The sequence below is a fragment of the Ananas comosus genome, linkage group 20 (genome assembly GCF_001540865.1).
Source record: "Ananas comosus cultivar F153 linkage group 20, ASM154086v1, whole genome shotgun sequence".
NCBI lineage: Eukaryota > Viridiplantae > Streptophyta > Magnoliopsida > Poales > Bromeliaceae > Ananas > Ananas comosus.
The window spans coordinates 9,165,726-9,235,402 of record NC_033640.1 but is presented as its reverse complement, the minus strand read 5'-3'; the positions used below and the strand labels follow the sequence as shown (position 1 = coordinate 9,235,402).

Genomic DNA, 69,677 nt, shown 5'->3' with positions numbered 1-69,677 from the left:
GCGTGCGGTCAACCCTTCCAGAAGCACACACAAAAATACATACACGCACATACAAACTCAAACGGAGTTTCTCTAGACTTTATGATGGACTTGGGCTGGATTTGGGAAAAGCCCGAATGGGCTCAAAATAGTTTTGGGCCCAAATTTCAAAGCTGGGCTGTAGCTTAAATTTGTATTGTGGATACCAAGCCCAGCCCAAACTTACTTTGCAAAAAGACACCTGACTTTCTTTTATTGGATTATTTAGCCTTTTCAAATTTTAATTTCAGTACTCGACTGGTTGGAAAAGCTATTGAAGAAATTATTGTCCGCGCCTGATGTATCCGTAGAACTTTGCTCTGCATTGTCATTTCTCTCCGTCTCATCTCATAAGCGGCAAAGTATCTCTGTTAAGAATTATAAAAACAAATGCTGAAACCAAAATGCCCAGAATGTTATGTACTAAAACCAGAATGCTAACAAATGCTGAAACCAGAATCTAGAGATTGCTAACAAATGCTGAGACCAGAATGCTCAAAATATTACGTACTGAAATACAAACTAGCAACACTTTGGGTTATTTCGACAAGTGAGCCGAATACGAATGCGCTTTTCGTGGACTCGTTGTTGGGAGCGAGGCAGTAGGAGAATCTGTGGATTGCTAGCTAAGATACAAGAGATGAACTTCCGCAGTCAATGCCGATAATGCCGAAGATTATGTTAGAAACACTAACTTTGTTAATCGACCCGAACGTGAAGGTCTCCTGAGCGAGAGAGGGCCTCGGGTTTTCGCACTAGCGTAGTTATAAATGACAATGCATAGATTTTCACCACATGCACCGAGAAGTTCTCGACACGACTCAACGGAGCAGAGAAGGATATAGAGAAACTGGAGGAGCACTTGATGCGGGGGTTGCACTGAGTTCAGATAAGTTTGGGCACCGACGAAAATAGCTGGCAACTAGCGCCTTTCTCTAGACAAAGGCGCGGTGAAGGAGATCGAGCTTATTGAAGTTGCGGTCGGCGTCTGCGCGCAAAAGGTCCATTCTGAGTGAAAGAAGGGGAAATAGAAAGAAGAAGACGATGGATGGCATGCATCTTAAGGTTTGATTTTTTTTTTTGTAGTGTTGATAAGTTTTAGGGGGATTGAGAGGCGTATAATTGCCAAAACAAATAGATGAAGTTATATGATTTCTCTACTAGCTAGATAGAAATTGTTGGACACATGAGAAAAATGGTTAGAGCACACATTGGTGGTGCTATTTGTTTGTCAATTGCTTGTATAAATTGAATTAATTTGCAACTAGGTAAAAATGAAAGGATGAGATCAATCAATTAATGGACTAGTCACAAAACATAATTGGCTTAAGTTGGCTCGAATAGCATGTTACTTAAGAGATTAATCTAACAAGAAATAGATTAAGAACATTACAAATGGACCCACCTTTCTTAAGATGTGCCCATAAAATTTTGTAAAGCAATTGACAAAAGCACCTACTAAAAAGTACTTACATAGATATGTAAAAATACAGAAATTTCAAGTACATAAAGGTGGGTCTATTTTGTATGTTCTTAATCGATTTCTTATTAAATAATCTTTTAAGTAACATGCTATTCGAGCCAACTTAAGCCAATTATACATNACAAATGGACCCACCTTTCTTAAGATGTGCCCATAAAATTTTGTAAAGCAATATACGAGAGCACCTACTAAAAAGTACTTACATAGATATGTAAAAATACAGAAATTTCAAGTACATAAATTTTGATATATATACATGTAGAAGTATATAAATAAGTAGTTGATTTTATAGGTAAGCGTAAATAATTAGTTATAAATTACATGTGAAAGAAAAGAGCATAACTGCATATAATCTACAACCTTTAGGGGATAAGAACAAAAGGTGACATTAGATATGGCATGCATATAAAAAAGAATAATGAGAATATAATTAACCATGAGAATATAAATTAGAGGAATAATATAACCAAAGATATAAACCATCAGAGCAACTTTTGATCTATGGGAATTAGGTCCATCAAAAACAAATTTCGAATTAAAAGCTACAAAAATTAATCCAAGCAGGTGCTAAAAGCATAAAATGATGAAATGAAGGACCCAGCGAGCACATTCATAAATTGGGATTAACAAAATTGTCCTCGCATCCTAGGCCTCAACATAATTAGGGCTACATCCCCACCAAAAGATGCAATTAATTCCTTTTTGCCCTAAATCCTTCCACTCAAGTGGATAATTAATGATGAATGGAAGCTACATTTCTTATCGCTAACTCGCGAGTAGTGCAATGATAAGGCATCTGGATATATAGGATATGAAAAAAGATCGCACCATTTTCGATGATGCAGCATTCAAATTAACAATCTACGTCATTACACACGATCTAGGGTCTTTGAGCTTTGTAGAAATTAAATTTTATAGTTTTTTAATATATTATTTATGCAATGATCAAATAGTCTTAAATTATTTTATTTTTTCATCAAAATTTATTTATTTTGAGACTATCTGAATAATAGATAAATAATATTAAAAAAATTGCGAGCCATAGATTATGTAATATTATTGTGAAACCCCAAATAGTGCTATATATAAGATATAATAAGGTTAAACTCTTAATCCGGTTTAAACATTTTAGGTGGTGGCAAGTCCCAAGAGGTTAAGAAAGTTAAGCGTGTTAGGAAGGGAGTAGTTTTAGAATGGGTGACCTCCTAGGAACTTGGGGCATCATAGTTGGTATCAGAGCCAATTATCAGCAGAAAGTGTGAGATTAGTCTCGACTGACTCAGAGAGGCTAGCCTCATATCGCCTGATACTTGTGAGTCTAAGTCTGACGAAGACGTCAGGGCTTAAAGGGGAAAAGATTGTGAGACACCAGATAGTCCTATATATAAGATATAATAGGGCTAAACGATTTTAATCAGGCTTAAGCATTTTGGGTAGTGGTAAAACCCAAAAGATTAAGAGAGTTAAGCGTGTTAGAACGAGAATAGTCCTAGGATGGATGATCCCCTGAGAACTTAGGGCGTCACAATTGTCGATCGTTAATTGGAATGTCTTGTCACCGAAAACGACGTAAAAGCATCAAAATCTTGATGCTTTTAAAAGTAGTGTAGCTCAATAGCTCAAAATTGAGTTGGAATGCTTTTAAAAGCATCAAGCTTTTAATATCTCCAATTGATTATTTTTGTTCATAGAGTATACGAATCAACAATTGACACAGTTAAACAAGATTTATGGTATTGGAACTTGTTAGAAACCATATTTTATGATTTTTTTCACATTGTTTACTAAGTGATTAAGCGGTCTCAAATACACCTCATATTTACCCTAATCACTTTTTAATGTTGATACCACTTGAAAAATAAATAAATAATACTAAAACATCACAAAATTTAGTCCTCTGAAAGTTCACGAGTCGTTAATTGATTATGTCTAAAATAACTCTCAATTAATTATCATCAACTCAGATGCCTCATTATTAAAAACAACATAATAACCCTAAATATTTGAAACTTTCAAAAATTTTCTAACTCCAAACTCTCAAATAAATAAACTTTTAACACATAATATAATAACCCCGTTTTTAGAAGAAGCACATTAACAAAGATTATACTCCAAGATGTTAACCCAACACCAACCAAAAATAATGTATCCACCACTACTCAACGAATAACAATAATTAAAGTACCCAGAAGGGCTAGTGCTCAACAAAGAATGATGCAATAGAATTGAAGGGGACTACTGGTAGTGATGGGGCACTCTTATCTTAATTTTGTTTGGAATTTGATTAGACCCCACACAATTAATATTTATGCGAACTNATATATATATATATATATAGAATTGAGCTAGAATACTTTTAGTAGTATCATCTCCTTGATGCTATTAAGTTTTTAGCCATTGGATCTACTCCTAGAATACTAAAAACCCTTGGATCAAACACTATTCCACCTACCACCATCATCTTAACCTCACATCTCTCCATTCAAGGGTTAAAAACTCAAAAGCACCAATCTCTTGGTACTTTTGAGAGTATTCTAGCTCAACTCTATATATATATATATATATATATATATATAGTGGAAAGCTTTCCGATAAAGCCTCCTTGAGAAACCTTCGATGTGCTGTCTCGTAACAGTTTTGCCTCTATTCAAATATTTATAAACCTAACCTTTAAGGTACCGTTTGATTCGGGTATAAGCAATAACTAGCTATTACAATGATAGGTACAAGCATGGGGATAGAAAAAATAGTATTTGGATAAAATTGGGTTGTTCCCGAGGATATGAACAATTTTAGATAGTTTTATATAGAAAATAGAGGTGTTGGTGGGAATAATCGAGAACTATTATTCTCGGATAAAAAATTAGCATTTGGGTATAAAGGGAGGGATAAGGGCCTATTTCTATTCCCATTCCTTAACCAAACGCTGCCTAAAAGCTTATTTTTTAAAAAAAATTTAGTATTAAAAAACAGTAAACGAACCGTTATATGAAGGTAAAATTGATATGTGGCAATAGATCAGGAGCTCTCCAACAAAGGGTCGTGGGAGAGCTCCCCATTAAAATTTTATCCTGCTACATGCAAATCATAATAGAGCAGTGCTTCAATGTTAATTTATAGAGGTCTTAAACAAAAATGATATACGTTAAAACTTAAAATTGAAATATATATATATATATATAGAGTTGGACTGGGCTACTATTAGTAGCAAAATCCCATTGTTGCTACCACTTTTTTAGCCTTTGGATCAACTCTTTTTATTATTTTAAACCATTGGATTAAATACTATAACCCAGTGGGGACCACTCAACCCTAGGGGGACCACTCAACTCTAACCGACTAATATCATCCCGACCCTACAATTTTTCATCCAAGGGTTAAAAACTTGATAGCAAAAATAGCGTTTTACTATTAATAGTATTCCAGCCTAATTCTATATATATATATATATATATATATATATAAACTTAGAAGAAAATTTTGTTCACAAATTTAATTGTATGCAAGATGACAATATATACTTAGATTGGATGTTATGTATTCATTTTGTGTAATGTGCCAATAATATTACAAGTTATGGTGAAGTCATATTCATTTGACGTAGTGGAGATCAAAACCTACAATCTTATGGAACGAAAAAATTTAGAATTATCGGCCGTCCTTAGAGCAAGTGGCAAAGGACTTGGTGGTTGGTATCCGAGACCTAAGTTCGAATCCTAGTTGATTCACATTTCTAGCTAAGTTTATTTCTAAATGAAATAAACGAAGATGATAGTGTGCTACCTATCTCTCAAAAAAAAAATTTAGAATTTATTCCGGTATCATCACTACAACAGAATTAGATTATAGGGACACATACATGTTTGAGACACTTTTATGTAAGTATTCCATTTATGTCAAAACTTAAAAAAAAAATCTATTAAGGCCTAAGTATAAAGCCCAATTTAACCAAGAATAAAAGGCTAATCTGCTTAACCCACCCCACCCAGCCTATTCGGCCCGATTACAAACAAAAAAAGAAAAAAAAGAAAAATCGATCAACATCTCTCCTTCTCCCCTCACTCAATCCACTGAAATCTTAAACGAAAAGCCATTCGCTCTCCTCCTCCTCTGCCACCGCAGTCAACGAAGTAGAATTTCGGCGCTTGTTAAATGCTTAAATAAGTATTGGTAAATTAGCAGCACTTTTTTTAGGTTATACCGACACTCTTAAACTGTCACTATATACCTAGCGACCCCACATATAGCAAAATTTTTTAAAAGTGTCTGTAATTTAGCTAACAACACTTTTTTTTATCTGTACCGACATTTAAAAGTGTCGTCATATTATTAAAGATTAATATAGTAGGACTATATAAAATTGTATAAATATTGTTTTCGAAGTTTAAATTTTTAGAATACAACGGTCGTTTTATATGGTATCAGAACAGAAGGTTCTAAGATCCAGTCGTTTAAACTTTTAGAGTACAATAGTTGTTTTATAAAAAGAATCGAACTTGAAAATATATGTTTTGACAACAATTACCTCAAATTTACAAAAGTGTATGTAATTTAAAAAATCATAAATGAGCTCGCATCAGGTTGCGTTTGGATTTTTTTTTTTTTCAATATTTTCTATCATGCTTGAGTGATTTTATTGAGTCATGTTTTGATGGAAAGTGTAAAAGATGAAGAAGCACAAGGAGAGAGATGGATAAAAAAAATATATTTCGAGAGTACACGAATATTATTGAACTCAAAAAACCTGCAATTACATAAATCTTAGTCCCTTATGTAGAATCATTCTATAAAACCTTCCAAAAATAGTAAAGAAAATAAAAGTCTAATATGTTGTAATCCTCAACCGATCATGATGACCGCAAAAATTCTAGTTCAATTCGGATTCAAAGAAAATAAAAATAAAAAAAACAAAATCAAATAAATCTTTTCTAAAAGAGTAAACGATAACTAAACCTGGTGATTCGTATTCTAGAATAATAAAATTTGAATACCAAAAGACTAATATTTTAAATATTTTTATATTTAACACTCATCTTCATATTTATACTCGAGACTTGTTGACCAGCTTATGATGTGAATTTGATTTAAACGAGAGGAGATTAATAATGTTAAGAGCCTGATATTATAGTATTAAATATAAAAATACTTAAACACCATTCATTATAAGTATACATTTTTAGAGTACAATAATTATTTTATTTTATTTAATTTAGCATAATATCAGAGTAAAAAATACTGAGTTAGTCTATTAAATCTTTAGCATTTTTTAATTAAGTCCATATGAGAAAAAGTGTTGAATATAAAATAATATATAAATACAGTTTTATAAATAGTTTAATCTTTTTAACGAACTGTTGTTTTGCATTATTTAACGGGCACCACAATCTAGAGGACCAATGAGAACCGTCCATTCCATCATGTCAAAATCCTCAACGTACGGTGGTAACGGACCAAAATTATGCGGACGGGTCACTGTATAACATCCCCGGAACGTATGCGCTCGCACCCGCATACAATATTAATAAACAACTAAAATTAAATTTTACTGGATTAATTAACTTTTACTGAAATGAGGAAAAAATAAAAAGAAAAGAAAAAGAAGTATTATTTATTGTTGAATTGAGTCTTGTTAACATCTTGAAATTAATGAATATTGTATATAGTATGTAATTCGGTCCATAAACTGTGAAAAGGCTAACTACATATATATATACTTTAAAATTTTAAATTGTTAAACAATAATATTTTAATATTGTATGTTTATTACTCATCATAAAATTAAATTTAAAATATTCTGTGTTGATGTCATATAAAATAATTAATTACTCAAAGTGTAATGTGTTATAGAACAACAGTCAAATATTTTGCCCCTGACGAAAACAATGGATAGGTGGCAATTTTTTCTCCGATTGTTACGGCGAGTGCATAAATAGAAACGAAAAATGACTTATGTGAAATAAAGGCATTATAAAAAAAATGATCTATAGCGACACTTTTAAATATCGGTACAGGTCAAAAAAAGTACTGCTGGCTAAATTACCGACACTTTTAAAAAGTATTGCTATATATGGGATCGCTAGGTATATAGGGATAGTTAAAGAGTATCGCTATAACCTAAAAAAGTACTGCTAATTTAGCAACACTTATTTAAACATCTAGCAACCGCCGGAACTCTACCTCGTTGGCTGCGGTGGCAGAGGAGGACGAGAGGGAAGGGCCCTTCGTCTAGGATTTCAGTAAATTGAGTGAGGGGAGAAGGGGAGATGGTAATCGATTTTTCTTTTTTTTTTCCTTTCTGTTTGGAATCGGGCCAAACTGGCTGGGTTGGATGGGTTGAGTATAGTAACATTTTATTTTTTATTGGATTCGGCTTTATATTTAAGCATTAGTAGATATTTTTTAAAATTTTGACATAAATAGGACACTTAGACAAAAAAAGTTCCAAACATATGTCCCTATAACCTAATTCTGTTGTAGTGAGAAATCACAAAATAATAAATAAAACGGAATATAAAGATTTACATGAAAACTATTTTGCAGGAAAAAAAATTATCGGCAAAGAAAGAGAAAACTTTACTATGAAAATTGAAGTACAAAATTTATAAGTACAATACATAGTATCGCATTTAGGTTAAAAAAGAAAGGAAAAAATTTCTTAACGAATTTTTCATTATCGAATTCGATCTGTACTGTGAAGTCCCTCCATAACCCCCATCTGATGTTAGTAGTGGGTTACTCATTCACGCCTATCGCCCCGAGCCCTTCGCTCTCCATCATAGTCATCATTTTTTTTCTTCATAATTTTGTTTTTCAAAACTTATCACACCACAAAATTATGGACAAATTGTAGGCATAAAATCGAAGTTAATAACTAAATTTTAAGGCACGCCTAACACCTCCATGCAACATAATTTTAATGAGGCTCTCAATTCAAATAAGGCTTACATTTTTACTAGAGAGATATATTTACAGGTTATAAATGATATGATGTGGATATTACAAAGAGACTTCCCCATAGTTAAGACCTTATTATTGCCAGCTCGTTGTTCTCGAGATAACTCGTGTTCGGCTCCAAATAAACTCGAAATCGAATTGCTCATTTAGTAAATAAGCCGAATACGAGCTAGATTTTTCAGCTTGTCTAATAGACGAGCCGAACACGAGCTGGGATTAGTCGTCGATGTTTGGCTCGATAACAGCTCGAATACATATGTTTTAAATTTATAAAATTTATTTAATTTATATATATATAATAATTATATATATATAAATTATTATATATATATATATATATATATATATATCATTGATTTTAGCAAAAATAATATAAAGTCGAGCTAATTATAAAAATAAAAAAAAATTATTTATAATGTAAATTTTAACTATTAATTCGATCAAAGTCTAATCAGATATATAAGATTTTATAATTTATTTTTTATATATATCCAATCTAATTTATTTAACGTATTGTTTATTGGTCAGCTCGTGAGTCAGCTCGTGTTTAAAAAGCCAAATATGAGCTAAATTTTTTGATTTGGTACTTTAACGAGTTAGTTCGTCTTCGTCTCGTTACCGAATATGAGTTGATCCAACTCGCTTGTGTTCGGCTCGTTGACACCCCTGCAATATATACCACGGGTACACCCACACGTTCTTCCCACAACAAGTGCCTGTTGACTTTCCAAGCAATGCCTATTACCAACACCATGAGACGATTCAAAATGCAATCCCTCCTTTCCTCAGTCCTAATAAGCTTCCTGATTTTTGTCACCACATCTGCAGCTTTTCTGGACTTGCGCATTGAGCTAACCCACGTCGACGCCGGGCGCAACTTCACCAAGCCGGAGCTCCTCCGCCGCACAGTGCGCCGGAGCCAGGCTCGTGCGATGTGGCTCTCGGCAGTGCAAGCCGCCGCCAGCGGCGGCGTCGACCCTACCACGCTGACGAAATCCCGCATTCTGGTAAGCCCCGGTGAGGGCGAGTACCTCATGGACATAGCCATCGGCACGCCGCCGCTGCCCTTTACGGCGATACTAGACACCGGCAGCGACCTCATCTGGACCCAATGCAAACCCTGCATCAAGTGCCTCAAGGTTGTGTTCAGAAAACGATCCGAATTAATTCGCTAGAAATTCGACACTCGTGTTCTGATACCACTTGTTAGATCTTTTGAGTTCTCAAGAACTCCTATTATCACATGTTACGATCGCAGATCTCAGAACTATATATAATATATATATATTATTTGAGTAAACAAATTTTAAGCAAACAGAATAAGTAACCTGGTAATAATAATTTAATAAGCCGAATATCTTATCTGTTTTGGATGTATAATGAAAGAATATTTAGAATAAAATGTTCACGCATTCAAATAGTATGTGCGCTTTACCAGGTTCCGGCGCATCCCTTCGACCCCTCGAAGTCCTCCACCTACTCGGCCCTGCCCTGCGCCGGCAAGCTGTGTCAGGCCGTGCCGAACAACTGCAGCAGCGCGAGCCGGGACCAGCAGCACTGCTTCTACAGCTACGGCTACGGCGACGGCACGTCGTCGGACGGCGCCCTCGCCACCGAGACCTTCACCTTCGGCTCGGTCACGAAGGTCCGGGTCCCCGGCCTCGGCTTCGGCTGCGGGAACGACAACGGGGGCGACCTGAACGGCGGGTCGGGGATCGTCGGCTTCGGCCGCAACCCTCTCTCCCTCATCTCCCAGCTCGGCATCCGAAAATTCGCCTACTGCTTCACCCCCCTACTCCAGTTCCAGTCCAAGCAAAGCACCCTCTTCTTCGGCCCGCTCGCCAATATCGTAGGCCGCGGCCCGATACTCACCACCCCGCTGCTCCAGAACCCGAGCATTCCAACCTTCTACTACGTGTCGCTGCTCGGAATTACGGTCGGCAAGAACCGGCTCAAGATACCGAAGTCGGCGTTCCAGCTGAGGAAGGACGGCACCGGCGGGGTGATCGTCGACTCGGGGACGCTCGTCACGGGGCTCGTCGACGTCGCGTACGAGAAGGCGGTGCAGGCGTTCAAGTCCTACGTGAAGCTCCCGGTGGTCGAGGAAGATACGGGGCCGTTCGAGCTCTGCTTCAAGACGCCGACGAACGACACGGCGTCGGTGAAGGTGCCGCAGCTCGTATTCCATTTTCAGGGCGCCGACATGGGCCTGCCGAGGGAGAACTACATGGTCGAGTACACCGACCGCGTGCTTTGCGTCAACATATTCGACAACGGCGATAGCTCCGTCATCGGAAATATACAGCAGCATAACATGAAGGTGCTCTTCGACCTGGAGAAGGAGAAGTTGTCTTTTGCTCCCGCTCAGTGTGACAAGCTGTAAAGTTAGTGCCGTTATATACCGTTCTCTACTAGCTTAATACTGTAGCGGAGCGAAATGCTCCTAAGTTCAATATGATCCTAAGTTAAGAGTCCCGCAGAGTTTCTAAAGTATTTAATGAATAAGGGGGTAGTAAAAAAGAAATGAAATGTGTACATGTTCTAGTTGGTTAATGATCATATGTGAGCCTATTATAGATAATGTACTCTTCTTTTTTTTCCCTTGATTAGTGGATATATATACTTGCTGCAATAGTAATGATACATAATGTATGTCTCAAACTGCATCATGATCAGGTAGGTTTAATGAGTCACTTTTGTGTGCTTTGTAGTTAACAAGGGATTGGTTTAGTTTTTTGAAGGTTCATGCCTACCTTCTTCTTCTTCTTTTTTTTGAAAAAAAGGTAACATGTTATCTATTTCATTCATTAAAAGGATGAACTAAGTTACAGAAATAAGATAACTCAGGCCTCGAAAAGGTTGCTTAAAAAAAAAAAAAAGACCTATACTGATGCTTATTTCTTCTCCTGTTAACAAGGTATGTGTGGAATTGCTTTATACTAATGCTTCATTTCGATGAAGAGAATAGGAGAGGGGGCAAAGAAAAGGTAACTTAATTTCTCGTGTTATTTCGATTGAGGAGAGAAGGAGAATAACTTTATCTTCATCAATAACAAACAGACTTTGTTGTCACTCATTTATTTTCGATGATGGAGCTTTCGAATCGACGATCGACACAATTGAACATGATCTATACTGCTTGAAATATTTAGAATTCAAATTTTAAATCTTTTCAACATTATTGACCTAATGATCAAAATTTATAATTTTAATAGTCAATATAAAATTATTTTTAATTTTATAATGGTCAATATAAAACTTATAATTTTAATGATCAAAATTTTTATAATTTTAATAGTCAATGTTAACGGCGTAAAAACATTCAAATCAATTAAATTTTAGTTAGAAAATTTTTTAAACTACTTAAAACAAGATCTATACTCTTGATCTTACTTACAAGATTTTATCATCACTTTTTAAAAGATATTGAAGTTTATTTTTGTGTTCACTTGATAGACAAGAGAACAATATTAAAAAAATATAAAATTTAGTTTATGATATAGATTATGTTCAACAATGTCGATCGTCAATTTGGACGATTCATCATTGAAAATAAATGGATGGCAATAGAATCTATTTACTAATAGCATTTCAGCTCAACTCTAATCTAGCATTAATCAATTTGATATTTAAAGCTCATATCTCATAATGTGAGTGACTATCTAACCACCCATAAGCGACGTTTCTTAAACTTTTAAGCACATTCAATGGTCCACGTAACCATCATAGATTTTTCTACTATATTAATTCAATTCCTAAATAATTTTAAAAAATGGAATATCCGTGCAAGTGTTGTAGCTATTTGCGGAGCTCAAAAGCCAAATCTCACTGTCAACGTGCGTTGTGACAAAGTGCTTTTAATTTGGAGGTAAGTGTTTCAAATGATTTTGTTCGTGACTTCTAAAGAGGGGAAGTGGGAGATCAACTGGTAATGGATATTCCAATAAGGGAATTAATTGCCATCCACTCCTGGAAAGAAAACAAAAAAAGAAGCCAAAAAGAAGTGGGGACAAGAACAAACACTTAGATAGAAATGTGAAAGAGATATACCAGCAGAACCCAAGATGATAAATTTGTGTTAAGTAATGATTCACTCACACATTTTGTAACAGATTAATATTTACTAATATATTGTGAGGCTCTAAATAGTCCTATATATAATATAATAGGACTAAATCATTTAACCCGGCTATCATATTTTGAATGGTGGCTACACCCAAGAGGTTGAAAGAGTTAAACGTGCTAGGACTAGTAATCCTAGAATGAATAATCTCCTGAAAAGTCGGGTGGCATAGTTGGTATCAGAGCCAATTATAAGCCGAAAGTGAATCTTGACAAAGCCAAATTATATAGTAAAGAGAGTGAGGCTCGCATGCTGATAAATGTTGTGGTACAGCGTAGCTCCCCTACAAGGTCGATTAAGACTAGCGTGAAAAGTGTCACATCGCCTGATATTCGTGAGTATGAGCCTGACGAGAACGTCAAGGCTTAAAAGGGGAAAAATGCGAGACCCAAGGTAATTATATATATAAGATATAATAAGACTAAACCTCTTAACCCAGTTATAGCATTTTGGGCGGTGGTTAGACTCAAAATGTTAAGAAAATTATGCGTGTTAAGACTAGAATAGTCTTAGGATAGATAACCTCATGAGAAGTGGGGCGTTACAGTTGATATCATAGCTAATTACTAGCTAAAAGTGTGAGATCAGTCTTGATTGAGCTAGATTATACAGCAGGAGAGTAAGACTCTCATACTGATGACTGTTATAGGTAGAATATGGCTCCCCCATAAGATCGATTAAGACCAGCAAAACAAGTCTCACTTTATTTGATACTTATAAATTTAAGCCTAACCAGGATATCAGAGCTTGAAAGAGGGGGGGTGAATGTGAGGCCCCAGATAATCCTATATGAGGCCCCAGATAATTCTATATATAAGATATAATAGAACTAAATCTCTTAATCCGGTTATACCATTTTAGATGGTAGCTAGGCCGAAGAAGTTAAGTGAGTTAAGCTCTAGTCTTAGTATGAGTAATCCCTGAGAAGTTGGCCGTCACATATATTAAGATAAAAAATTTTAATCATGTATTGGATATAATTTATTGAAGAAATACATAATTTAGGCTTAATTATATTATACTATAGTGTACTTTATAAGTTTTTTTATTTTTTAGAGTGTACTGTTTTNCTTATTTAAAGCACCCATCAAATTGTTTTTAATTATTTTTTATTATTTTAAAAATTTATTTGTATATCAACAATGAGTTGAATAGATGTTTTGTCAAAGTCACCGCTCAACTATCATTTTTTTTTTTCATTCCCTTAACCATAAGTAATAAACTTTATAGATTTATATAAAAGCTGTTAAAAAATAATAGTTAAAAATGACAAAACATCTATTCAACTCATTGTTGATATACAAATAAATTTTTAAAATAATAAAAAATAATTAAAAACAATTTGATGGGTGCTTTAAATAAGTTTATCATAGAGATTCATTTTATATTGTTTCCACTATTTAATTATTGCCTCTTAATAAAATTGTTAGTTTTTATTTAAAATAATATATTTGTCAGCAGTAATACAGAGAAGGGTAAAAGAAAATAGTTTAATAATATTTATGAGAAAAAAATATAAAGTAAAAAAAATCTAAAATACAATATAAAGCTTGATAAATATAATAATACAAGGATATTTTTGAGAAAAATAAGTACGAAGTAGCAAATGAAAAAGCAATAAAGTAATTACGACCATCCCTAATGCAAGTGGTAAAGGGCTTGGTGATTGGTACTCGAGGTCCTGAGCTCGAATCCTAGCTGATTCATATTTTCAGCTAAATTTATTTCTAATTGAAATAAACAAAGCGGTAGCATGCAACCTATCTCTCAAAAAAAAAGAAAGAAAAAAAAAAAGCAGTAAAGTACATAATAGTAGAGTGTAATTACGAATAGACTAATAACTATGATAATCAAAGAAAATTAACAATAATTTATTTTTAATTAAAAATTCTACTCTCTCTCTCTCTCTGGATGTTGACCACTTTTACTTGTGTGGCAACTCTCTCTCTCTCTCTCTCTCTCTCTCTCTCTCTCTCTCTCTCTCTCTCTCTCTCTCTGGATGTTGACCACTTTTACTTGTGTGGCATACATCACCAGGACCATCTCATGATAGGAAGTGTTGCATCTATTCTCACATGAATGCGCCCACACATAATTAATGGTGTCCACATTTTCTGCATAAGGTAATTGTATCGTCCATTTATTATATCTCGATTTCAATACAAGCGATAAAATACATCTCAACTATTGACCCTACAATGTATTCCTTTGTAGATAGACACACATAATTAATGGTGTCCACATTTTCTACGTAAGGTGATTGTATCGTCCATTCGTTATATCTCGATTTCAATACAAGCGATAAAATACATCTCAACTATTGACCCTACAATGTATTCCTCTGTGGATGGATGGACGGCTGTAAGTGACCTGCGCATAAAATTTTCTTGGACATAAACTATATGCAAAAAAATATGTGGCCTATTATTTAGATATTAAAAATCAAATATTTTGAGCAACAAGGTTCTTTAGATGTTGTTCATCATATTTACAACACAGGTGAATGTACTAAATGAGCACTTGAAAAGCATTGATTAACCCAAAATAGCAAAAGAAAAAAACCCACAGCACAAGCACAGTGCATAAAAATATTTAACACAGCAAGGGAAATTAAGAACTCTGTAGAGGATTCAACAAAACAAAATCAAGAAAACATTTCTTCTTAGACATCAAAACCTAGCATGTTACCAGTAACTCATCACTATTTCCAGGGACCCCAAATCCCTCTTAATCAGCTTGATTCACACATGTACATTGCGCGTGGCGTCGACAGTGGATATCAACTTTAGATTACTAAATTGCTAACTAACTGCGATCTTCCAAAAGCTGACTCGTCAGCTGACGCACCTACGGCGTTCAGATTGTAGCGCCGTAACCTTTTTGAGTTCAAATTGTGAGACAAATTTAAGAAAGTGGGATGCGAAAATACACAAGTTTGACATACATACGAGAAAAATGTAACAAATGCCACCTGCAGTTAAAATTGATTTAAGGCTCGCAGCAAGCAAACGGTCGGATCAAAAAGGCTTGCCATAGACATTCGAATACAAGTTTGCTAAAAAATTTTGCCCGACGATTTACACTGAGAGGTTGAAGACGAAAGAAAAGATAACAAAAGCAACTAGAAAATGAGGGTACGGAAGAAATCGAGGAGCTGCAGAAGCACTTCCGGCAGGACCATTTGCAGGAAGTGAGAAAGATCCCGGAACTGACGACTTCGGCGTATTAATGGGACCTCCTGCTTGTGCGGCCATTGGCGATGGTGATGGCGCAAGAAATGTTTGATGGGTCACTGTAGCTGGCGGTGGAATGAGCGGAGGGAGCCGACGAGGGCCTGGTATATCAGTTGAAAAGATTTAGAAGTAATTTCAAAGTGCAGAGGGCTTTTTAGCAATAAAGAGAAAGAAAAGAACATCATATTTCATTTATGAAATACTTTTTTTTTCTTTCCTGATTTTGCAACTTTAGGCCCACTATCACAACTTTCAAGGCCTAAGTACCACTCCACTAAAGGACCATGCTGCACAGATTTGAATGATTGATACAAAACTTTGAATAATCAGTGCATAATCTTCAACAATGGATGGACAATTTTTATAAAAGTACGAACTGCAGCTCAAAAATTGCATAAATCATTCAATCCATTCATCATGGCGCCATGGTAAACAGCCAAAGGGAAAAGTTTGTATTGCAAATTCACTTTTTCTTTTTCCCTCCTTCCTCACAGAGGTGGCTAATGAATAAGATGAAGATAATGGTGCCATTTAAAACAGCTTAGTTTTAAGCCTCTTTAAACAGTAATGATAATAAGCAACGATTACCGGGGCATTGTGGTTGAAGAGACGTGGTTAACCTGTGAGTTAAAAGCAACAGTAAGAATCCTTTTTTTTCACTTGCAATGAAAGAGAGAAATTTAGATGAAAGTTTGCTCACTTAGTGATAATAGTTCCATTCACGAAACCATTGTAGTTACATGAAGTGACATTGCAACCGGCGCTAGTGGGTTGGGAGGTGAAATTTCCGAGCATGAGATTGCTGTTATTGCACTGCATGCTCGAGCACGATGCTGTTAAAGAAGCTGGTGTGCAGTATAAACTGCAAGAAAAACAAGCCTTATGCTCTGAAGGTAGAAAATGAAGAAAAGACAATATATGTAAACTAAGTCAACATTTTAATTTTGCAACTATGGTCCATTATCTTGGCTTTTGGACAAAAAAACAAATGATCAATTATCTTCGCAAATATCTAAGGCATGGAAAAAGGAAATGAACTGTTTACTTAGGATCTCCTGCGCTGCAGCTGCACTGGACACAGTGACCAGCAGTTACTGTATAAGTCCCATTTGCCACCACCAGTCCATAATCCGAAGCATAGTTTGGGAACATTGATGCACACCCTAGATAAAGGCAACAAACGAACAAACCATATAAGAAATATCTAGCAGCCAAAATAATGACAGAAAAATAGGAATATGTAATGGAAAGAGTACATCATTGACCATAGAAAAAAATTTATGTTTGGTCACTGAAATTTTAATCAAAAGAATAACCAATAGTTTGTCACTAATGTAGCATGCCCAAATATATTTTGCCAAAACATTGTTGAAGCATGAGATAGCGGTAGAGATGTATAATAAAACAAATTAAACCAGCTTAAAATGCCATAGAAGTCCTATTTTTCCTTGTCTTCCTTTTAAAGTGTTTCACAATAAATTGATTGCCATGTACAAATTGAGGAAGAACAAAATATCATCACCCCCCTATGGCAAAGAGAAATTGAAGTAATCCCAAGGCATCAAGTCACTGTATTGCCAATAAGAGATTCCACCAATATCATTTTTTTTTTTTTCAAATTTCTTGTGTGGTTAAAACTTTTGGCTAAATTTTAACATATATTGCTGAATAGGCATAGACTTTGATTTTACTACCAATTGAACTTTAGGATATACAGCTGTGCATCAATATGTTCCAGAGAAATTCACTTGACGCATCTGCATGCTAAATAAATAATTTGCGATGACCGGAAAAGCACCAAAAGTTTTTTAACAGGGAGAAAGAGAAAGTGAACCATTGCATACTGCAGTACAAGCATGAAAAGCTCTTTCTTCCAAAGGAGGAGAGAATAAAGGAGAAGTCACAGACTAGGGGTTCTAAGGTAACTCCTTTTTTTGTGGATTACAACTGATCAATCTAGTAAGTCCCAGCTCTGTAAAAAGTAAAGCAATAAAGCCAGTAAAGTGCAAACTGTTGTAAACCATAATAAAGAACCAAACGGCAGATTCTCTAGAGTCACCAGATTAATCCCTAGTATAGAGTAAGCCAACTGAGAAAAAGTAAGGAAATTTAACAACGTGGGCAAAGGGAACAGATACAAAAGTTTTTAAGTCTTTAGATCATGAGATATCCTGGACATCAATTTTCCCTCTAAAAAGTTGATTTATGCTGTTCCCCAAATCGGATATTAGTTTCTCCACCACCTTAATCACTGATTCTGTGGACTTTATTAGCGCTAACTTACAAACACAACTGCATGGTTATCGCAGGACAACCTACACGGAACATCCATATATGGCATGTATAAATGAATGGAGACTTTATGGTTAATTTGAGATGGTTGATTCAAAGATCATGGTGGGATAGAAAAGAACCCAAAAGTTATGAGGGAAACTTCAATTTCCTCCCCCTTTGGCTTAGTACATTTTCACTTTGCATACCCTGTAGTTTTATCTTTGTATCACAACAATGAACTATCGTTAAGTGCGGTATTAAAATCCTATAATTATTAAACCATAGGGTAATAAAGCGATAGATTTTACAAACCACATTTTGCACTTTCGCCACTCTGTGGTTTGCAAAATGTATCACTATACTAACCTATATAACTGTAGATAAAACAAAAATAAAATCAAAAGTGAAACTTTTCAAACCGCGAAGCGGCAAAGTGAAAATGTGGTCCAAAGGAGGCCTGATTGAAGTTACCAAAAATATATCAAAATTAGAGGTTCCTGTTATTCCAGTTCCTAACTTACCCAGACCGAAAAACAATTTTGATGCACATAATAGTTAAAGTTTACAATTAGAACATGGTTAGCAGCATCTTCTTCACCACATCACAATTAGCAGCTAACAATCTCTCCATTTGAAAAAAAACACAAACTTGCTACTAAAAATCATGCACTCACAAGGAAATTGATATAGTAAATTAGATCTATGAAACAACGAAGTTTGAATTAATCGAACATTACCTGGCAATGGTATGGCGAGTATATCCCCGGGCCTGATCACGGGGCTCCCCATCCCGTTCACGTTCATGACGTCCGTGACCGTGGTGGCGAAGCGCGCGGCGATGGCGGGGACCGAGTCCCCGTCGCGGACGACGTAGGAGAGGTAGATCGCGGGGAGGAGGTTATCGGTGGAGTTGAAGCAGGCGCAGGGGACGGGGACGCGGAGGAAGAGCCCCGCGGGGAGGATGGGGTCGGGGGAGGAGGAGGCGTCCACGGCGTTGGCGGCGAGGAGGGCGAAGGGGTCGGCGCCGAAGAGGGCGGCCACCTCGGAGACCTTGAGGTCGGCGTAGAGTGTGTAGCCCACGAGCGCGGGGCACGTGTCGGAGCCGGAGCAGGGCTCGATGGTGGATTTGGAGAGGGACAGGAGAGGTAACGAGAGGAGGAGGAAGAAGAAGAAGAAGAAGACTAGTGGAGGGACCACCATTAGCAAGCGTTAGGGTTAGGGTTTCGAGGGGGTAGAGAGGAGGACGAGGAGGAGGAGGAGGAGGAGGAAGGGTCGAGGGTTTCTAACGGTCGGAAAGGTGTTGGGCGAACAAGGAGTGAGAAACTCGAAGTGAGAGTTGGGGAGTGAGCGAGAAAAAGACGACAATATGCAGGGTCTTTTTTGAAATTTTGCTGGATTTTTTTTTTTTTTCAAATTTTATTCTGACGAGAAGCCGCAGATGTATGATACATGCACCTGGTTTTTTTTTTTTTAATATTTGTTGGGGTGAAATGAATGGAGAGTCCTCCTAGTATTTCGATATTGTAGCTCAGTCCTTTTATAATATGTTTTACTTTAAAATTTCAATTGCTGAATTTTACCATCCATTCAATTTTAGTTCCAAGTACCAAAAGCCAAAAAAAATGTTTTTTTTTTTTTTTTTGTACAACTGCCATTTTATTCTTTACATACAATGCAATAGGTTAGTTTGCAAATAAGCTTTGAAAACTTATTTTAAATAACAAAAAAGAAACTTCAAAAAAGCTATTATGTGGTGCCATAAATTTTTTTTTTTTTTCATAAAGTTCTTTATAAAGATGATTAATGTAGAACCATATTTTGTAAAACATTGAGTTATTAAATATATATTATAAAAATGATACAATTGCAAGTCATATGATAATCAAGTATTGATATTATATTTTAGCATGTATCTCACAGAACATGCCACCTTCTACAGGGGCTCTAAAAAATTTTCATGAAAAGTAACGTGTTATATATTTACAAATTGTTGTGATAAAATACGAAAAAAATGAATTAAATCTATCTAAACTTATCATTTGATAGCTCTTCCAATATAAATTTTAGACTAGTTACTAATTCCGACAAAATTATAATTTATATAAGTAACATAAATTATACAAATCAGATCCGTTACAATAATTAAGATATTCAAAATTTAAAACTCAAGAGTCACTAATTGACTTAAAAAATAATTTAGTTAAAAAATTAGGTAACAAAATCAAAATTTGTTATGATAAGATAGTTGAATCAAAATGAGGCATTGTAGCAAAAATTATGGGAACCAAAACGCAAAATCAACATAGTGCCGGGACCATACATACATTATCTCACCCTAATTTATTAGTTTTCGAGGAGGCGTGCAATTAGAAAAGTGGTGGGTGAATATACCATAGCTGGGGATTCTGTATGGAGCCTGCAACATTTTATTGCTATCCAGCTAATGTTTCGGGCCCGCGAATCGGAGCGGTCCACGTCACCGTTGCCACGTTGGACGGTTGAGATGAGGCCGGCGTAGGACGTCTGCGCGAACTCGTGGACCAAGTCCACCGCGTCACCCGTAGACCCTCCGTAGGTCTTTTCACTGCCCACCGCTTTCTTAGACTTGCGAAGGCATTGTACGTACAGTAAAGGGACACTTTACTTATTATTACAAAATTATTATTTATATTTTTAAAAAAAGATAAATTTCAAATTACCCCCTGTAATTTAGCTTATTTTTACTAATACTCTATTTTGCCACCCAAAGTAGTTCAGAAGTTTCGCAAAATGGCACAGTAAAAAAAAAAAAAGGTCAATCACAAAAGGTAAAATAGGGTAGCAAAGTGAAACTGATATAAACCACAAGAACCCAAAGTGAAACTAATATAAACCACAATGCGGCAAAGTGAAATCTTTTGAACAATAAGATTACAAAAGAAAAACAAAACGAAAATGAGTTATACCTAAATAAAAAAAAAAAAACTGATTTCAATACATGGGTTGTTGTTATCATATTTTTCAACTAAATTACATTTTTGGCCACCTAACTACAAGTAGCTTGACACTTCGTTTTTCAAACTATAATTTATTATACATTTTAGCTTAAATTTTATAAATTATTACAATCAAATTTCCTAATTCGATTTAATTGACTAAATATAATTTTATCGCGATTCATGACTCGACAAGAATTAAAATATCACATTACTTTCACACCACGGATACAACAATATTTAGTTAACTAAATTAGATCAGAAAACTTCATTGCAACATTTATACAATTGGAAGCAAAAATTACAATAAATTAAAATTTTGAGAACCAAAATGTAACCAGCCTTATAATTTTAGGGCCAAAAGTATAATTTAGCCTACTTTTTCACCCAAAATTAAAAAAAGATAAAAAGGATACAATCAACAAGCAAAATAATTCATCATCATATCTTGACAAAGCTGATTTGAAGAACATGCAACGGCTCTGTACTATTTACAATGCTTTAGAAAAAGCATGTTATCCTTGCATACATGCCAAAAATCTGAAAAGTGTGGCCCAAAAATGCCAATAATCACAGAGCATCATCAAATAGTACTTTTCACATGCATCAAGAAGTAGGGAAGCCCCAAACAATGCTCAGAAACTACCAAAATCGGTTATGATCATAACATGTACAGAAAAAATAATAATAAATCTAAATTTAAACATCAAACTCTTTTATCTTCAAACTTTTGCTAAATTAGTTTCAAATTTATCTCACAAACTTTGGTAATACTTTTATGGAAATTTAGAATGACTACAAGGGAGGGGGCAACAATAATTACCAAAATATGAAACTCCTAAAGCTAATCTAAGAAGCTTCCATGTTACTTTCCACCACTTTCCACATAGAGTCAAAAAGAAAAAGTAAAACAAATGGGGCAAAAGAAACCAACCTCTATTTCAAACCTCTGTTTCACAGGGCATAGCACTCTGATGTAGCTCCAAGGCCCAGAAAAAAAAGAACCTGCATCTTATTGTGCATTTTCACATTTCCTTTAACAGCAAAGGGAAATAAAAAAAAAGTATAGGGAAAAAAAAAAAGAAAAACTAAAACCCTCCTTTTTTTTTCAACAAGAAATTTAAAAAGAAAGTAACCAAGCGAAAAATACTACCAGGCTAGTGGAATAAATTTCTAAGGCCTAAAATCTGAGATATAATTCAACAAAACTTCTCATGCTTCGAGTTCGATGTCAGATGTGCTCAGTCTAACTTTCATCAAATACCAGTTAAACGGATGGCAGAGGTCTCCGCTGTAACACCAGTAACACCAGTTACAGATTGAATCTTCTAATGGGACAGCTTTAAAGGTTGCTTGCGCTCCTTGTACTACAAAGAAGATGGGTAAAAGAAGTCACCATTGTGTAAGCGCAAGCAAAACTATCCTTCTCTAAGAACACAAAACTATAAGAAAAGGTAGTATCTCATAGATTTAGCCCCGGAAGTTTGATCCTGATTACAACTACATTCTCAGATTTTCCTTTTTTTCCCATTTAATAGCTTAGCTGATGAAATTTCTTCCGTGTAATAACTAGGTCCTTCAACATAGTCTGCAGTCTACCACCTACAAAAAATGTCACATCAGCATATTCGCTGCCAGGGTCAACCTACATAACTTGCCATTATTTCACTAAACCTTTAGGAACTAGATTAAAACAATCAAAACTAGAAGGGCATAACGAAAATTGAGGTCAAACTTCAAGGGCTAAGTCGGTAGTTATTTGAAAGAAAGAACCATTGCATGTAAACAAAATTTATTTACCTTAATATTAAAAGCCTCGATCTCCTCCTTTGTCAGAACGTCCACTGCTGCATTTTGATCCCAGCCGAGTGATCTTAGAAAGGCTTCTTCTTCTGGGTCGACGGGTTCTGAAATTGCATTGGCATCTTCATTAACATGTAAAAGCCTCTCAGATTCCTCACAAGCATCTTTGTCTTCACAAACACATTTTCCATTCTCGGAACATTTCAATTCACAATCAGCAATACCATCCTTTTTATTATTAACAGCCTGCTCTCTTGAATCCACGAAGCTGGACAGGTTCGAAACAGAGCCCGGTTCGGGCATACCACTAGAACTGTTTACGGTTTTATTCCGTATGGAGTTGAAGAACTCGAGCCTATCCTTTGCTTGCAAGTGTGATCTCCTTTCACCGAATGAGCCTTGGGGTGAAAACGTAATAGTAACTTTGCTATCAGCTTTCGGCTTTTGGAGATTTGGGCTGTTCAAAGAAGCAGATGCGGCTAGACCAACAGGACTGGCAGCTTTGCTAATATTCGAATTACCTTTGGTGGTAGGAGAAAGGCCATTTCTCTCACGGTTTAGAACTAGAAAACTCCCAACTTGAGATGGCCTGGCAAAATCTGACTTAAGTGGAGTATGCAGACAGGTAACATGCTGAGAAAACTTTTGTTCAGTTTTAGGAGCCGTGCTGGAATCTCCACTTCTTGATACTTTGTTTCTTGATTTATCAGACAAGTTTGATACCTGAAAAGGTGTGCAGATGAGTAACTTTATCCCAAGAGTAGCAGGTTAAACAAAAGTTGGTAAGACACTCAGTCATTTGACACGTCACCAAAAGAGTATAATAAATAGAAAATTAAGCAAATAAAAAAGAAAAATCAAGCAAAGAAACAAAATAGAATAGAAATAACGATTTGCTTTCTTTCAGCGCAAAAACACTACAGAACAAACTGAGACTCTACTGAACACAGTCAAACAAAACTTTCACAAGGAACACCCAAATGCAATCATACATCTTCTCTCACAATTAGAAAGTTTTTATTTTTTTTACAGAATTTGTATGTTATTCTAACATATACGTAGATAGAATCCTTTTATCGCTAAAAGAAAGAAAGATTAATTTCTCACAAAACAGTTGTATTAGCACATGGCTTGTTTGGCTTCAGCATTACAATTGAACCACCCCAGGGAACTTTTTTTTTTTTTTTAATTAACAGCAAACAAAACTGAACTTTTGCATTAACCCCACCATTTTAACAGAAATGTGCCCTTTCAGATTTGGATATTTGGATTTTGGCCGAATAAGGACCGCCTGTATCATTAGGCATTACCACGACCAACGCTATACAGATAGTAAACCCTCATCTGAATAGGAAATTTAATTTAATAGAATAAGAAAAGTTAAATCTGATCTAGTAAATATTAAATTCCCAATTTAGAGGATACAGACTAATTTTAGACATATTTGGAGTTAAAACAGTAAACAATACAGATTAACAGTAAACATCTTAAAATCACACTCACTGACAACAGCATTATGCAGTTTAATACCCTGCTTCTTACTGAAGCGACCGGAAGGTGTCAAGAGTCATAATCAAAATATATGTGGTCGACCACTTGGCACAACAAAGACTCAAAGAAACTACTGGTTATTATCATAAAAAAAAGGAGAGACATAAATTCTCCATGTAAAACAAATTTTGGATGTATTGGGATGAGAGGTCACCAAACAAATGGCTGTTAATGGGACATTTCTCTTTTGTAAGATGAAGCAGAAAATGTTATTCCAACATTGACCATATCGCACTATACATTGCTGAATGATTTTTAATAATCACAGAAGCATAATAGCATAATCTGGAAAGAGGTAAAGAACCTACCGAGGTTCTAGGCGTTGAAGGCATTACAGGCCTCAGTTGCTCACATTGTCTACGAGTCAGCTTCTCACTCCTCTGAATATCACTAGATAACTGGTAAAAACAAGATAAAGGCAACAATAGGCAGATTTAGGCAACATGACAATGAATACGCTAAATCAAGAAAGCAACCTTATGTTACAAATAAGCTAGTCTACCTGCGGCGGAGTGCGAGCCCGTGAAGGAGCTTGTGCCACTGTTTCAGCCATGTTTAATCCTGTATTCGTGCTTAAGCCTGTTGACGCAATTACGGGTGCAGCAACCTGGCTAACGGAAGCAGCTCTTGATATAGAAGAAAATCCTAATCCATTAGCTCCAGTAGTAGTAGGAATTGTGGCCACTGCACTATCCCGACTTTCAAGACCTAAAGAAATGCTTTGAATAGGGGTGTTACCACCCGGAGACGGAACCCAGCCTACATCCTGTCGTCGATTTTTCTCCTCAGATCCAAGGGTTGGGAACTCTTTTTCAAAGGAGGCACCAACTATACTATCCTTAGAATGTACACCATTAATGGAATTACTCCCTGGTCCTTCCCCTGACACGACAGAGCGAGATTGCCGCAATATATCATTTTCAGACTGACTTGAAAGAAAAGATTCTGAATGGTCGTGAAAACCATTGCAGGCCGACCTATCCAGCAAATCAAAGTCCCTGTCCCGATCTCTTTCCCTATTACTCCTACCAAAGCTACTATAACCATGCAATTTCCCCGCAATATCCTTTTCGTGACTCCTCAAACCGTTCGAACTCGTGCTCCTCCACGAGGAAGACGACAAATTTCTCTCGCGGTCTACTACCGACAACTGGTTTCTAGAGTAAACCCCTAAACCAAATTCATCTACAAACATGAATTGCACTAATTACCACAAAAGACCAACATGGAAATAACAATAATAAAAAGTAACATTAAGAACAAATAACAAATCAGTGCGATAATAATACCGGAATTAGAACAAGTACCAGCATGCCGATTCGATCTGCCATTGCCGGTTAAAACCCCGTTCGGCGATTTCAACCACTCCGGCTTAAAAGCCGGCTCACCTCTCTCCATGCCAGGGCCGAGACCACCATCTATGTAAGCAATTTCCACTCCTCTCTCCTCAAAACTAATCTTCCTTCAATTACAAAGCATCCAATCCAACAACAACAACAACAACTACAACAAAAACCCTTTACAGGAGCTAACAGAGTTATCAAATCCAAAACAAATTGTGACAAATACCCAATAAACACTGCACAAAACCGTCTTAGGGAAGGTAATATGAATCGGGTATTCCTCAAATCCGATCAAAAACCTAGGATTAAACTTCTCATTGTTCCAGTATGAACCCTAATGTGAAATAGCTCAAAAGAAACCCCTAAACAACCCCTAATCTCACCGTGATTGCAAGGGAAAAGAGCACCAAAACCCTCGGAGGAGGAGAGAGGGGATTTAAGAAACCCTAGCGAAACCCTAGAGTGAGCGTACGGAATGGGATAGTTATGAATTGTTATTTGTTAACCATTAAGTTGTGGGGGAGAGATTAGTGAGAATGGAGCACTCTCCATTTGTTTTTGTCGAATTAAATTAAAAAAAAACGTAATAAAACGTAATAACACAGAAGGATGGGTAAATTACGTAGAAGTCTCTAACCTTCTAATTATCGCAATTACGTTATCAACCGCTTATTTACTCTAATTTTTATAAGAGATAATTATCTATACACCAATCCAAACTTAAAAAATATCTCATTACCCCTATTTTTTTTTTTTCTTTCCGATACACCCCTCATATATTCCTCAGTTATTCCAAAATATCTCTACAGTTACCATTCGTTAAGTTAACTTGGGTTAAACGTGAGTTAGATATCTACCAGAGTTAAAAAAATTAAAATAGCTCTTTTATCCTTGGCTTAAGAGCAAATAAGAAATGCTGGTACTGGTAGAAGGGTATTTTTGAAAAATTTAAAAGTAAAATACTTTTTGGCCCCTAACTTTAGGGCAAATAAGAAAAATTGGTGATGGTGGAAAGGTATATTTGAAAGGGTAAAATAGTAATTTCATAAAGATAATAATTATTGCTAATAGTTTATTAATAGAATTTAACTCTAGAGATATATTGGAAACAAATTAAAATGTAAAAAAAATATTTTCAATATTAATCTTCTAAGAAAAATAAATCAGAAAGTCGAGAACTTTTCAGGGTATATAAGCAATTGCCCCTTTTTATAACTTGAGTAAAAACGATTAGGGACTTGTGGAAAGTAATGAATAGGGATCTACCAGGTAATTTACCCCAGGAGATGTATAAAAAAGCGCTGCCCTATAATTCTGGCAATTATAAAAACTTACAGAACTTAATTATCGGCCATTTTGAATCGATTATTTAATTTTTTTTAAATTTTAATTTTAATATTGAATCTTTTAATTTATTTGATTTGACCTAGTGAACAATACTTTGACCTCAAAATATAAACTAATTTTCTCTTACAAAAATGTAAGCTTATTACTTTAATAGATTTATAGTCGCGAGAATTATATGAAGTACTGAAGTACACTAAATAAACCTGTAAAGATAAATGACATATTCAAATTTTAAAGTCAAAAAGTCGTTGACTAACTCAAATTAAACAAATTAAAATAACGGGTAATAAAATTAAAATTTTTAAAGAATTGGATAGCCTACTCAAAATAGTCGATAGATTAGGCAAGTTCTATACGTTTTTATCATTACAAAAGCCCAAGTATATGGATAATTTTAAGTTATTTTTCTCAATTAAATGAAATTTTATTACAATTTATGTTGATTATATTAAATTTAACTGTTTTAATAGCTGATGAACTCATCGATTTTAATGAATTTTGATTCGATTAAAAAACTTAAAAGAAATTAAAAAAAATAAAAAGTTGTAAGAGTGTTTTTGAAAAAATATTTTTTGCTATAGCTTGCAATAATTCAACTTATTTGAAGTTAAAACATATACTTATTTAGCAGTTATGTTATTATTGAAACAGTCCATGATTAAAATGACCTAATCCGAGATTAATAAAATTTTAATATGTTTGAGTTTTTTTCCTACTAATTACACCCTGTACTTAGTCAAAGAATACCTTCTAAGCTACAAAAATTTTCCATTTTTCTGAGTCTCTTAAATGGAATCCACTGTGTCTTGTCAAAGATTTCTTACTTTTATGGCTTACAAATTGGGCAATCACAAAAATTTATCATTAAATAGTAACGATTAATTGGTTACCTACTTTTCAACAGATCAATTTACATTCCAAATTGGATCATACACTGCTTTGAAATTTGTACTTAGCATATTTGATGGTGATCAGGGATGTGACTGATGATAAAAAGCTTCTTTTTTTTCTTTTGTTTCCCCCTTTGTTTCGAACTCAAAATTTGCTGCATCAAAACTCGCAAATCCAATGAATTGCACATACTCTTCGCAAACTTTCGCAGTTTTTACAAGGAGCAAACATCGGATACAACATTAAAACAACAAAATCAATGACCATGTTAAACTTTGCATCTCATGAAGAAGTTTCTGGCGAAGAGTACGACCGACAGAGTAGTACATCTTCATCGACGACACCGACTTTTCAGAATAAGTTAACGAGGAACAAGCTCGCAACTCAATGAGAAATACTTGAAACACTCGATAATTATCATTACATATACATGAATATCTCAAACTCGCTCTTGAATAAATATTTCTTTGAAGTGCGACGGCTATCACCGAACTACTACTTTTGATCACATCACTTCTCTAAACTCTGTCAAAGCATATTCTCCTCTGCCCTACTCCATTTCACCTTCTCAGCGAAATGCCCCTTCCATTCATTAATAGATGCAAAGGGAAGCAACCCCGCCGATACAGGAAGAATAAGCAAAAGCATAGCGTAGAAAGAGTGTCGCCTAAACCAGTATGGTAGCCGAACGGCTTCACTTCCTTGAGATTCCAAAACAGGTCCGTAGAGCATAGTGTAAAAAGCTGACGGAAATACATTTGCGGAAAAATGAAGCAAGCAGAGGGACTCCCAGGATAGAAGCCACCAATAGCCATGCCCTCCTAGTGCGTCCACACACAGCTTTCCGGTTAAGCCGCAGGAAAGCCCTAACAGTGTGAGCATGAATGTTACAGGCATATTCGGTCCGGACGACGATGAACGTTTGAGGACCAACCAAGCAATGACCAAAATCATCAATACACCGAAGAACATCTGGGACAGAGCTACTAAATGGCATTTCAACGTAAGCCAGCCGGAATTAAAAGACGCCATTGGCTTCGGCATCCACCATGATTTGGACTCCTGGAGAAGAAAAGATTCAAATCGCGTATTACACATGGCTCTAAGAAGAGAAAGATGCTTTCAAATGTATACTTCCGGACGACCTCTCAACTCAAAACCAAAAGTATGGAGTTCTGGCTGTGGCAAAAAGCAAAGACAAGCTTCTTAACGACTTTGCTCCAAGAAGCACCAGATGTGTGCTTGTGGGAAACAAAAAATCAAGCTTATGCTATGGTGAAAAGCTAGCTTAGGGCCTTGGAAACAAAAAAAACTTCACTTTGAAGCTTCTGCTTCTGCCACAGCACAAATCTCCGCAGAGATAAACTGGCCTTGAGCTCCAAAAGCAACAGCTTCAATGTGAAGCTTCAACTTGTAACAGCAGCAGGAAGCTACTACTGAAACGTATCTAATGAAAAGGTCTTGGTGTTTCAAACTGTTCAACTCAAAAAAGCATGTCTGCCCCTTGGGGTAAACATCCCATCAATCAAATTGAATGTACCTTAGAAATGCCTGCACAAGCTGACGTAGCCTCGGTGATCCGTCTATATGAATAAACATAAGCTCCATACAAAAGACAACAAACCATGATAATCAAGCCGGTGACCATAAGATCTATGCACCTTCTAAGGAATTCTGCATGCCTTGTATCCTGCATCTGGTTCTTCAATTTCTCTTCTCTAAACGAAGCCTTCGAGATACCCATAGATATCTTTATCTTCTCTAACACATGTGAATAGGAACTAAGAGCCAACTGCGACTGCTTTAGGCGCAACTTTCTCATAGTTAGGCCTATCTCAACTTCCTTAAGGTCGTTAGTGCGAGCCTGCTCCTTTACAGATCTCTCAAATGTATTTAGGATGTGATTATTGAACTTAGGATGAGATCTTCTGTGAGAAGTGTGAGCAAGTTGCTGATTAGCTTGTCCATGCAGAATAAGTTGGCTGTTTATGGAATTCAATGGGATATTTTCCCCAAATTCTTCAACGATGCTATTCAAATCAGGAGTGACCAAGTTTGGCACACTTCGAGGACTTCCTTGTGAAGATGAACAACAACCAGGATTTTCTAGAGGACTTTCTTGTAATAATGAACTGCAACCAGGGTTTTCATGCTCAAAGCTAGATTTTACCTTGATAACATGGAGAGTTTTCAACGTGCTGCAAAATGATTTTTCAAAATTTCTCATGAAACAATCAAGCCTCTCACCATATATCTAGTCAAAAAACCAATGTGCATATTTCAGCATGGATAGGATAGGTCTCCTTAAAAAGGAAAGTTAGCAATGACTATTAGTTCAGAACAAATACTTACATTGGTTATTGCCTCTCTCACTGCTGAGGTACAAATCTGCATGTAAACTGACGTAAGCAAAGTACAAAAGGTTTCTTATCTATGTTGCACTAATATGCCAAAGTTGTCAAAAATGTACCATTGAAAGGCGGTCCGGTGGTAATCTTTCTTCTGAAACTTTCAGTCCTTCCAAAACCTGAAATAGAAGAAGAGGAAGAACCTATTAACTAATGCTAATGTGATTTGAACTCAACAATTTGCTAAGCCTTTCAGCCCAATGAATGATAAGAATTCAACTTATTGAAAAAGTCGAGTTCTCTGGTGTTACAAAAATACAAAAGAAAAAAGTTAGTTAATCAATTTAAGTTATCCAGGCATCGGCTTCAAAAGGCATCTAATATCTCTTCTGAGAGTTAAAAACATATATTGTGTGGCAGCTACTTTATTCCTTGCTCGGGCTGGGAAGTCTAATAATTCAGTAGACCAATATTGTAATGCCAGAGGACTTGATGAGTCAAAATTTATTTAGATAAAACAGAATTTTGAGATTCTCAAAAATTAAAAAGAAAATAAAACTTTGGTGTTCCGTGAAGACTAAGGAATTTACACATGAAATGTGTCTAAAACAAGTAAGTTCCCCGTTTTCGAAAAACCAAAAGAAAGCTAGTCACATTGTGACCAGGTGAAGTATGAAAATACAGATAAAGGGACGAACAAACTGTTAAAATATAAGATTGACGATTGACCGAGCAGTTCATAGAGAGCCTGGTTTATCTCACAAAACTTGTTGTTGTCGGCTAGCCAAGATGATCGGATTTTGCAGGTTCTCGATATTGTTCTCAGCAAGCAAATTTCAATACCCAAACTTGCTAATAGTCTTTCATGTTTTCCCAAGGCAAAAGAAAGTGTTACCTCTGATCTTAAATTACAACCTGCATTTGTTTGAGCTGATGAGCCTTAGAAGTTTCCACAAGTCGGGCAAAACCTTTTTAGAAGCTACTTAGGCTTTGAATACAAATGTGCTGACATCTTAACTTTAAGTTGCTAGATTTTCCTATTACATAAATTGGCTATCCTCCAAAATAGGATAGAAAGAGCAAAATGTAAAGAATTATCATCCACAGACTCGAACCAAGTTGGAGAGCTATCATCGATAAACTTGAAAGCGGGCAGTCAATATGAACTAACGCAACTATCAACATAAGGAAGGCCTACCCATATTATCTTAATATGTGATCTCCAATTTTCCTTTTCTTATTTCCAGGCATCAATCCATCACTCACAGATTATACACAAAATGAAAAGGTGCTTCCTCTACAATAGGCAGGAACTTTGCCGATGGATTTTTAAGCCTGATCACTGGAAGAACACATAAACTGAGGACAATGTAACTTATGGGGTCATCAATCTATACAGATATTAAAAAAAATTTAAAAAAAACCATTTTTAGAAGTAAAAGTGGAGACTTTTTCCGGAAGCATTCATATCAGAATAAGTTATTCTTCACTTCATGCTATACGCAGAAACCTTTTTCAAGGAAACAGAGATTCTTTTTCTATAAGTAGTTTGATCCATTACTTAACCAAGTGGGACTAACGTAAAATACACTATTATTACAGTTTCAGCTGTTTAGGTATAGGTTACAGTATGAAATAAGCATCATTTATTATCAAACTAGGTAACCTTCATATTCTGAACCCCTGCGACAATCGAAGGAATCATTGACCTTAAAATTATAGACATGATTCAAAAAGAGTATTTTGCATGTTCTTATAAAATTGTAATGATCCAGTGATGGATGCAAAGCCTTAAAAGATGACTTATAAATAAGTAGAAGTGCCAAATAGATCAAATTTAATGCAGTTTTCCTTTTTATAGTAATTATATCCATCTGGAGGAATTGAGCTATATTTGCAATCAAAATGGCCCTAGCTAATAAAAAAAAAAAAAGAATTTTCCGAGTCATAGTTATTTCAATTTCACATTTTGCGCCAAAAAATGTGATTAGCTAAGCGAGCATCGTCTACCTGGGCGATAACGGCGGCGAAGGACATCCCAAGCGGAAGGGCGAGATCCCCGAGCCCATAATCGGATGCGGCGCCGCCACGAGCCACCCACAGGGCGCGACGGCGCCGCCTCAGCCGCACTCCTCTCCGGCGAGGCGGCGGCGACCGACGAGAGGAGGAGGAGGAGGAGGAGGACGCAGAAGAGGAAGCGGAAGGAGACGCCGCGCCGGTCCGCCGAATCTCGGCCTTGGCGATCGCATCGCCTGAGCTCCTCCGGAGGGGCGGCGCCGCCTCGGCGGTGGCAGTAGTATCGCCACCGCCGCAGATGGAATCCCCCTCCTCCTCCTCCTCCTCCTCCTCCTCCGCCGCCGCCGGGGCCGGAGCCTCCTCCGCCGCCGTAGATTCTCTAGGGTTGTGGGATTTGGAGGAGGAATGGGTGGAGCATGGGGCTAGGGTTCGCGAGAGTGGAAATTCCATGGGAATGGGGAAAAGAGGAGAGGAGAGGAGAAGAGACGAGAGTGAGTGGGAAAGGCGACGCATTAACTTGAAACTAATTCATATTTATATTATTATAAAATATAAAAAAAGATATATATGAGTAAAAATTTAAATTTTTAAAACGGGGAATTTTGGGGGGGTAAATTATTTGGAAGGGAAAGGGAAAGAGACGCGTTGCCTCCAACAAAATTGAGAGGAATAATATACGAATAACCTTCCAATTTTTCACAACAAATTCAACACATTTTTCCCAAAAATAATTTGATCATGATTGTAAGTTTACAGTTATTATAGTATTATTTTTTGAATGTTGAAATATTTATTCATAGATAATTTATTGGATTTAAAACTTTTTAACTATAATTATAACTAAAAAAGTTTGATTTTTGTTTCTTCAAAAATTTTGCACCTCACGATTTGATATAATAGTGTATTTTATTTATAAGATAATTTATTTTATTTTAAAAATATAACTTAAATACTAAATATAATATTTTATTTTAAAATTTTGATCATAATTTTTATTTACCAAATATATAAATTTAAAATAAATTAAAAAATATACTGAACAAAAATTTCATGCATTCCAGATTAAAGTAAATTGAATAAGTCTAAATTATAGAATTTAATAATTATAAAATTAAATTAATAAATTTAGATTGTATACGGCAAAATTTAAATATTAATATAAATAATTTACAGAATGATTGAGATTGCGGAGAGATTACATTACGTGTAATGAAAAAATATAATAGAAAAATACTTTGTTTGCTTTCGTACGTAAATTGCGTTCCGCATATCGCAATTAGTCGCTTATGATAAATTTTCTGTGGGCTCCACCCGAGAACACAGAAATATATCTTTATATGCTTTTATTCCAATTCCATTTTATTTAATAGCGTCAGATGGGTCTCAAATCTCAATACCAATCTAAGTCTAAATTTGTAATGAGAAAGCCTTTTTTTTTTTTTTAAGTACATTTTCGTTCTGTTTTTTTTTTAATATTTAATCCATTACACTAACCGGGGTGATACTACCAGTTCGAGTTACGACCCGACCCGACCCGACCCTACCCAACCCGACCCAATCCGTATATAAATAAATTTGGACCCGATTCCTCCCGAAAATTCGCTTCCCCGCGCTCGAACTCGCAAACCCTAGGCGATCCCTCCGATCCTGCTTCGTTCGAACAGGTACGCCTCTCAATCCACATTCTCCATATTTATATTTTTTGTATCATGATTACAAGTAATTAGGGCCATCGAGACCTAGTTAACAATCCCATCTTTTTGGTTTTTTTTTTTTTTTTCATTTTTTTCTTTCATTTTGTTTTCTACTTTTGTTTTGGCATAATCAGGGGCTAGGAATTTTAGATGTAGATGTAGGAATACTTATGTTGTAAGGGTACGTGGGCCTCTATGATTTACTTATTGTTATAATATTGTGTTATTGGAACTTGGATATTGATGTATAGGATAGTGTTGTTTGATAAAGTAGTATTTTTGTGGTGTTATTAGGAAAAGCACTATATTAATTTATGCTAGACATTTTTTTTTCTACATCAGAATCAGAAGAAGCGAATTGGAGCTTCTGCTTTTGAGGCTAAAAATCTTATTTTTTGCTTCCTGCTGTAGCGCAAGTTGGGGATTTGCTGCCCGCTGTAGCGCGAGTGGTAAAATAGACCCTAAAAGCCTAAAACTACAATTTTGTAAACTTAGCTTATCTGAGAAGTTGGTTTTGGTTCTTTAGATTTTTTTTTTTTTTGGTTGATGCTATTTATCAGATTTGGAAAAGTTCGTAATTTAGGTGGTTAGTTAAGGGTGGAAATAAATTAGTTTTTTTTAATAAGTGCAAGTAGAAAATTCTAGGATTGTAGAACAGGGGATAATTCCCGCAGTAGATTCAAAATGTTGTCCGTAATATGATTCGGCACATTTAGTGTTGCCATTATGGATTTCGGAATTAGAGAGTGTATTTTTGTGCCCTGTTGATGCTTGTCTACTATATTTCTGTAATTAGTTGTAATCCTGCTTGTATACTGATCGGTGACTTGTTGGTTTATTAGAAATTGAGGATTAGATTTTAGATTTTTTTTTGTTTCCCAATTTATTTTGCATGCTTTGATTATCTACTATTGTGATCCCTTAGGCGCTTCTATTTATCGCACCTCAAGTGTTATGAGCATTACTTTTTATATAAGTTTAGAGCTTTGGCTCTCATTTTAATGTTATTTGAAAGGCATTATAAAAACCTCCTAAGTTATAGCCTCATACGCTAGTTGATTGGGAGAAATGCCGAAGAAAACCTTTCTTTCAATAAATCTTAGTAAGTCTTTTCGCACACTCTGCTCAAGTCTAGCTGATTCTGTCCAGCTAAATAATAACTTGATAATGTCCGTTAGCAATTCACAGATTCACATAATCAAATTGTAGGATCTTACTTTTATTACATGTTTAATTTTGAAATCATTAAAATTCTTTAATTTTGTCCATCTTTTGTACTCTCTGTTTATTATCTTTTGTTTGTTGATGAGTGCTACAATTATGTCTCTTTACATAGATTGCAAGGTAAGCTCTGTGAAAGAGCAACCCTTTTCTCTTATTTCCCCCCTACATAAACATCTGCTACCCTTAGTCCAAGAAGAAAGCTGTAGATGACATCATGACACATACAAATATACTCATTTATGTACATGATGTAGAGATAAGCTTATTCTATTGTGAAATCAATGTTAGTGTACATAACAAAAAAGAAAATTTTCATATAATGTCATTTTGTTTGCTACAAAATGAACATTAAAAGTTGTGTGGGCATATGAAAATATAGTATCGTTTTATTTGTAGCTTATTCTGCAATAGATATGTTCAACTAGATTAGACACTATTCTAAACAATCAATCTTTTGTATCTGCATGTGTCAATTTTCAGTAGTGCCAATTTGAGAGCATATGATCTTAAGATGAGAAAGGTCCCAGTTTTTTTTTTTTTTTTTTTTTTTTTTTTTTGAGAGAGAGAGAGAGAGAGAGAGAGATAAGCTATTTGTTTTGTTTATTTTTTAAAAAATAAACTCAACTCGAAATGTAAAATAATTAGCTTCAAACTTGGGAGCTTGGATACCAACCATCAAGCTTTTAACCAAGGTGCAGTCGGTAGGTCTGGAAATTATTATTATTATTATTATTATTATTATTATTATTTTTTTTTTAGAGATAGGTAGCATGCTACCCGCTTCGTTTATTTTATTTAGAAATAAATTTAGCTAGAAATGTGAATCAACTAGGATTCGAACTTGGGTCTCGGGTACCAACCACCAAGCCCTTTGCCACTTGCTCTAGGGACGGTCGGTAGGTCTGGAAATTATTGCTTTTGGTTTTCTAGCATTTCACTGTGTCTTGATATCATTCAACATTATGGATCTTCAATGTAGATGCCTAAAATCATTTATCATAGCAAGTATTGAGATTTGAATAATTCCGATAATATTTTCATTCATCTGTCAACTCTTTCTCTCTCTCTCTCTCTCTCTCTCTCTCTCTCTCTATAGCTTTGTTGAATTGAACTTTCGAATTGGCTATAATATTTCTTCTCAGGCTTCAAAGACATCATGACAAGAACTAGAGTGGATTCCAGGCCTGCGACTTGTCAGCCGACGTCCGCTCTTCGTGTTAGTTCCTCTAATTGGAACGGCATGAAGAGGAAAGCTAAACGCAAGAAAGTGCCTTTGGGTGTGGCTGAGGGGGACCGGAAAGATGAAACGTGCCCGGTATGCTTGGAGCATCCGCACAATGCCGTCCTCCTCCTCTGTTCCTCCTACGACAAAGGCTGCCGCCCTTTCATGTGCGGGACCGGCCGCCGCCACTCCAACTGCTTTGAACAGTTCACGAAGGTCCGCACAAAAGCAACTGGCGACGAGTTGGAGGGGGCGACTGAACTTGCGTGCCCTCTCTGCCGCAGCCAGCTTAAAGGATGGACAGTAGTGGAGCCCGTCAGGCAGTACCTGAACCGTAAGAAGAGAAGCTGCATGCAGGATGGTTGCTCGTTTTCCGGGACGTTTAAGGCGATGTGCAAGCACGTTCGGTCCGAGCACCCCAAAGCGAAGCCTCGTGCAGTGGACCCCGTGCTCGAGCAGAAGTGGAAGCAGCTGGAGGACGAAAGTGAGCAGCAGGATGTGATCAGTACAATCAGCTCGTTGATGCCGGGAGCGGTGGTGCTGGGGGATTACGTGGTCGATGGAAGGGACTATAGAAGACATGGGTATAGGCCATACAGCTTCGATAGGAGGAGATTGGCTTACTTCCGGTCGCAGGTCGGACGGGTGCATCTGGGGCATCGGACGCCGCCTAGGTCGTCGCCAGCAGGGATGCGTTTGGGGCTGGTGTCGTTTAGGCGTGGCATGCCAGAGCGGGCCCGAGATTCTTATAGATCTTAGGTTAAGAGTTGAGAATAGAGGAATAAGGAGAATATGTCAAAGGATGCATAATGATTTTTTTTTTACAATTTTCTGCATTTAGTGACTGATTGATCAAGATGTGTTGAAGGGTGAATCAGAAAGTTCTTTTTAACCCCCCCTATTTTCTCGTGCTTAATATCTCTTTTTTCTGCTTCGCGTGGCTTATCAGTGTTTTTGTTTTTGTTTTTTTGAAGTGGTATTTTTTTTTTTTTTTGGAAAACTTAGAATCATGAACAATTCATCCTCATGTTGCAGTTTGAATTCTGAACGAGGATTAAATATACATTGTCTTTTAACCCCCCTTACACTCTGCATTGTTGCAGTATTACCATAAGCATAGAATTAAGTCATATACATTTTTTTGATTCATGAATGTACCAATGGAAATAGCCCAATTTTGTGTATTTACAGCTTTTAAAAATTCTATTTATTCACATATCTTTAGAAATAACTTATATCTATGGGTGTGCCCTTCTGTTGTGGCTATTCATTCCAAAAATCTGACACAATGGAAGGTGCAAATGCGCAAATATAAACTATTTCTGAAGATATAAACATTGGATGTATCAGCAAAAATACGGGCTACTTCGAAGCAGTATAGCTGTAAATCACAAGCATGCAAATTTTCTGATGAATAAAAGAACAAGATTAGGATGACACCAAAAGGAAGTGAACAAAAATTCTGCAGGAAGAGCTCTTCGCAGTTCAACCGGTCACTATTACGATTCGAGCCAGTGAACTGATCGATCACTTCTAAGAGATTCCGATGGTTTTGCCGAGGAGCCACGTAACGAGAGAGAACTCGATCATGAACAAGGCGTGGAGCCACGTCCTGTCGACCACGAATCCGAACACGGTGATCCCTGCTCTGTTGTTCTCCAAGTATGTCACTGCAGTTTTTCAAGATGATTTCACAAACAAGAAGTGTTAGTTCTGTTTCATCTCGCATGGCATGCAGATGAGAGAACTGCATTGCTCTCTGAACTAGTTGCCAAATTTGGCTTCAGGCAACAGTTCTGCTTTTCTGCTGCAAGGCTCTACATTTTCCTGTTTCGCAGACGGATAACATTTCTGTTGCTGCAAGCAGAAGCAGAACTTAGTCGGACGTTACCGACGACGCGAAATTTAATCCGAGTTCTGAGACGCAGTGCTCACCAAGCGCCTGTCGCTTTTGGAACGAGACCGTGCTGGCAATAGCATAACTAGTAGGCATGAGCTTTGCGTCGTCCAAATCATCCTCGTCCCTCTCCTCCTCCTCCTCCTCCTCGTCGTCCTCGTCGTCGGAATCAGAACCGTCCCCCTCTTCGCAGTTGGTTCTCGCGTGGGTCTCCGGGTCGTCGGCGGCGTCGGAGGGGTCGATGGTGGCGCAGGCGTGCCACGCCGCGGCGTGGCTTGTGATCGCCTGCGTCTTGTGCGTGATCTTCGCCGCGCTCCGCAGGCACATCAGCATCCCCATCACCAGCCCCAGCGAGCACAACTGCACAACAGAAAGAAAAAGGAAAGTCATTTCATTGTGTATCTGCTTCAACTGAAGCGCGCACTAAAAGAAAATAAATAAAGATTCAAGGCTCACTCTCAGCGGGTTCGAGCTCTCTCGGCGAGCACAAATTTACGGTGCTAGTAGGTTATACGAAAATTAGATGCTTATTCGAATAGCGCAACTCAACGAAGAGACCGAAACTTACGGCGAGCTCGCCGGCGGTGTATATGTTCACTTGAGCATGAGGCCGCGTGGTAAGCAGTAGAGTGGCGAACTGGCTCACGGTGACAAGGAGCAGAGCGGAGACGATGAAACCCCGATACCGGTGGCTGATCACACTGAGCTGCTGCCGTATGCGAATATGCTGCCTGATATTAAATAAGCCCGGTTATTATTACTAGAGTTTTTTGATTCTTTTTTATCTGATGTGATACTATTGGGGTGTTACAGTTATTCATTTTCGCACCTGAGCACGGCGGCGACGTCGGTCTCAGCCTGGAAGGCGGCGGCGAAGTCGTGCATGCGGAGGATCTGGAGGTGGCAGATGAGGCGGAAGAGCACGCAGGCGAGGAAGAAGATGGCGGTGCGGTACGCCCAAGACGCCAGCTCCAGAACGCACGCCGCGGCGGCGGCGCCGATCGCCGGCCACCGCCCTCCGGCGGCGGAGCGCCACCGCCACCACCAGAAGGCCTTGTAGGCAGCCTCGGCGGCGCAGCAGGGGAGGACGAAGGCCGCGAGGAGGCGGAAGGAGCGGCCGAGCTGGCCGGCGTAGCCGCGGCGGACGCGGTCGCTGTCGCGGCGGAGGCGGTCGAGGAGGAGGAGGCGGCGGAGGCCGTGGCGGCGGACGAAGCCGGAGAGGGAGAGGTAGGCGAGGGCGGCGGCGGCGGAGAGGGAGAGCTGCACCACCGCATCGTAGCGGCGGCGAGGGGAGGAGGCGGGGATTAGGAGGAGGTGGTCGGCGGCGGGGACCGCCGCCGAGAGGAAAAAGAACATAGACCTGTTCAATATATAAAAATATTAAAATACCGTTAGTGGTCTATCACTAGAGTTTGAAGTTCACACACATAAGGTGAAAGCAGTTTTAAATATACACTGTTTGATTGAATTTTTATTTTCTAATAAATTTTTAGAGAACAACGGTCGTATCGTGTCGTATCGTATATAAGATACCAGGAGACAGCGGAGCGGAGCGTGTCGGAGTGGTCGACGCACATCCACCGGAGGCAGGTGCGGAAGCTCTTGAGCTCGTCGCCGGCGTGCGAGAGGCACCGTGCGTACGAGCCCTTCCTCTGCGGTGGTGGACGAAGCAGTGGCACCACCGCCGCTGCCGCCGACGACGCAATTTCGCGGCCTTCTTTGGCCATCTCTATCCTTTTACAATACCAAAACAATTTTTTTTTTCTTTCCTTTTCTTCTTCTTTAATCTTTGTTTCTCAGGTTCTTATTGTGTTGGGACAATAATCGTGGTAACGAGAGAGAATTAACACACATTGGAATTATAGGATGTTTTTTTTTTAATTTATTTATTTTAGGTGCGGAATGGCGTATTTTAGGTGGAAAGTGGGAGGAATATTATTTTGTCTTGGTGTGGTGGAGGAGGTGCCTTTAGGAGAAGCTTAATTTTAAGAAAAATGTTCTTTTTAATTTTAGTTTAATTAATTAATTTTCTTAAATTATATTAAATAATTTAATATTTTTTTTTCAATTGAAGCCAGTATCTATGTAATAATTTTATATTTATAAATAAATAATTATATATATAATATATATATTTTTTTATTATTTAATTTTTAGCAAAAAAAAATAAAGCGAGCTCAATTATAAAAAAATTTATTTATATATAAAATTTCAGCCATTAGATCAAAGTCTAATTTTGATCTAATAGGCAAGAATTTACAAATTTATTTTTAATATTTATTCAATCTAATTTATTTAATTTATTGTTCGTTGATCAGCTCGTAAGCTAGCTTATGTTCAGTTCGATATTTTAATGAGTTTGCTCGTTTATTAAACGAGCCGAACACAATTAAGCTCCAACTCGCTCGTGTTCGGTTCGCTCCTCACATGCCAAAGATTGCCACGTGTCCAGGAACAGCTAGATGAATCATCCTAAGTATCTTACCAAATCTCTACATAAATCAAATTATCAAACTATTACTGATTGATTCATCTGCTATTGTCTCTTTGTCTTTTGTACAGATGCAAGAGAATGAGAGTTTTATAGTAAGAATTAGTGGATCTGATTGATAAGGAACACCTAATAGATCAGTTTAAAAAATTCATTAAATTTTCGAAATGGAGTAATATTTAAAGTTTTTTAAACAACTGCTATGTCGGTAATTACTTGGGGCATGGTGGGTTTAAATGGAGCTAAAATGTTGTTTAAAAGGAATTATTCCCTTTCATTAATGTAAGTTCCTCAAAAAGTCCTTAAACATAGGGGGAACATTTGATTTGATTTAATTAAAAATACATTATAGTTACAGATGTATACAGCTGAAAACACAATGCATTATATTTGGTTCAATGTAATAGAAAATATTATAATCACGCAAATATTGTTTGATTGTATGCAGTTGAAAAGTGCATTTTAAAAAATTTATCAATTTATATATGTGATGGTGGGATTACCTTCAATATAGAAAAAAAAAATTTTATTGAAAAAGTGATTAGAGAGGTAAGCTTATTTTTTATTTAAAATTACTCTTTACAACTACTGCAGTTGGGTCTCCTCATTTAGTTCTAAGGGCAATAATTAAATTCAAATATATCAAATCAAATATCTAATTTGAATACTCATGTAGTTACAATTGTACTACTTTAGCAACTAAGTGGAATCAAACAGTCCAATAATAGAAATTCAAAATTGCTATCCATCGTGCCTAGTGTATAATTGGCTAAGAGCTTAATAATTGGTATTTAAGGTCCGACTTTGAAGCTTAATTGCTTCACATTTCTAATTGGATTTAATTCTAAAAAAGGAACGAAATAAATAACATGTTGTCTTTCTCTCTAAAAAAAAAGAGAAAATCTAAATTGCAGCATTTTGTTTCCGTGATCTAGAAAAGTTATTGCTAGAGTCTCATCACTCCAAAAACCCTATTCGTCAAATATATAACAAGTACATTCTGAAACAGAGAAGTTGTTTCAAATGTCAAGCAAAAGACGCAATTCTAATCCCTTCAAATAAAAGTAGAATTTAGCTATGATTATACAAATGAGAGAACACTTGTTGAGCCAGGAGCTTCATCAAGCATAATTTACACACCACATTACCTCACACTATGGACAGAGACAAAAACCCCATATGCCTCTCTTGCAGAGTAGGAAGTTAATTAGCTGGCCAAGCTAAATTGGTTTATAGGAAATAAAAAATGACAATGCTTTTTCAATACATGATTTTATTTTCAGCTTATGTAGTTGTAATGTTTTGACACATCAGCTACAATCATCAATAGAAAAAGGTAAAAGCATTGAGTTGTTTGCATTTCACTTGATCTCCTTACATCATGCTTTGGCCTAGTCAATTGTTTAACCTCATACTTTAAAGCAAATATAAGATAAAATATTAACTCTACAATCCACCAAGGGTGGGAATCTTACAACTCATCATCCTAAAGCTCAGCCAACTCTTTTTAATTTTCAGTGTAAAAGAAAGGTGATTATACAAGTGTGGAGACAACTTAGTCCTTAGATGGTAAAGTTGGAAGATCACAATCCAAAATGGGTTGTAGAAGCAACATCTGTTATATGTAAAACGTTGAAATGATGTTAATTCATTACATTAGTGGTAACGTGTTTTTGACTCCGATAAGAATATTAAGTGACCGTTTTAGAACTACTTAATTTACTTTCTTTTTTTTTTGAGTTTTTTTGAGAGAGAGATAGGTAGCATGTTACCCGCTTTGTTTATTTCATTTTTAGAAAATAAACTTAGCTGAAAAGCTGAATTACCTAGGATTCGAACTTGGGATCTTGGGTACCAACCATCAAACTCTTTGCCACTTGCGCTAGGGACGATTGGTGCACTACTTAATTTACTGGGCTAAGAAAAGGTAGGGCAAAGGCATATGAAGATGCTGAGTTTTCTTTTTCTAGTTAAACCGCTAGGCCGTGAGGTACTAAGAGCAAGTTTGACCTAGTTCCGTGGCGGGCTAGCCCACAGTAGATTTTGCTACGGTACGACCGTAGCAATTGCGACTGCTATTCACCGGCCAAGCATTGGAGTATCATTATTCACAGAACAGATACATTAAACTTTGCTATAAATCTATCACACGAAGACACTGAGTATTTCAAAGCCCGACTTGCTCACCTTAGCTTACCAAGTCCAATTTTAAGCGGATCGGTTTAGGCCCTCCTGCCTACTTGGGCTGGGCCAATCTTGAAATTTAGGGCCAAAAAAATTGGCGGTGGTCCGACTATATTTCATTGACCCAATCTTGCCACCCTCTCTCGCAAACACCTCCCATTCCTCTCCCTTTATCACTTTTCTCTCTCTTAATCAAAGCCCTCTGAAATCCTAGGTATTTTAATGCCCATTCTGATTTCCGTTTCAATAATAAACCAAATATTTTTAGATGATTCGTCATTTCATTTTTCGACTCAAATGCAATCCAATATTTTTTTCCGTTTTTATTCCAATCATAAACCAAACATGTTAATAACAATATCTGATCTTCACTTTCCTACATCATAAATAACCGATTATTTTAATCCATGCCTCAGGCCAAACATCAAGAAGACAAAGAAAAATGTGAAACTTAATATCTCTTAAAATGACCAACACCTTGAAGAGCTCACCACCATTCATAAATCAATATCATAAGATCCCAATGGGACCATTCCCAAAGCCAAAAATATAAGTAAATAAGTACTCCAAAGTGAGCCAGCTAAGGTACAAAGCTTGTGTCCCCTTTGCCCCAATCATAGTTATTCCGACACAATCAAATGATGGGAACAAAGATTATTCCAAAGTGGCATTGTACAAAGAAGCAACTCACCCAATGGAGATATCCTCACATGCAAAATCTTGTATGTGGCAAAAAAAGGGTCACATAAGATATCCAAAGAATAGTTTTATTCCAACCACTGAGGATAATAAGATATTCTCAAAGATAAGCATGCTTGCATAACCCTAAAAAGAGTAGGTCTAGCCTCTCATATAGGGCCCAGGAGAGTTAACGGGTCGGGTTCAGGCCGAGTCTGTATAGGATTTGAAAACAGATCCGGGAAAGTACTGTAAAAGTCCCTTTGTTTTGAAAAGTAGTAACTAAATTTGCCAGTGTAAAATGATTAAGACGAGTTTTTGGATTTCAACAGGTAGATGCTACAGATATAGCATCTACTATGCTGTAACCATTGAACCCAAACATAATATTTCGGGTCGGATTTGAAATCGGATACGGGTCCAGTTATTGGATTATCTGCTAACTAGCATACATGATGTCATGGTCCATCGCAAGAAAATTTACTAAGGAGACAACATGATCAATAATCATCCCAAAAGGACCATGCCTTGATCACATTGTGACTATCAGATTTATTTTTAATATATTGATAAATAAATTTGTTAACTATAATCATAATGTTTAACAAATCTGATATATTCTTGTTAATATTTAAAAGTAAAATTATTGAGATATCTATGCAATAAAAAGTAATAGGAATAAAATAGGAATTTTCTCTCCTTCAATTCAAATTAGTCCAATTAAAAATATTATAGTAATATCTTTTTTTTAAGACGAACATGCTTGGTTCAAAAGTAAGGATATGTTTGATTTACTTATTTTAAACTATGAAATCGAAATGGAATTCAATATTTTCGAGCTCGCCCACGATGTCTATGACTCTTTTTTAAGTATTCACTAAAAATTTGAAAAAATCAGTGCCGAAATTGATCAGAAACTATTGAAAAATTTTATTAGTGTTGCGTGACTTGTTTCGTCAAAATTAGAGATCAAAGAGAAGGGGGTTAGGATGAAGTGTCAAAAGGATAAATGTTAGGGACTAATCGAGCAATTAGACCTCAAAAAAAATAAAAAGTACCTGAAACCGAAAGGCTGCGGCAGAGCACACTTTTGCACGCGAGCATTTCGTCGAGCATATGGTGCGCACTCCCTGCGACACCTCCCCTTACCCTCACAAAACCAAAATAAAAATATAAAAAAAAACCAAAAAAAAAAAAGAAAAAGAGAGAGAAAGAGAGAGAGGGAAACACAGTGAGATGGAAATTTTCACGCTGAGGAGGAAGAGGAAGAAGAAGAAGAAGAGCACGAAAACCCTACCGAACCCAACCACGACGACGACGACGACGACGAACCCGTCGACGCGGCGGTGCCGCGCCCTGTGCTGCGGCTCGCGCCCCAGCGTCTCCTCGTCCTCGTCCTCCTCGTCCTCCTCGGACTCGGACCGCGCCCTCGCGAGCCTCGCGCACGGCGTGGTCCAGGCGCGGCTGGAGCGGCTCATCGACGAGGCCGCCGCGCCCGAGCGAGGCGGGGGGCGGCGGTGCGTGGTGTTGATCGCCATGGACAAGGCCTCGTACGACCCGCGCGGGGACTTCAGGAGGTCGATGTGGGAGGTGATCACGGCGAAGGGGATGATGGGGGAGCCGCGCGAGCTCCGCAGCCTCTTGAACTGCTACATCGCCATGAACGCGCGGGAGCTCCGCAGAGACATCCTCGAGGCGTTCCACGAGGTGTGCTCCGCTCTCTTCTTGCGCAGTCGATAAATTCAAATTTTCAAAAAATAATAATAATAATAATTCACAAGTGGTTCAAATGTAGTTTTTCTTTTTCTTTTTCTTTTTCTTTTTTTCTTTTTATTTTGCTGATTTTAATTAATAATGATAATAAAATTGTTCCTGTAATTAAACTGATTGAGAGTTTAGTGTGCTTGTATATATTCGAGGTCATGAGATGCAGTGGAAAATTCTTAGCTGGTTTTAATTTTCTTTTCTTTTCTTTTTAATTATTTTTGAGTAAACTTGTTCCAATTTTATTTTTTCTGATATCAATTATTGAAATCGGTATTTGTGTCGATACTGATTATATAACTTAGGATCTAAAATTCTAAAATAAAATAATATGAAAATGAAAATATTAAAAAAAAAGCTAAACTAATATTTTATTAATAAAAAGCACTGAGCGACACATACCCTCGGTCTTATGCAGTTATTTTTACTATAGTTTATTCATCTAATTAATTTTAACTATTATTTGAAATAATTACAAATCCTACTATTGATAAACAAAACTTTTGATAAGTTTGGATTACTTTTCCAACAAAACTTTTGATAAAAATATACAAAATTTATCTCAACTATTANATATATACACCCTCCGTTGTACACTAGTTTGAAATACTTTTTCAACTTTTTCATTTTAATTTCTTGAATGATTTCTATTTAAGAACTTTTGTTCAGATATTTAAATTAAAATTTTTGTAAATTTAGTATTAATTTTGTTAGCTCCATTCATTTTGGATAAGAGCAATGCTAGCTACTTGTATACCTATAGATTAGTGTAATTTTCATACTAATCCAAAAATCAATATTTCTTTGCTACTCTTATCCAAAATGAATGGAGCTAACAAAATTAATACTAAATTTACAAAAATTTTAATTTAAATATCTAGTTTAGTTATTTAGTGACTTTTTAATTTTTTCAGATCAAAAACTTTTATAATTTTTTCATTTGAGTTTTCATATTGAGTTATTTTAAAAATTTTACCATAATTAATAATTTTTTTATTTATTAATTGTCAGGTGGTCTAGTTTTATTCGCTAAAAGCAACTAAAATTTTTAAATTTTTTTAAATTATTAATAAATTTAATAAAATTTAATTTTTTGATAAAGTTTATTTAATTTTAGAAAATTAGAAATTGAGCGGGCCTTAATAAAACAAAATACTCCTTATTTTAACCTTTTTATTTATTTTCAATTGGAATTCATTTTATGTTTGCTCAAACAGAGTTTGAATTTGATAAAATCGCAAACGTAATAAAACTTTAAATTAAACTGACAAAATAACTACATTAAAATAAATAAAGTTCAAAATGTTTAATAAAAAATTATAGAGTTTAATAGTCGATCTCAAAAATGGTTTTCGTTTGAGCGTGTCCATTCATTTTTAATTTGGAAATATCAAAAATTCTTAATTTGATAAATTATATATTTATATGTTGTGTTAATTTGGATTCCTAAGTTTGCTGATGTGGCACTCATGATGCACCAAGTTGCTGTAATTATAGCTTTTTAAGTATTTTTTTTTTTTGGTTGGGAGATCAAAAAGGAGACACCAATTAGTTTCGTGTTTTTTAAAATCAATTTTGAAAAAAAAAATTTGGAATTTTCATTTTTTAGAAGAAAATTTGGTATTAGTTATTCATCTTATAATTATTTTACTTTAGGGACTGTTTGGCTCGATATAATTATCAATGCATTGCACTTGGATATGAATATAATTAAAAATACATCAATTATATATATATATATATATATATATCTTATTTGACTGCATATATAGTTGAAATTAAGCTCTGCAATTAGAAAAAAAAATTATTTAATTGCGTAGTTTCAAATTTTGGTACCTTAAAATATAAAGAAAAGATATTGTCTATATTAAATAGGTAATTCTATTATTTTATCTCGTGCTTAAAATTATTCTATCCAATTATTGTATTTGGAACTGCTGTTGACTTCAGCATAATTCTAACTGTTACAGTCAGGTCTATTTATGCAGTTTCCACCGTTCAAAGTGCACAGAATTAAATGGTTAAAATTATAACACAGTTGTAATTATGCAAATGTATGTATTTTTTAGGATTAATTTCATACAGATCTCTACAAAAATAGTAAATGGCAAATATATTTTTACAAAGTTCAACATATTATATCTTGTCTCTGCAAAAGTCTTGATGCCTGTCGTTAGAATCTATTAAAAAAATTTAGTTAATCATATATTAAATAGTTAATTCTGGTTAGTTTTTGATATTTTTACCCCTCTTATATTATACTGTTGTGGTTTTTGAAGGGACATATTTGTGATGACAAAATTAAAAATATAAACAGTTGTCTAACGGTTCTCTAACAGTAACAAATCAGAGGAACATATTTGAAAATATTAGAACGTTTGCAAGAACAACATATGAAAGTTGAATTTTATAGGGATATATTTATCATTCACTATGTTTGCAGAAACTTGAATGAAATTAACCCCTTTTTTTATCTGGTCTCTTTTTAGTTCTTACTATTTCTACTTGTTCTCATCCTCTTCACCTCCGGACTTGAGTTTTTATAAGGTCTATAACGTAGACTTGCATTAAATAAAAGAAAATTAATAATACTAGAAGCCTGGTGTGACTCGAACTCAGAATCTGACATCATGTGAAATATCGTGTACTCTAAAAATTTAACCTCGTAGAGAATGATGTTTATATATTTCTTATATTTAACAAGGCTTATTCCAATAATCCTTTGCTTCCTATTTATTCAAAAAAAGTAATTAAATTCCTTACTCATATGTCATATTCAATTTGTAATTTCTTATCATATAAACTTCCTCAGGCTTTAAATAGAAAGAAAAAAAATATATCCTTGTTGGGTGAATTAGTGTTTGATTTACTCAAGAACTTCAAAATTATTTGATAGAAGAGTAGTATAACGTAAATTTCTAGTATAGTATACTATATTTAGTACTCAAAATTATTTTGTATGTAAAATATGTTATATCTATTAAATTATGGATGCAAAAAATTTAATTTTTTAGCAATCGTATCTAACGTAGTTGAGTAAGAATTTGATGATTAGTATATCTGAGTTTTCAAATTTAACACATATTTATTTTATATTTTCACCTAAGTTTATTTCTAAAAAAAAAATCAAACGGTCTCAAAATTACATTGATTTTTATCTGAGCTTCGGTATTTAATTTTCGATTTTTACATTAACTTTGGAGAGTTGCTCCCCATAAAAAATACTATTTACAGCAAAGAAAGCATCACTGTATAAAAACACGTGACAAACGTGAAGTGAAACACTTTTAAGGTTTCGTTTGGGATTGCGGGAAGATTGCGTTACGTGCGGTGAGAAAGTACGTTGGAAAAATACCATGTTTGTTTCTGTACGTAATATTGCGTACCGCATATCGCGATGGGTTGGTTACGATATATTTTCTACGGTCCCACCGGAAAACACAGAAGCATATTCTTATATGCTTTTTCCTCAACTCCATTTTATCTAATAGCGTTAGATAGACCTCAATACCAAACAAAGTCTAAATATCACACAATAGTCTCTGCCTCAGTAACTGAGTTGATGAATATGAATTTAGCTACATTATCAAGAGTGAAAGCGCATTAACCTTTGGAAGATAAAGCATATATGTATGCTCAAGAACCCACTAAATTTGCATCATATTTGCAATTACGGATGCAAATGAATTTGGGTCGAATGGAGCTCCGCCAAGTCGATATATGCTGAACTGGGCGGCAAGTGAAAACCAAAAATATAAAAATATATAACCTGCCCGAATCAGCTCCAATTCACCAAGTCAACTCATGTGCCCACAAGTAATGATTATCAACGTCGTCATCAGTTTTAGACATCATGAATAGTGCAGAAAAGTGGTCGGATAACAGTTTAAGAAGATGTTGAGACTTCTCAAAACTCAAAAATCAAACTCCCAACTTTCAAACATGATACAAAATTTTGATAGCGAGTAAGCTATTATTGGATAACTTCGATAATATTTTGATATTCGAATAAGTTATTCATGATTACTTCTATGTGGTGAAGTTATTTTTTGATTTTTTTTTCCTAATTACAAGTAAGAAGCTTGATTTTAGTAGTTTGGAAGGCTTTTGAGCCCAATAATTAGATAAATATCATATTTTTCTATGAGATGATTTATTTTATCTTATTCTAAAAAAATAATTTACAAATTGAATATGATAGTGCCTTGTATATACTTGACCATGCAACTCATCTACCAAATACAAGCCATTTAAATAGACGAAAAAAAAAGTTTAACAAAATACTTATGTATTTAAATAAAACTTTAAGCTCTATTTGGATGTATAAATATCTCATTCTACATATCCTATTGATTTACTCTAAAAGCTATTAATACTCATTTAGTAGCTAGGATATTCGGCCTTCAAATTATTTTTTTATAATAAAATAAATTATCTCATACGTGAAATATACTATCATATATACTAAATCATATATGCCAATATCTTTTAAGGAATAAAAATTAAACTCTTTGTTTACAATCATATAAAAAAATTCCGGCGCTAGGTAAGTGTTACTTGCATAATCAATTTATTGTGATAACTAAAAAATGTCTTATAACTTGTTGGATATCAAAATAAGTTACCTGATAATAACTTATTCGGTATACAAAAAAAAAAAATTGACATAATTTTATGGCAAAAGATATTGAGTTTTGTCCTCGAAAGTACCTTACTATCTACAAGTTGATAGAATAGTATATTTTACTTGCGATGATTTATCTTATTCTAAAGAGCAATCCGAAAGCTGAATATTCTGTTCCATTTTATACGTTTAAGTACACTCATAGCTTTGATGAGAAAAAAAAAACTTTTCATATTGAATAGTATATTACTGGATAAATTATTTTGACATCAAAATAAGTCCACAGAGTATATCTTATATGATACAATTGTTACAAAGAGGGCGTTTTTGCGTTTAAGAAATAGAAAACAGGAATTTCAAACATTTAAAAAATGAAACAACTGGAGGGAAAATAAAAAAATGAAACATTTAAAATTTTTTATGCCAAAAAATACACTACAACAAAAACGGTCTATAGCGACACTTTTAAATATCGGTACTGGTCAAAAAAAGTGCTGCTGGCTAAATTACCGACACTTTTAAAAAGTGTTGCTATATGTGGGGTCGCTAGGTATATAGTGACAGTTAAAGAGTGTCACTATAATCTAAAAAAGTACTGCTAATTTACCAACGCTTATTTAAGCATTTAGCAACCACTGGAACTCTATCTCGTTGGTTGCGGTGGCGGAGGAAGACGAGAGGGAAGGGCTCTTCGTCTAGGATTTCAGTGAATTGAGTGAGGGGAGACGGAGATATGGTAATCGATTTTTTTTTTTTCTTTTTTGTTTATAATCGGGCTGAATGGGTTGGGTGGGATGGGTTGAGTAGAGTAACCTTTTATTTTTGATTGGATTGGACTTTATATTTAGGCATTAGTAGATTTTTTTTAAAGTTTTGACATAAATGAAACACTTACATAAAAGTGTTCCAAACATGTGTTTCTATAACCTAATTCTGTTGTAGTGATATATGTGAAGAATTTTTCTAATCAGTGTGGATATATTTTTACTTTTGTTTTTAATAACAACGGTCTTTTGTAGAGAGTTTGAAAATATAAATGAAAATCTAAATTAGCAGTAGGAATTAGAATTAAAAATTTAATTTGATATTCCCAATCATGCTATAGAATAAAACTATTTGAAATATTTCAGCATGGTACTCTTTCCTAATTGTACTTATTAAAATAATATTTAGGTCTAGATTGCTAATGTGGTGGATAAAAGCACCACTTTACACTTTATAATGTCTATAAAATTCAAAAGCTCGTCAAATATTTTTCTCCTCCAATACTATAAAATTATAATAACAATTAATACAATAAATTAGGCTGATATACTATCGGTAGCACGGAGATCTCCATGCCACCAAATTATTTTCAATGATATTGTCTTCAATGATATAGTTTTCAAATCGACGATCGGCTCCGTTAAACTTGATCTACACTATTGAAAGTATTTGAAAATTAAATTTTATAATTTTTCGACATCATTTACTTATCAAATGAGTAGTCTAAAAATGAACGGATGAAAATAAAAATCTCATAAAAAATGATAATAAAATATTTGAATTTAAGATCAAAGTTAGTGATCTTACTCTAAATAATAAAAAAAAAAAAATTCATAAAAATTTCATCAGATTTGAATTGTTTTACACCGTTGAATTCATAAACGTGTTACATCGACCGTTAAAATTGTTAATTTTGAGACCTTTTGATCACTAGCCAAATGATATTGAAAAATTATGAAATTTAGTTTCCAAATATTTTTACTAGTATAGATCAAGTCTAACAGAACCGATCCGTATTACCGATAGTATACCAAACTAAATTTTACTATAATCTTATATAGAAAACTAAAAACAAAAAAAAAACTTAAAATTTTTTTAATTTTTAAAAATATATAATTAATACTTTTAACTACAACCGCACAAACTTCATCAAATAACGCTACATTCTCGGATTCAAAGCTAAGAAGTGTGTACAGGTAACATTTCTCTTCGTCTGTTTTGGTTGTCGGTGAATTGTGCAGTTCAAACAAAATTGGCAGGAAAGTGGGACCCTCTGTAAAGCCCCAAAAGTGAGATTAAAGGGCTCTCCTTGGTGGTTGGTACTCGAGACCCAAATTCGAATCCTAGTTGATTCATATTTTTAGTTAAGTTTATTTCTAAATGAAATAAACGAAGCGGATAGCGTGTTATCTATTTCTCAAAAAAAAAAAACTATATTATGTTACCGACTGTCCCTAAGTGGCAAAGAGTTTGGTGGTTGGTATCCGAGACCCAAATTCGAATTCTAGTATATTCACATTTTTAACTAAGTTTATTTCTAAAAATGAAATAAACGAAACGGATAGCGTGCTATCTATCTCTCAAAAAATAAAAATAATTATGTTTTTTAAAAAATGTATATATCTCTGTGAATTTTATAAAGTTTATAAAAAATATTCTTTAACTAGTCAAAGATCCTAGATTTGTCATTTAATCGTTATTTCAGTTTTAGTGCGTTTCATGTCAATATCCAATCGTGGTAGTACGGTATAATTCATGACTGTGAAAATATCGACAGTATTTCTAGCTTGGTGGTTGGTATCTGAGACCCAAATTCGAATCCTAATTGATTCATATTTCCAGCTAAATTTATTTCTAAATGAAATAAACAAAGCGGGTAGCGTGCTATCTATCTCTCTCTCAAAAAAAAAAAGAAAATATCGACAGTATCAGTGGTAGTAGCTGTGCGATGCATGCTGAGAAAGAATATTTTTATTTTTTTATAGTAAAATTTTAAATCTTTTTGACTGCTAAATCCAAAGTATGCCCTAATTATATTATTAGTTACTAATCTTTAACTTAAAATTTATTTTAATTGACAAATATTATCTTGTTACAATTAGATTTTATTTGTTAGTTAATATTTTAATATTTTTTTTCTTTCGCTACATACCCCATTTGAATAATCCTAAAAATATAGCATAGTTGAACTATGCTATACTGTTAAAAAAAATTATCCTGTGAAGTGTTTGAAAGAAAATAAAATGGCTTAATTTTTGGAGCATGAATATATTATACACCAAAAAATGGAATATTACAATCCATACTAACCAAAATAAAAAAATTTTACCATTTTTAGATGCCCTTACCCCAAAGATGTATCAAGTTCTTAATTTTAAATTTCAATATAAAATTTTAAATTTCAATCTAGATTTTAAATTTTAAATTTCACATTTCTAATTTCAAATTTTAGTTTTTAAATTTCAAAATTTGAAGTTTTAACTTTTAAAATTTGAAATTTAAAATTAAAATTAGAACCTCTAATTTTAAAATTTTAGTTTTAATTTTAATTTAAAATTTTAATTTTTATATTTTATTTTGAAATTTAAAATGTTAAATTTTAAATTTCAAATTCAAATTTTAAATTTCAAATTTTTTATTTTGAATAAATATTTAAATTTTAAATTTTAATTTTAAATTTCTAATTTCTAATTTCAAATTTTAGTTTTTAAATTTCAAAATTTGAAGTTTTAACTTTTAAAATTTGAAATTTAAAATTAAAATTAGAACCTCTAATTTTAAAATTTTAGTTTTAATTTTAATTTAAAATTTTAATTTTTATATTTTATTTTGAAATTTAAAATGTTAAATTTTAAATTTCAAATTCAAATTTTAAATTTCAAATTTTTTATTTTGAATAAATATTTAAATTTTAAATTTTAATTTCTAATTTTTAATTTTATATTTCAAATTCAAAATTCAAATATTTAAATTTTAAATTTTAAATTTTAATTTTAAATTTCTAATTTCTAATTTCAAATTTTAGTTTTTAAATTTCAAAATTTGAATTTTAACTTTAAAAATTTAAAATTTAAAATTAAAATTAGAACCTCTAATTTTAAAATTTTAATTTTAATTTTAATTTTTAATTTTTAATTTCAGATTTTTTATTTTGAATTTATAATTTCAAATTTTAAATTTTAAATTTCAAATTTAAAACATAAAATTATGTTTCTATTTTTAAATTTTAAAATTTAAAATTTATATTTTTTAAATTTTAATTTTGAATTTTGAGTTTTAATTTTTTAAAATTTTGTTTAAAATTTTGAATTTTGAATTTTAAATTTTAGAACTCTAATTGTTATAAATTCTATGGAATTGTACAATATATGTATCCAAATAGCGTAGAAATGATGCTGTGGAATTTTTTTTGTAGTCACATGATTTTGTATTTTATTTAGACCAAATCAATTTTCGTGTAAATCAACACGCTTCTTAACTTAATAAAACTTTACGAAACAACAAATAAAAATAAAAAATCTAATTATAAAAAATAAAAGGTTAGATAAAACTAAAAACTACTAGTGTGAAAATTCTAAAAGTAAAAATGCAATAAATAAGAAATAAGGTCAAAAAAGAAAATGTCTCTCTATTTGTAATTTCCCACTTACTATATTGCTCAGCATGTAATAAAATCTACCAAAAAATATTATAAAATTAAAAATCATACCTAGAAAAACATACTATGTTTAAACACCTCAGCAAAAACATAATCCTCCCCATTTCCATTTATACATAAAAAGACACCATTCTTTTCCTCTCTTCCTCCCCCTTCCTCTTTCTCTCCCTCACACCTCCTCAAAGAACCCTAAAAACACCTCTCTATCTCTCTCCAAAGTAAGTTAAACTCCCTTTTATTACCCATTCCCCTCTCTTTTTCTTTGTTTAATGCACTTTTCCTTCTTGTTTTGGTGGTAAAAGGAGGACCTTTATGTAAAAAATGTCACCTTCCCCATCTTTTCCTGAAATCTTATGCAAACTCATTTTGTTTATTTATGGAAAGATCTAAGATTCACCCTTAGAAGCATGCGATATTTCGATTTTTCCAAGAAAGATGCAATTTTTGGTTGTGTTTCAAACCCATTTCTCATGTTTGTGAAATTTTGGAGCTAGGGTTTGTGTAAAAATGTCATAGTTTTGTCACTTCTCTTCTTTTTCTTCAATCTGAGTGATGGATCTTTTGGTTTTGATGGGTTTTCTAGGTTTGGGAAACGGAGGAGGCAAATGCAGTAAATGGGTTGATCAGATTTGCTTAAAGATTGTGTTTTGGGGCTCACATTGCCGTAATTTTTGGTAGTTTACCCTAAGTTTGCCCTCATGGATGCTAATGGGGGACTCGGGATGCGAAATTGGGGCTACTATGATCAGCCCATAAAGGTTAATCCAGGGCTTCAGCTCATGTCCTCTGTGGCCGAGCACGAAAAGAAGCAGCTTTTCTCCAATGGAGGCTTTCTCCAAAGAGATTACAGTGCCCCTGAGACGTTTGCGCCGATTGAGTTCTTGAAGAATAGTTGGCCAAACTACAGGGAGGCCAAGATGCCCCAGATGATGCCTACTAACCCTAGTTATGATCTCCTGCCTAGTGCGAACGGGGCTCATTCCTTCCAAATCATGCAGGCGCCGAGCCCGCCCAAAGACGACAATGTCGCACCGATGAATGAGCCGCAAGCGACAAACGATAAGCCTCCGAAGAAGCGGTCTCGGGCTCGGCCGGAAAGCGCTTCTAAGCCCAGGAAGCCGAAAAAGGCTCCCGTTCCGAAAGAGGAACGCAAGGTTAACTCGAACCCGAGAGTGAGAAATGGGAGGAAAAGCGCGGATATCGTTATAAACGGAATTGACTTAGACTTGTCGGGGCTGCCCACTCCTGTGTGCTCATGCACGGGCGCTCCGCAGCAATGCTATAGATGGGGGGTCGGAGGGTGGCAGTCGGCCTGCTGTACTACTAGCATTTCCGTGTACCCGCTCCCGATGAGTACAAAGAGGAGGGGGTCGAGGATTGCGGGGAGAAAGATGAGCCAGGGCGCGTTTAGGAAGGTGCTGGAGAAGCTCGCGGGGGAGGGCTATAACCTTAATAACCCGATCGACTTGAGGGCTTACTGGGCTAAGCATGGAACCAACAAGTTTGTGACGATCAGGTAAAAGTTGTATAATGTCTGTAAGCTTAACTTTATGCAGAAGATCTCTGGGTAGAATGTAGCTCGATGTCGAGGTTAGATTCTAGTTTAGCAGCTGAATGCATGTTATTTCTTCTTTCCTTTTTTGCAACTTGTAGTTGTAACTATTAAACCTATCCAATCTAGATTGTCTTTTGCTTATCGCAAAAATGAATTTTTATAATGTCTCCTATTTTACTTATTGTAGTATGATATAAGTGGGATTGTAGAATCTAATCTCTTCTGAATATGGTAGTAATGCTATTGATACAACCGTCGACGTCCAACTTTAAATGTGAGTGTTTCCAAATGTTCTCTTCCCTTTTCTTGTACTGGTCGTATCCGATGAAGTCTTGAGTGCTTCTTTTTTGGGAAGTTTTTGAAGCAGAACGTTACGTTGTTATGAATATTTATGCGAATGTCAATGCTGATATCTACTAGATGAGAATTTATTTGTTAAGACCATTTTTGTCGCTGAAGATGCATATTTGACAACGCATTAACTTGTTAAATGCTCTAACAATATTTTGTGTTGCTGCCAAATCCCATTATCAAATGTTGTTCACAGTGACATCTTTCTCCTGGCATATACGTTCCACGTAGTGGTATTAGTCGTATATTGGAGATAAAAGTACTATTGGTGGATATATATCGAACATTATTCTCACTTTATCTTTGATAGTTTTCAATCCTAGTTACACTTCCTCTGTATTGCCATAGCAAGCATATTTATATATTTTCTCTTATAGTTTGTAGTAAAGGTTACTGTGATCTTCATGTTTAGCCTTTATTTTGTTTCTTTAACTTTTTTAACTGACTATATTTTTTTTTATTCACTTTTTTCTTAAAATTTTTGTCAATGTTTCATACTTTCAGATAATCCCTTCCCCTTTTATTCACCTTTTAACATTCCATCTTCAATTTTCTTTGATGACAATCCGTTTCCTTTACTTTTGCTAGCCATTTCCTACATTCATTTATCCTATGTTCAGAATATTTCTCCCCCCTCAATTATTACCATTTGAACCTCAAAGTTCCATCATTCACCCTATTCTGATGATAATTGGCTCCTCCTTTGATTCTTTGACGATGGATTTTGGCATTTTGCTACTCTTTTGACACATTTGATTATCTCATGTCATTTGCTTACCGGCTCCTTTTCTTGTTCTTTTTTCCCTTCATTACAATTTTGTTCTCAAATTTTATAGACCATTTCTTTTTTCAAGTTCTACAATCAAGTTGTAGAACACTTAATAACTCCATTCCATTGTTAAGCTTTGTGTTATTAATACTTTACAATCTTACGTGTGATTCTTTCTATTTTTGGAGGATTTTTTTTTTTTTTTTTTTTTTTTCCGTTTGCTTCCTTCTTAGCATATGTCAAACGGAACCACCCCAGCACTTCTTGTATGATGGATTACAATCTTTTCATGTTATTTTATCTAATGTCTTAGTGAAAAAAATTTCAATTTGATTATTCTTGAATGTAATTTCTCGCATTCGTCTCTCTTGAAGATTGTACTGGTAATACAAGAATGTCAACTATCGAAAATACGCAGCAACGTATCTCTAGATTATTTTCGTTATTTGTATCCAAAACTTCCGTGGACTCTTTTTTGTTCCGTATGTTGCTTTTCTTGACGGTCATGTAAAGTACCATATTTGGGTATCTCTTCCCGCTCATGAAGGTAGCTTTTTTTCTTACGTATAAAAACTATACACTCTTGTTAATTAATCTATATCGGTTAATTTTTTAAGGTTCATATCTACTATGACCAACCTGCATTTTGTTGTTCCCTTTAACGTACTTAGCGAACAACTATCCCTAGTCAATTTCTTACAAGAAAGTTTCTTAATGCCGAATAAATTTTTTAGTTCATACTATGATAGTTGTTCCTATGTCGTCATATCCGATTCTTACAATGTGACCGCTGTACCCTATAGCTGCTTCCTTGTTCTTCTGATCCTGCGTAACTTTTCATATCTTTTCTGAAGAGAATAAGTGACAATTTTGGGATGATCTTGATGCGAAGTTATTCCCGTTGTCAGTTACCATCATCTAATGGGTATTTATCGCAAATCATCGGTCTAACGATAAGTCGAAGAAAGCGCTTCTTCTGTGCAAGTACACAACTGGAGTGTTTGTGGCATCCTCTAACTAACATTACATTCTCTTTTAGGCCTGTGCTTCGCTTCTTACCTCTGTAATCTTGATGTGTAATAGTTAGATAATTACTCGTGATTTTGCTGTTAACTATTATAGCCTAGTTTAACTCTGCTACAATCTTAAACAAGAATAAAACCATCTCAAATTCGGCACGTTTCTATCGTCCCCATCATCTATCATTCTTCAGACATAGGATTCTTTACTTTGTTCTATATGATGAACGTATTTCTGTGCCATGCTATGTTATTTTCTCTTTGAAATTTGAATCCAAAGTAGAACTCAACTTTACTACATACAATTAGGATTGTTTTCGGCGTACGGCGCTTAGATTTGTTATCCCTTCTGCAGTAGTGGGGTACTGAAACTTAGTTGAACTGGTGGCGCAACTGCATCTGAGATCTTCAATTCGCGCCGCACAACTCAAATTCAAGTGTTTGTGACTTTTTTTTGTTGTGTTCGCTGACTACTTTTGAGATGAAAGCTTTGAGGTCGGTTTTCATCGGAACGCGCATCCCGTTCTGTCGTTTTCTTTCACCTACTTTTGTTGTGTATGGAAAATTTGAGCATTCAACGTGTTGACTAGCTCTTATTATCTTGTTTGAGATTCATTATATCATTGGTATTGAGAATGCCATGGGTCATAGACAAGTTATCTCTTTCTTTGAGTGTTTGATGTATTTTTCTGATATGTTAAAATTTTTTTTGATTTAGACATGTTGGACAGCATTAAATTTGGCTTTTCTGGAAAGTTCCTTTGTGGTGTACATTCTAGGTCTTCTTTATCTCTTATTTAAGAATAAAAATCCAAAAACAATGCATTTATAAATCACTCGATTTATATTATGACCAAAACCACCTTAGTATAGATAGTATAGATAGGTAAAAAGTTATTGGCTTGGTTCATTCTAAATAGCCATGTAAATTTTCCGCTTCGTTTATTCTTTTAAAACATAAATTTACCCGAAAATATAAATCAACTAATATTTGAACTTGAAATTTTGGGTGTATCAATCATCGAGTCTTTTGTCACTTGCGCTTGGAACAGTCAGTTAAAAATTCAACTGCTGTGTAAAATTCAATGGTTAGGACTTAGGAGTTTGAATCTACTGTGTTTGTGTATGATGATGTAATGGCATACGCAATGTGTAAGGATTAGATTGATTTTATATTCACATTTCCCAAACTCTAATGATATTTAATGGAAATTTTTCTTTTTTATTTTACAAAAGATGCAAACGTTTACTTTTCAATATTAATTTAAATAAAGCCTTGACCATTTCACGTGGCATAATATTGGCATTAATTTTTATATTATTTATTATTATATATTCCCGCCCATTAACGTATCCTTTTGAATAAGTTGTCACTGTTTGGTTTAGCATAAGTCCCACGAAAAAGACACTCGAGCCTAATTTGATAATATGAACATTACCAAACATTTTCTTTTTGCACAAGTGGTTATTGTTTGGTCTTAGCATATTAGCATGCTATAGTAGCAACGGATTAATATTATAATTATAAATAAAATAGCATGTATTGTAGCATATAATGTATTAATTAAAATGTATTATTTTGTGTTATTTGTATATAATTTTTTGAGCTAGGCTTCTGTGTTTTCGAAAATACGGAGGCCTCCGTATTTGTAAGTTATTTTCGATGATGGGGCATCCGATTCGGCGATCGGTTTCGTTAAACATAATCTACGCTATTGAAACTATCTAAAAACCAAATTTCATAATTTTTTGACTTTGTTTGTCTAGTGAACAAGTGGCCTCAAAATGAACGGCTGAAAATAAAAATCTCATAAAAAATAATGGTAAATGACTCAAATTTCAAATCGGAAGTATTGATCTTGCTATTGATGTTTAGTAGATTTTTTTTAAAATTTTTTATGTAATTTGGATATTTCTACACCGTTGAACTAAACAACGTGCCACATTGACCATTAAAATAGTCATTTTTGAAACCTTTTGATCGCTTGGTAAATGATATCAAAAAATTATAACATTTGGTTTCTAGATAGTTCTAATAGAGTAGATTATACTTAACGGGGCCGATCGTCGAATCGAACGTCCTATCATCGAAAACAACTTACAAATACGGAGATCTCTATACTTTCAAAAGTACGGAAGACGTACTCTAATTTTTTTATAATTTTCTGCTATGCTTGAGATAACTATCAAACACACTTTTAGCTATTTTTAAGAATAAAAGAATGTTTAACCAAACATAATTTTAAACTTGGCCTTGTATATTTCAAAATAATTAGCTATTTCAAAAATAAAAAAAATTTATTCCTAAACATATTTACTCCGAACCAAACATAGCCCTAAGAGGCCGAGTTTAATAATTTGACGGCTAGAAACATTATTTTTATAGTGATATAAAAGAATCAAATAAATAAATAAATAAATAAAAACTTTAAATATTACCCTTGTGATTTTTTTTTTTTCTTTCCGTTATTCCATCCATATAAAATTAAAATCACAGGATACTAAAATGAATATTTGACAAACTATAAATGAGATATTTGAAATTTTTTATAGAAAAAACTTCAAATACTTTCCCTGTGGTTTCACACTTTCATTTTAGTACCATATGTTTTAAAGTGTATCAAATTAGTACTTTGTGGTTTTGCACTTTCTCACTTTAGTATCCTGTGGTTTAAAGTGTATCAAGTTAATTAATATCCTGTGGTTTCGTATTTTTTCACTTTAGTACCCTGTGATTTAAATATTTCGTTAAATTATATATAAAAAAAACTTCAGATACCCCATCTAGATTTATCGAATATTCATTTTAGTATCATTTAGTTTTAACTTTGTCACTAATTTAACGAAAAAAATATTCCGAAATAAATAATAAAAAGAGAAAAATGAAATCACAGGATACTAAGTTGATACAAAAATGAAACCACAGAGTACTAACATGATACACTTTAAATCACAGGGTACTAATATGAGAAAGTACGAAACTACAGGGGGTATTTGAATTTTTTTTTTTATATGATTTAGCGAAGTGTTGACTGTTGAGGAAGATGCTTATNCACAAGGTACTAATATAAGAAAGTGCAAAACTACAGGAGGTATTTGATTTTTTTTTTTTATATGATTTAAGGAAGTGTCGAGGAAGATGCTTATGAAAAAGAAAAAAAAAATTACGGAATTAATACACTTTAAATTATTATAGAATATTAAAATAAGGAAACGCACATGGGTATAAATAAAAAACTCGCCTCTTTCCTACCGCAATAGAAAATGGAAAATTTTTATTTTCATCTGACAAAAGATGCAAATATGTATTTCTTTTAATATTATAATAATAATTTAAATAAAGCCTTCACCATTTCACGTGGCATAATACTGGCATTATTTTTATATTATTTATTATATATTCCTGTCCATTAACGTGTCCTTTTGAATAAGTTGTCACTATTTGGTTTAGCATAAGTCCCACCAAAAAGACACACAACCCTAATTTGATAATATGAACATTACCAAACATTTTCTTTTTGGACAAGTGGTTATTGTTTTGTCTTAGCATATAATATAGCATGCAATAGTAGCAAAGGGCTAATATTATAATTATTATAAATAAAATAGCATGTATTGTAGCATATATATAATGAATTAATTAAAATGTATTATTTTGTGTTATTTGTATATGATTTTTTTTTTAATAATTTTCTGCTATGCTTAAGATAATTATCAAACACACTTTTACCTATTTTTAAAAATAAAAGAATGTTTAATCACTGACCTTTTCTAGAGCAAGTGGCAAAGAGCTTGGTGGTTGACACCCGAGGCCCAAGTTCGAATCCTAGTTGATTTACATTTCCAACTAAGTTTATTTCTAAATGAAATAAACAAAGCGGGTAATATGCTACCAATCTCTCTCTCGAAAAAAAAAAAAATGTTTAACCAAACGTAATTTTAAACTTGGCCTTGTATATTTCAAACTTAATTAACTATTTCAAGAATAAAAAAAAATTTATTCCTAAAAATATTAACTCCAAACCAAACATAGCCTTAAGAGGCCGAGTTTAATAACAGGACGACTATAAACATTATTTTTATAGCGGTATAAAAGAATCAAATAAATAAATAAAAACTTCAAATATCGTCCGTAATTTTTTTTTTTTTCTTTTCGTTATCCTCTTTATAAAATTAAAACCGCAGTGCATATTCGATAAATTACAGGTGAGATATTTAAAATTTTTTATATATAATTTAATGAAGAGTTAACGGAGGTGCTTGTGAAAAGATAAAAATAAAAAAAATTACATGATACTAAAGTGGTACACTTTAAACTATAAAATACTAAAATAAGAAAAGGGTTAATTGCATACACGTTCCTACAAATATGGTGAATTGCAGATATAACCCTGCAAAGCTCAACTTTTATAAGTTATCCCTACAAAAGTCCTAATGTATTCATATATGTCCCTCCAGTTAGGATCCGTTAGAGAGCTGTTAATTTTTTAACAGTAGAGTTGTGAAATGACAATTTTGCCTTTGTCCTCTTCCTCTTCCTCTTCCTCTTTGAGCTGCGAGAGCGGACGGCGACCTTGCGGAGCTTGTTGGGGTTGCGGCCAACGAGGATGAGGAAGAAGCGGAAGGTGAAGGCGAGGCCGATGCCGTCGGAGGCGCCCGTGACGACGGCCCACGCGGGCACCACGACGGCGACGACGATCGAATCATCGACACCGACGACGACGAAGAAGAAGGAGAAAAGGAGGAAAGGAGGATATGGAGAAGAAGAGAAAGAAGAAGCAGGAGAGGAAGAGGAAGAGGAAGGAAAAGAAGGGCAAAATTATCGATTCACATTACTTATTAATTATAGTTAAATATTTTAACTGTCGTTAACGAAATTTCTCTAACAGACCCTAACGGTAAGGAAATATCTAAATATATTAGGACTTTTTGTATAGAAAATTTATAAAAATTGAGCTTTTTAGTAATATATCTGTAATTCATCGTATTTACGGATACACGTTAAAACAATAAGAAAACTCAACATCACATGGGTGTATGCGAAGTTTATCTGTCAACATCACATGGGTGCATGCGAAGTTTATCCGTAAATAACAAAGCGCTTCTTTCCTACCGAAATAGAAAATTCTGGTACGCAACAGTCCCAGCCAAACCTCCCGCAGCCCCGTGGTCTCGAACCTCCACTGCTTCTGCAGCGCCGCGCTCCGCTACTGCGGCGGCGGCCGGGCGCGCCGCAGCCGCTACCGCTCCGGCTCCCGCGCGAGCCTCGGCATCTCGCGCCGCCACAGCTTCACCGCCATCGGGTCGAGGTCGCGGCGGCGGTGGCGGCGGGGGCGGGAGCGGCGCAGCTTGCCCTTGAGGCGGCAGGGGTAGGGGTGGTGGGGGTAGGGGGAGGGGGCGGGAGGAGGGGGGTGGAGGTGGAGGCCACAGTGCGAGGACGAGGACGAGCGGCTCCGGTATCGACGCGAAAGAGAGAGAGAGAGAGAGAGAGAGATGCTCGACGAACAATATTTCCNCCTTTTTTTTTTTTTTTCTTTCTCCTTTTTTTTTTTTTTTTTAATTTTAATCTCGAACTTTCGAGCTGGTTTTTCTTATCTGTCAGTAAGATAATTTTGGAAATCAGCAGTTTGGGGATTCTTTCTTTCAGTTCATATCATCCAATGAAAACTAGGCTTAAGTATTTTGGATCGGTTGTTTGAACCTGAAGAGATATTAATGCTGACGAGCCGGGTCATTATATTTGGTATCAAAACTAGAAACTAGGCTACTATACTATTAGGTTTTCGGCCCTGGGATGAAGGGATATGCAGCTAGGATGATAGTGGTCTTTTAGGGTTGAGTGGTGGCTAATTGAATAGTATGATCTAACATGCGGAAAACTTGGTAGTACCAAATGCTCAGTAATAGCATAGTAGCCAGACTCTGAAGCTAGTTTATCAACCAGAAGTGTGAAACGAGTCTCTTGCCTAATATTCCTATATCGGATGGAAAATGAATTATGATTGGAAATATAAGACTGCTCTTTGTGCGTATTCGTGCACACCCGAACATTATTATTTATGTTTGTTTTTTTTTTTTTTTTTTTGAGAGATAGGTAGCACGCTACCCGCTTCGTTTATTTCGTTTAGAAATAAACTTAGCTAGAAATGTGAATCAACATTATTATTTATGTTAACCTAAGCGTTGCAAGCTTGACCAAATTTGATAACCTTTCTTTTTTTTGCTCATGACCCAATATGATGATGATACTGTAAAAATAAGTTACGTATTCAGATGTGAGTAATTATTTGATCTAAACTTGTGTTTTCACTCCATGATGCAGCAACCTACAAATGGATTACCTTGATCTGTACCTTATCCACTGGCCCATGAGTGCAAAGCCAGGGCCGCCTATTTTCCCTTTAAAGAGAGAGGACATCATGCCGATGGACTTGAAGGGTGTTTGGGAAGCAATGGAGGAGTGCCAAAGGCTGGGGCTAGCTAAGGCAATCGGAGTTAGCAACTTCCCGACGAAGAAGATCGAAGAGCTTCTCAAAACAGCTAAAATACCGCCAGCGGTAAACCAGGTCTGTTCGAACCTCCTTAACATGTTGTTGCTTTGATTTGAGTTACATTTCCTGAATTCAAGTACAGGTTCGTTATTGGTTGTTCACCGTGCAATCAGCTGAAAAATCATTCAGAAGAGTTAAATTTGAGCTGCTATGCTTAATTTGTTAAGTTGGATCGCAATGAGATAGATCGATGTTGGATTGTTTTTGCAGGTGGAGTTGAATCCAGTTTGGCAACAGCAGAAGTTGTTGCAATTCTGTGCGGAGAAAGGTATACGTGTGACGGCTTACTCTCCGTTGGGAGGTCAAACTGCTGGAGGTGCAAACCCAGTGATGGAATCCGAAGTGCTCAAAGAGATCGCTAAGGCAAAGGGAAAGACGGTGGCTCAGGTGATCTTTAATGCCCTCATTGGAAATTTACGTGTTCTTGTATGAATTTTTACAAACTGAGATAAGGGATTGCGAATGGTGATTGCAAAAGACATGGTAATTGTACATCACTACATTGTCAATATGTTGCTTTTGCTTTTACATACTCATACTCAATGCGTGACTCACAAAACAATGTGTCACTACGAAAACCATGACGATTACTTTGTTTTCTGATTCTCTTAGCTAAGCTACATATAACCTGCGATTCGTAGAAGACAATACAAACGATCTAGATTGCTTGAAAAATAAGGAAAAAAGAACATCTTTAAAAACACTAACTGATACTGACAATTGAGACACACGTGTATCTGTCTAAGACTAATGGGGAAGTTCTCGGTTGATACACACAAGCTAATTTTCACTTTGATTATTTTTCGTTCTTGAGGAAATGTTGTACGCTTGTATGCCATACTCTGATTTAAATCACATTCAATAAGAAGATTCCAGGGTCTACTTGCTTTCGTGCTTATAGAGAAGTAATTTTAGTTATTTGTGATGTTAGGGAACTCTTACTCTCTCTTATATTCCTATAGGTTTCGCTAAGATGGATTTACGAGCAAGGCGCTAGCATGGTTGTTAAGAGCTTTAACAAGGAGAGGCTCAAGCAGAACATTGAGATCTTCGATTGGGAGCTAACCGAGGAAGAACGGATTAAAATCAGTCAGATACCGCAAAAGAAGAGGGTCACCGTACGGGACATAATCTCCAAAGAAGGTACTCTCGAATCAGTCGATCTTTCGGACATCGATTGTGTTGAGATGTAACTAAGCTAGCATGGTATTTGAATTTGGAATAAATACACAATTGAAATGTCAAATGATGTCATCAATTTGAATCTGTTTAGCATACTATGTAGACTTATCTTTGAATCTAATGGAGATCAGTTTCTGTGCTTCGTGATTTGCATCTTATTTTGCACATTCACCTTTTTTTATGGTAAGAGCTTGTGCTTTTTGTGTTTTATCTTTTTCATCTTCCCTCAAATTCTGGGTGATTGAAGGTGTAGGGGGAAAAAACCATAACCAATGCCAAACTGAGAACTAAAATGCAAGTGGAACCAAAGTATATTATGTTTATGCTTATGATTCATAACTATCAACTATATGTCATCTCCTCCTAATCACTAACACCTATTTTAGATCTAAATTTGTACAAAGAGAAAACGGCCAAAAATTCCTAACAAATATCGAAAACTAAGTGATTGATTATTCGCATTTGATGCTACGGTAAATGTAGCGAACGAAGCACAAGGCGGAGTGGAAGGCGACGGTCCCGAGCATGAGGAAGAAGCCGTAGGAGACGCAGGCCATGTACCCGAAAAAGAAGGATGTTTGCATGAATCCCGACATGTACGATCTCGCGTAGTAGTAGTAGAAGCAGTAACCGTAGATGAATAAACCGGTCGATCCACCAGAGAGGAAAGACCTGCACCAGAAACTATAGTTAATTCGTGATTTATTAGAGGATAATACGGCTAACAAAAGACGATTACACAAAGCATTACTTGGGCTTCTAGAGAAACACAAGAAACATTAATGATTGTTCATTAATGTTCGCGAATTCCGTAATGAAAGAAACCGAAAGAACAATTTTACTTCAGAATTCAATATTTGTACATATCTGTGTAGATTCCATATTTGAACTCATAGATAGATGTATGTGTAGGTATATATATGTATTTACGTACGTATGTATATACATATGATATGTATAAGGATGCTAAGTGTATAAGGAATGTTAATACTACTTAACAAAACTCATAAACCATCTCTACTAGCACTTTGAGAATATAAGGTTTCATGAGAAACCCTTTTGAGCTCAAAACTTTAGATTTATTAGATTACCTCCACCACCATTTATGGTCTTCAGCAGCAAGTTGAAAATAAGTCAATGTCACCGTAACGAAGGCCGTGACGATAACCAAAATAACGAAAGTTAGGAAGAGGATACTGTATACCGCGTAAACTCTATGACCCCAGATACTCGTGAATACGTAATAAAGTTCCATGTAGATAGCGGAAAATGGAAGGAACCCGGCTATCGCCATTTGTGGAACCGTCCCGCGACACCAAGGGAGTTGTGGGATCTCTCTGGGGTATTTCGTTGTGCGACAAGGAACCTGAAACTCTACCCTGCTGTTTTTACCGGCGATTCCGCCTAGAATAAGCAAAGGTAAGGTCACTAACACCCAGACGAGGAGAATGACTGTGATCGTGCCGAACGGTAATGCAGCTGTAGAATTGTATAAGATGGCGACAGTGTTGAGGAAGCAGAATGTTGCGAATAGGGGGCCGCAAAAGAGACATCCTGTCAGAAGCAAATTCCTAATCTGCAGAATCAAGATGAATGGAAAACCAGTGAAAATAACATTAATTCTCGATTCTCGATTATACAAAATCAGTAGGAAGTTAAAAGCAGGATGCGCGAAAGAACGCGAAAGAGCATCACACACCCAGTTTGTTCCTTCAATTTGACGGTAGAAGTTAGCTGCAACATAACCGGCAATGCCGGATGTAAGCGTATAAATAACAACCAATGCCGTGAAAAGGGCTCCGCGATTGTACGGGTAGAACACTCCGATTATAGCAAGGATAAAAATGGAAATCGTCCTGCGATGACGAGAAAACAACATATAAGAGAAATAAACGATAAAAGAATCATACTTTTCTACATCAGAACGCTGTTGTTGAAGTTTACAGAGCAATTAGCTGGGTGCCAGAACCGATGAACGCAGCGAACAGCGACTTGTTCATCGGAAACCTAAAGACGTCACCGTGAATATTCTTCCATCCGGTTTCATCTTGATCTTCTCCCGATTCGTCATCCTCAGCATACCTTTATGCGTGAATAAACAAAGTAAACAAAACTGCGAGCGAATCGCATAACTGCATAGATTGTGTCCAACAATACGAGCAAGCGAAATATCGAGATACAGTTCCTGGGAATCAACTGTGATCTGTTTGATTGATGCAATTTTTGTAGTCATGAAATTAGTTCAGGAAAAGATACACTTCTGTTGCTTTTGCAATCTAATGTGATCAGATCGAATACAACTTGTATGGCACGCAAAGTTGGAAGAAGCTTCCGAGTCCTTACCGGCGAAAATCATTCTTCAGTATCCGCAACAAGATCGTGCCGAAAAACCCCACGAGCAGCAGAACAGTCCCGCACGAGTTTATGATTGAGAACCAGTGGATCCGCAACTGGTGAGGCAGCATCGACGGCAGCAGAAACCTGTCCATCCTACTCGCAAAGGGCGTGCTCGTCCCCTCCCACTTCACCGAGTAGAGGAACTCCACTTCGGTGTCCTCATCCTCCGTAACGTCGACCACAGCGTCGACGGCAGCGTGAGCATCGATCTCGATCACTCGGTCGTTGTTGTACAGAATGGTGAACCGAATGTGGCTGTACAGAAAGTACTTGTAATCTCGCGGATCGGTCTGGCTGTCCTTGTCGACTTTACCGATGAATCCCCAGACGGGCAAGTCATCGAAGTACATTTGAAAGTAGTAGTCATTGCTGACTGCATTCCTGAACTTTGCGACGTCTTCTTTCGTCAGCTTCTTTCTGCACACAGACTTTGATTCTACATCTACGTGAAAGTCGACCTTGTAAGGCGAATCGACGAGGCGGTCGCCGTTCAGAACTTCACCTAGTGCTTCAAACTTATCCTTCGCGCGTTCTGTTACGAAAGTTTAAGATGAGGAAGAAATAACGGAAGATAAGATGATCGAAAAACAAGAAGACATACCTGGGGAGCAGAATGGAAGATCGAAGTACCGATACGTCTCGCTGAAACAAACAATCGCGACGAATGAGTTATAATAAAAATAAATCAAAATATCTTAACCTATAGTATATTGTATCATTGAAGAACACAATAAAACATAATATAACGTAACATGACAATACATATGTATTGTACATTTTAATGAATAATATGGTATATGGTATATATAACTCTATGTAATAGAAATAATGAAAAAGGTAACAAATTCATATCTCACGACTAGATTTAATTTTTTACTCACTCATATGATTAATATCAGGTGAATCATATCACGTGCACTGACTGAAAAAAGATAACCAAAAAAAAATGAAGCAATAAACCAAAAAAAGTCGAACTTGATTAGAAACTCTCAACCTTATATGAAATGATTCAGAAATAATGTTCTTAACAATGATAATGTGCAACCAAAATCCATTCGAAACGTAAAAGAATGTTGCGATTCGTTTTTTGAGTTAAATAGTATGTGAAAAGACTAGCGGAAAAGTTACAAGAGAAGGCACCGTACCTAGGGTTGTGATAAGGGCCGACTTTGTTGGCATAGAACGGCACGGGATCTCCCGCCAGGTAGCGGTGATTTACCGCGCTTGACGCGACCGTGACAATCATTGAACATAGTAGGATGGTAAACGCCGCCGCTGTCGTCATCGCCACCG

At 35.4% G+C, this 69,677-nt stretch overlaps 10 protein-coding genes across 15 annotated transcripts; 5 read left to right on the top strand and 5 right to left on the bottom strand.

Annotated features, from left to right (window-relative positions):
• LOC109726054 (aspartic proteinase nepenthesin-1-like) lies at positions 9,147-11,087 on the top strand. Its single transcript, XM_020255486.1, has 2 exons — positions 9,147-9,594; positions 9,894-11,087. Exons 1-2 carry the CDS (start codon positions 9,190-9,192, stop codon positions 10,836-10,838), a joined length of 1,350 nt encoding a protein of 449 aa, XP_020111075.1. The 5' UTR covers positions 9,147-9,189; the 3' UTR covers positions 10,839-11,087.
• LOC109725335 (lysM domain-containing GPI-anchored protein 1-like) lies at positions 15,497-19,505 on the bottom strand. Its single transcript, XM_020254490.1, has 5 exons — positions 18,823-19,505; positions 16,857-16,974; positions 16,512-16,673; positions 16,400-16,431; positions 15,497-15,912 (listed from the first exon to the last, which is right to left on the bottom strand). Exons 1-5 carry the CDS (start codon positions 19,283-19,285, stop codon positions 15,656-15,658), a joined length of 1,032 nt encoding a protein of 343 aa, XP_020110079.1. The 5' UTR covers positions 19,286-19,505; the 3' UTR covers positions 15,497-15,655.
• LOC109725319 lies at positions 21,974-26,294 on the bottom strand. 3 transcript variants are annotated; one of them, XM_020254462.1, is made up of 5 exons: positions 25,704-26,294; positions 24,917-25,599; positions 24,723-24,812; positions 22,861-23,586; positions 21,974-22,427 (listed from the first exon to the last, which is right to left on the bottom strand). In XM_020254462.1, exons 1-5 carry the CDS (start codon positions 25,810-25,812, stop codon positions 22,389-22,391), a joined length of 1,647 nt encoding a protein of 548 aa, XP_020110051.1. In that variant the 5' UTR covers positions 25,813-26,294; the 3' UTR covers positions 21,974-22,388. The 3 variants fall into 3 exon arrangements, with proteins under 3 accessions (XP_020110051.1, XP_020110053.1, XP_020110052.1); XM_020254464.1 differs by having other exon boundaries at positions 25,722-26,294; XM_020254463.1 differs by having other exon boundaries at positions 22,091-22,662.
• On the bottom strand, positions 28,169-32,861 carry LOC109725490 (protein CPR-5). Its single transcript, XM_020254694.1, has 5 exons — positions 32,354-32,861; positions 30,466-30,522; positions 30,348-30,383; positions 29,536-30,249; positions 28,169-29,057 (listed from the first exon to the last, which is right to left on the bottom strand). Exons 1-5 carry the CDS (start codon positions 32,807-32,809, stop codon positions 28,524-28,526), a joined length of 1,797 nt encoding a protein of 598 aa, XP_020110283.1. The 5' UTR covers positions 32,810-32,861; the 3' UTR covers positions 28,169-28,523.
• On the top strand, positions 33,953-37,560 carry LOC109725493. Of its 3 annotated transcripts, none has more exons than XM_020254699.1 (2): positions 33,953-34,023; positions 36,460-37,560. In XM_020254699.1, exon 2 carries the CDS (start codon positions 36,518-36,520, stop codon positions 37,256-37,258), a length of 741 nt encoding a protein of 246 aa, XP_020110288.1. In that variant the 5' UTR covers positions 33,953-34,023; positions 36,460-36,517; the 3' UTR covers positions 37,259-37,560. The 3 variants fall into 3 exon arrangements, with proteins under 3 accessions (XP_020110288.1, XP_020110287.1, XP_020110286.1); XM_020254698.1 differs by having other exon boundaries at positions 33,959-34,023; positions 36,429-37,560; XM_020254697.1 differs by having other exon boundaries at positions 33,959-34,023; positions 36,420-37,560.
• Positions 37,844-40,440, bottom strand: LOC109725491. Of its 2 annotated transcripts, none has more exons than XM_020254695.1 (5): positions 39,930-40,440; positions 39,226-39,756; positions 38,965-39,127; positions 38,435-38,756; positions 37,844-38,169 (listed from the first exon to the last, which is right to left on the bottom strand). In XM_020254695.1, exons 1-5 carry the CDS (start codon positions 40,121-40,123, stop codon positions 38,033-38,035), a joined length of 1,347 nt encoding a protein of 448 aa, XP_020110284.1. In that variant the 5' UTR covers positions 40,124-40,440; the 3' UTR covers positions 37,844-38,032. The 2 variants fall into 2 exon arrangements, with proteins under 2 accessions (XP_020110284.1, XP_020110285.1); XM_020254696.1 differs by having other exon boundaries at positions 38,062-38,356.
• Positions 44,915-45,645, top strand: LOC109725494 (probable transcription repressor OFP9). Its single transcript, XM_020254700.1, has one exon. The coding sequence runs from the start codon at positions 44,986-44,988 to the stop codon at positions 45,487-45,489; it is 504 nt and encodes a 167-aa protein (XP_020110289.1). The 5' UTR covers positions 44,915-44,985; the 3' UTR covers positions 45,490-45,645.
• Positions 54,649-56,292, top strand: LOC109725488 (protein Barley B recombinant-like). The gene is made up of 2 exons (XM_020254692.1): positions 54,649-54,778; positions 55,144-56,292. The coding sequence occupies exon 2, from the start codon at positions 55,259-55,261 to the stop codon at positions 56,078-56,080; it is 822 nt and encodes a 273-aa protein (XP_020110281.1). The 5' UTR covers positions 54,649-54,778; positions 55,144-55,258; the 3' UTR covers positions 56,081-56,292.
• LOC109725489 (non-functional NADPH-dependent codeinone reductase 2-like) lies at positions 64,577-66,140 on the top strand (the record flags this gene model as incomplete). The annotated part of the gene is given in 3 exon segments (XM_020254693.1): positions 64,577-64,820; positions 65,016-65,192; positions 65,768-66,140. Coding segments are annotated over 3 exon segments (642 nt in total). The 3' UTR covers positions 65,999-66,140.
• Positions 66,411-69,648, bottom strand: LOC109725927 (transmembrane 9 superfamily member 2-like). The gene is made up of 7 exons (XM_020255330.1): positions 69,530-69,648; positions 68,986-69,026; positions 68,331-68,916; positions 67,932-68,069; positions 67,687-67,843; positions 67,079-67,563; positions 66,411-66,659 (listed from the first exon to the last, which is right to left on the bottom strand). The coding sequence occupies exons 1-7, from the start codon at positions 69,628-69,630 to the stop codon at positions 66,440-66,442; spliced, it is 1,728 nt and encodes a 575-aa protein (XP_020110919.1). The 5' UTR covers positions 69,631-69,648; the 3' UTR covers positions 66,411-66,439.

What these genes read in the sequence shown, in the direction of transcription:
- LOC109726054 (XM_020255486.1), top strand. Translation starts at nt 9,190, where the DNA reads ATGCCTATTACCAACACCATGAGACGATTCAAAATGCAATCCCTCCTT. An exon ending in CCTGCATCAAGTGCCTCAAG is followed by an intron (nt 9,595 to 9,893) that starts GTTGTGTTCAGA and finishes GCGCTTTACCAG; the next exon opens with GTTCCGGCGCATCCCTTCGA.
- LOC109725335 (XM_020254490.1), bottom strand. Translation starts at nt 19,285, where the DNA reads ATGGTGGTCCCTCCACTAGTCTTCTTCTTCTTCTTCTTCCTCCTCCTC. An exon ending in TGCAGCGCAGGAGATCCTAA is followed by an intron (nt 16,674 to 16,856) that starts GTAAACAGTTCA and finishes TTTTTCTTGCAG; the next exon opens with TTTATACTGCACACCAGCTT. An exon ending in TCTTCAACCACAATGCCCCG is followed by an intron (nt 15,913 to 16,399) that starts GTAATCGTTGCT and finishes CTGATATACCAG; the next exon opens with GCCCTCGTCGGCTCCCTCCG.
- LOC109725319 (XM_020254462.1), bottom strand. Translation starts at nt 25,812, where the DNA reads ATGGAGAGAGGTGAGCCGGCTTTTAAGCCGGAGTGGTTGAAATCGCCG. An exon ending in TGGTACTTGTTCTAATTCCG is followed by an intron (nt 25,600 to 25,703) that starts GTATTATTATCG and finishes TCATGTTTGTAG; the next exon opens with ATGAATTTGGTTTAGGGGTT. An exon ending in GGGCTCGCACTCCGCCGCAG is followed by an intron (nt 24,813 to 24,916) that starts GTAGACTAGCTT and finishes TGTTTTTACCAG; the next exon opens with TTATCTAGTGATATTCAGAG.
- LOC109725490 (XM_020254694.1), bottom strand. Translation starts at nt 32,809, where the DNA reads ATGGAATTTCCACTCTCGCGAACCCTAGCCCCATGCTCCACCCATTCC. An exon ending in TGAGAGAGGCAATAACCAAT is followed by an intron (nt 30,250 to 30,347) that starts GTAAGTATTTGT and finishes TTTTTTGACTAG; the next exon opens with ATATATGGTGAGAGGCTTGA. An exon ending in CTTGTGCAGGCATTTCTAAG is followed by an intron (nt 29,058 to 29,535) that starts GTACATTCAATT and finishes TTTCTTCTCCAG; the next exon opens with GAGTCCAAATCATGGTGGAT.
- LOC109725493 (XM_020254698.1), top strand. Translation starts at nt 36,434, where the DNA reads ATGACAAGAACTAGAGTGGATTCCAGGCCTGCGACTTGTCAGCCGACG.
- LOC109725491 (XM_020254695.1), bottom strand. Translation starts at nt 40,123, where the DNA reads ATGGCCAAAGAAGGCCGCGAAATTGCGTCGTCGGCGGCAGCGGCGGTG. An exon ending in CTCCGCTCCGCTGTCTCCTG is followed by an intron (nt 39,757 to 39,929) that starts GTATCTTATATA and finishes TATATTGAACAG; the next exon opens with GTCTATGTTCTTTTTCCTCT. An exon ending in ACACCGCCGGCGAGCTCGCC is followed by an intron (nt 38,757 to 38,964) that starts GTAAGTTTCGGT and finishes TCTGTTGTGCAG; the next exon opens with TTGTGCTCGCTGGGGCTGGT.
- LOC109725494 (XM_020254700.1), top strand. Translation starts at nt 44,986, where the DNA reads ATGGAAATTTTCACGCTGAGGAGGAAGAGGAAGAAGAAGAAGAAGAGC.
- LOC109725488 (XM_020254692.1), top strand. Translation starts at nt 55,259, where the DNA reads ATGGATGCTAATGGGGGACTCGGGATGCGAAATTGGGGCTACTATGAT.
- LOC109725927 (XM_020255330.1), bottom strand. Translation starts at nt 69,630, where the DNA reads ATGATTGTCACGGTCGCGTCAAGCGCGGTAAATCACCGCTACCTGGCG. An exon ending in GGCCCTTATCACAACCCTAG is followed by an intron (nt 69,027 to 69,529) that starts GTACGGTGCCTT and finishes TGTTTGTTTCAG; the next exon opens with CGAGACGTATCGGTACTTCG. An exon ending in TCTTCCATTCTGCTCCCCAG is followed by an intron (nt 68,917 to 68,985) that starts GTATGTCTTCTT and finishes CTTTCGTAACAG; the next exon opens with AACGCGCGAAGGATAAGTTT.